The sequence below is a fragment of the Hydractinia symbiolongicarpus genome, chromosome 14, assembly GCF_029227915.1.
Source record: "Hydractinia symbiolongicarpus strain clone_291-10 chromosome 14, HSymV2.1, whole genome shotgun sequence".
NCBI lineage: Eukaryota > Metazoa > Cnidaria > Hydrozoa > Anthoathecata > Hydractiniidae > Hydractinia > Hydractinia symbiolongicarpus.
The window spans coordinates 3,451,482-3,523,570 of record NC_079888.1 but is presented as its reverse complement, the minus strand read 5'-3'; the positions used below and the strand labels follow the sequence as shown (position 1 = coordinate 3,523,570).

The 72,089-nt window shown below is 38.1% G+C and overlaps 18 non-coding genes across 18 annotated transcripts; all 18 read right to left on the bottom strand.

The window, feature by feature from the left end:
- Positions 1-29,849: 29,849 nt before the first annotated feature.
- On the bottom strand, positions 29,850-29,922 carry Trnaa-cgc (transfer RNA alanine (anticodon CGC)). The gene has a single exon. It is a non-coding gene; the product is annotated as a tRNA-Ala (tRNA).
- A 1,429-nt stretch (positions 29,923-31,351) lies between these two features.
- Trnaa-cgc (transfer RNA alanine (anticodon CGC)) lies at positions 31,352-31,424 on the bottom strand. Its single transcript has one exon. It is a non-coding gene; the product is annotated as a tRNA-Ala (tRNA).
- A 1,943-nt stretch (positions 31,425-33,367) lies between these two features.
- Positions 33,368-33,440, bottom strand: Trnaa-cgc (transfer RNA alanine (anticodon CGC)). The gene has a single exon. It is a non-coding gene; the product is annotated as a tRNA-Ala (tRNA).
- A 440-nt stretch (positions 33,441-33,880) lies between these two features.
- Positions 33,881-33,953, bottom strand: Trnaa-cgc (transfer RNA alanine (anticodon CGC)). Its single transcript has one exon. It is a non-coding gene; the product is annotated as a tRNA-Ala (tRNA).
- A 441-nt stretch (positions 33,954-34,394) lies between these two features.
- Positions 34,395-34,467, bottom strand: Trnaa-cgc (transfer RNA alanine (anticodon CGC)). Its single transcript has one exon. It is a non-coding gene; the product is annotated as a tRNA-Ala (tRNA).
- Positions 34,468-34,908: 441 nt separating this feature from the next.
- On the bottom strand, positions 34,909-34,981 carry Trnaa-cgc (transfer RNA alanine (anticodon CGC)). Its single transcript has one exon. It is a non-coding gene; the product is annotated as a tRNA-Ala (tRNA).
- Positions 34,982-35,421: 440 nt separating this feature from the next.
- Trnaa-cgc (transfer RNA alanine (anticodon CGC)) lies at positions 35,422-35,494 on the bottom strand. Its single transcript has one exon. It is a non-coding gene; the product is annotated as a tRNA-Ala (tRNA).
- A 441-nt stretch (positions 35,495-35,935) lies between these two features.
- Positions 35,936-36,008, bottom strand: Trnaa-cgc (transfer RNA alanine (anticodon CGC)). Its single transcript has one exon. It is a non-coding gene; the product is annotated as a tRNA-Ala (tRNA).
- Positions 36,009-36,448: 440 nt separating this feature from the next.
- Trnaa-cgc (transfer RNA alanine (anticodon CGC)) lies at positions 36,449-36,521 on the bottom strand. Its single transcript has one exon. It is a non-coding gene; the product is annotated as a tRNA-Ala (tRNA).
- A 4,547-nt stretch (positions 36,522-41,068) lies between these two features.
- Positions 41,069-41,141, bottom strand: Trnaa-cgc (transfer RNA alanine (anticodon CGC)). Its single transcript has one exon. It is a non-coding gene; the product is annotated as a tRNA-Ala (tRNA).
- A 441-nt stretch (positions 41,142-41,582) lies between these two features.
- On the bottom strand, positions 41,583-41,655 carry Trnaa-cgc (transfer RNA alanine (anticodon CGC)). The gene has a single exon. It is a non-coding gene; the product is annotated as a tRNA-Ala (tRNA).
- A 440-nt stretch (positions 41,656-42,095) lies between these two features.
- On the bottom strand, positions 42,096-42,168 carry Trnaa-cgc (transfer RNA alanine (anticodon CGC)). Its single transcript has one exon. It is a non-coding gene; the product is annotated as a tRNA-Ala (tRNA).
- A 5,134-nt stretch (positions 42,169-47,302) lies between these two features.
- Trnaa-cgc (transfer RNA alanine (anticodon CGC)) lies at positions 47,303-47,375 on the bottom strand. The gene has a single exon. It is a non-coding gene; the product is annotated as a tRNA-Ala (tRNA).
- Positions 47,376-47,885: 510 nt separating this feature from the next.
- Positions 47,886-47,958, bottom strand: Trnaa-cgc (transfer RNA alanine (anticodon CGC)). The gene has a single exon. It is a non-coding gene; the product is annotated as a tRNA-Ala (tRNA).
- A 2,125-nt stretch (positions 47,959-50,083) lies between these two features.
- Positions 50,084-50,156, bottom strand: Trnaa-cgc (transfer RNA alanine (anticodon CGC)). Its single transcript has one exon. It is a non-coding gene; the product is annotated as a tRNA-Ala (tRNA).
- A 510-nt stretch (positions 50,157-50,666) lies between these two features.
- Positions 50,667-50,739, bottom strand: Trnaa-cgc (transfer RNA alanine (anticodon CGC)). Its single transcript has one exon. It is a non-coding gene; the product is annotated as a tRNA-Ala (tRNA).
- Positions 50,740-59,452: 8,713 nt separating this feature from the next.
- Positions 59,453-59,525, bottom strand: Trnaa-cgc (transfer RNA alanine (anticodon CGC)). Its single transcript has one exon. It is a non-coding gene; the product is annotated as a tRNA-Ala (tRNA).
- Positions 59,526-60,618: 1,093 nt separating this feature from the next.
- On the bottom strand, positions 60,619-60,691 carry Trnaa-cgc (transfer RNA alanine (anticodon CGC)). The gene has a single exon. It is a non-coding gene; the product is annotated as a tRNA-Ala (tRNA).
- Between the last annotated feature and the right edge of the window lie 11,398 nt (positions 60,692-72,089).

The following is a 72,089-nucleotide window of genomic DNA, read 5'->3' as shown; positions in this document are numbered from 1 at the left end:
AGACAGGAAAAAAAAACTTCATTGTAAATGCAAATATCAACATTATTATATCAACAATATCAACATTAATTATTGTAAGATGGGCTAAGCCTAACAACTGACACATACTGTTTTGAATTCTAAAATATTTAACACAAGCTAGGCTTCAAGTGGCAGTGTCTATAGGGGAGAACCAAAGAGGACAAAAAATGGCTGGAGGAAAAGAATAATAAATCATGTATTCTCAAATTATAATCTATTACAATATTATATAGCTAAAATAATGATCAGATAATATCCATGTCATAAATTCTGCTTCTTTTTTAAAATTGAACATTACACAGACATAAAGTGACAAATAAATTTGATAAATAGGGATTAGTAGCTCATGTGCAAATGGTTGTGTGTTTGATCTTCATATAAGGCTGTTGTCTAGTTGGGCACAAAAATTAAAAATATTTGTGTAGCTCAAATAGGAGCTTTAAACACTCTAGAACTGCCTGGTCCCATCTGGAAATAATTGAAGAGGTGTATTGATCAAAATTAGTGAGACTGATCACACAAAATAACTTAAATCATATAATTATTTTAAATATATTACAAAATATTTTAATCATGACTGCCTCAAAGACCAGCCAAAGATCCTGCCTCTCCATGTAACAGGTCAAGTTGCAATAATTCAATTGAAAATTATCTTGAAGCGTAAATAAATAGCTTAAAAAAAACGCTTGCCAGCAGTTATATAACATTACACTGCACTGAGCTAAATTTTATATTTTGATATCTTTAGTGATATATAATTAATTAGCTAGTCATTATATGCACACAATCTAGTTAAAAAAAGGTCTCCAATAATGAACACGCATGTCTTCAACTACTCAACGATCTGGTCTTGCACTAAGAGTTGCAAAGTGAAGTGTTGTTTTTGATACCTAGAAGAAACTTTACATGCATTACTCATTAAACCTCAGCTTGCTTGCTTGCTAGCTATACACATACAAGAATACGCCAAAGAAAGCTGCAGCAGTTCAGTTCTTCCTCTTTATTGGAGTTAGTTAAGTTAAATATAAGGTCTTGACGTATGCAAATACGCCATGTCAAAAGTTGGCCTGGCCCATAAATTGCTATCAATATACTTTCCAAAGTATGAAGTAAAGTATGAAGTAAAGTGCATCACCAACGCCACCATTAATACGACAGAAAATCGACATTTCTAAACCTACGGGCATGAAAACGACGCCAGTAATCATGCTTGTTTACTAGATGCAAGAGCATTCTGATTCGTTAGATTATAAACAAAATACAATGTCATTAACCATCAGGATATTGTGTTTGGACCAAGGCAAAAGACCTCTTTCTTTTTCCCTCTTTGTTTTTATTCCCTCTTTGTTTTTATTGGACAAAAGAGAACACGTGATGGCTCGGTTTTTCAAAAAAGTTTCAACTAAGAGTAGCATAAATTGTCTGGAACACAAAGACAAAAAGTAAACCTTCATTTCGCGGTTGAATTTTTTTTTTTCAAACCCTCTGGAATTTTGCTGGAGCGTGTTTGCTTGCTTGCTAGAAGTTTGCCAAAAAGTTAGCAGTCAAAAGGGACAGTTTGCTGACATAGTATTAAATTGAACTCACTGGATTATTGGATAAGTATTATTATTTAATAATTCCATTCGTGTTTCAATAGGTGCATTTTCAGTAGATTCTGTTTATTTATATTTTTATATTTTTTGTGTGTTTTTTCCTGGCTTTATCCTGAGGTGCATTTGTGATTTGCCTCTGTTTATCCCTGCTCTGTCCTGTATTTTGGCGTATATAGCTAGGGTATAGGTATAGCAGAAAAGGTATACCTGACAACAACCATTTGGTAGAAACAAATTCATCATGATATCAGTCCAAGCATATCGTGCCACCATCGGCTCTTTTTATAATGTAGCTGCTAGTCACTCTAATGACATTGATAATGAAATAATAAATCATCGCAGACAGTCAGAAATGTTTTTTGAAAAGCTGGATAATAACAATGACTTCATTTATTTTTTAAAACTTTTTATTTCAATAATTTTGATGTGTTGTCTGAGCTGTAATATCAATCTGGCATCAGTTAAATTACTGTTATTGTTATCTGGCGATATTGAAAGCAATCCTGGACCCTTTCACAATGATATTGACTTCCAAATAGTACTACAGGAATCATATGCCACCCATCTGCTAAATCATTCCATCACTGCCGATCACATAGTAGCTTATGCTAGAAGTATTGGTCTATCAAACATAACATATAGAGAAGTGACAATAGGGGATGGCAACTGCTTTTACAGAGCAGTAGTACAACAACTTAATCGCCCTGAGATCAGACAAATTGTCCCCCCTGAACTACGTTTCCAGAATCACCTTCAACTAAGAGCAGCCGTGGTTACTTTTGTTCGCGAAAATAGTGATGTAGGAATTTTTAGAAATAGCAGAGACTTTTTATCCATAAGCCCTGAAGAGTAGGAACGTGGCTTACAAACTCAGTCAAGACCTACAGTTTATGTTGAAGAGATTTTCATACGCGCTGCCGCAATAATGCTGGGTATCAACATTTTGATAACATCCGATACCAGTACTGCAGTCCACCCATATACCCTTATTAGTCCTACTCATGATGAAACACATGATATTTCTGGGGAACAACAAGTGGCCCATCTACTGACTGATGGTACCACTGTTGGTGCTTTTATTTTGCTTGGGAGGGTCAATGACAATCACTACCAATCATTGATATTTAATGACAATGTGAGCATTCCTTCTGCTACATTATCCACATCACTCAGCCCACCTAAAAAAATTCCCTGTTTGTCATCAAAAAGTTTAGTTCAACCTAAAAATACAACAAGTCAAAAACCTGGTGAAAAGAAAGTGGTTACATTAAAGGAAAAGGAAGATCTTCTAGTGAAGAAAGTAATGAAATCTTCTGTGTCTGCTTTAAGACCAAACAGACCCAAAAATGATAAGTTTTTAGATAAAGAACATGCTCTAAAGCAAAAGTGTTTTCAGTTGAGTATTCAATATGAAGAACCTAAAGTCAATGAAACAAGTATAGAAAAAATTAAAAGACACAGGCGTATCAATTATAGATGCAAAAAAACAGTTTCTAAAATATTTGTAGGTAAAAAAACAGCCGTTACACTGCAAAGTATTGCACATAATCATGGAAGTATTTTGTCAACTAATGTACCAACTACATACTCCCTAGCAACAACACAGTCGATACTAACAAATTTAACAATTGCGCAGTCAGTACTAACAAATTTACTAACCACACAACAGTCAGTACCTATAAATTTACCAAGTACACAGCAGTCAATACAAACTAATTTAACAACCACACAGTCAGAGGCAACAATTGTAACAGATAACCAGTTCAGTAATAAAGAAGAAATTTATGGAAATGAGATCTCCACGATTCATCAAAACCCTAATGTTGTGGCTGCTGTAGTGCGGTTTGAGGAAGGTGAGAAGTTACATAGTTTAGCAACCTGCAAAACATGTTGTGAAACCCGACCAGTATTTCATGCTACACCTGCAATCAGTCCTACTGCGAAAAACGAAACAAAACCAATTACCATTAAGCCTTGGAAGATTTTCAGTGATGGAAGGTGTGGCAGATGTCATAAGGAAAGTCTTAGTCGTTTCAAAAAAAATGTGAAAACACCTGCTAGATTTTCAGGTATACTCTCAGTAGATGATGACGATTTGGGCCCACTGCAAGATAATATCCGCCATAATGATATGCATTTTTTACCAGTACCACCGTATCTCCAAAATTTGACTTTACTAGAAGTTGCATTAATTCGTCGTATCACTGTCATTATGAATATACACCTCCTGCGGTATGGCATGCTTGCATCAAAAGGTCATTGCATCAGTTTTCCTCAAAGAATGCAAATTGCTACCGAATTGCCATCATTACCATCAGAAGTTGGAATAGTGGTTATAAAAAAGAAAGGAAGTAAAAATTCAATCCAACAGTATACTGTACAAAGGGTTAAAGTTGAAAGTGCATTACGGGGACTGTGTTTTGGGTACCCAGAAGGGGGTGTTGAGTATCAAGATACTAATAATAAACACCAATACAATGGCTCTGATCACATTGACAAACCTTAAAAGGACGCTACTTCCAGTTCCTACCGAATGAGTACTATAAGGATGTCTCTATAAAATATGACCGCATTCAAAATTTACCAGAAATGCGTTCCGAATTACCTGATATGCCAGTTGTGGAATTACCAAATATAATATCAGAAGGAGACAAGGGTCCTGCTGAAAATCAATTTCAACAAAACTTACCTGAAGACGATGAAAGTATAACCCGTTCTGGTTTAGTTTGTCCGGTTGAACCTAAAGATGCTGACAAAGACTTGCGAACAATACTGCAGAAGCTCTTGGGTTCTGAAGATGCAGTTAATCAAGCTCTTGAACATGACACAATTACCCGAGAACAGCCAATTCGAGAATTAAAAACTCCTGGGTTTTTTACTATGGCATACCCAACTGTTTTTATTAATGGAAATTGTGACTTAACTGTTCCAAGATTGAGTAAAATTAATTTTGAAGAATACATCGAACATATATATTATTGTTCTGATAATCGTGTAGCGCGTCATCCATACTTGAAATTTTTCTTATTAAATATGCGTTTGCGAATGCAAGCATTGCAGCAGGGTAGCTTTCTTGTTTCCCAACAATTAAATGATGCTCATCTCACAATTGCTGAACTGAGAGATAATTTACAAAATGATGATGATTCAGTTCCACGAAAAATTATTAGTATTGGAAAAAATCTGGTTAATACCGATCCGTACTGGAGAGACCAAAAAAAAAAATTGGATGCCATGTTGTTTTTTAGACGAAATGAATTTGGCGATTTACCAGCATATTTTGATACCAACAGTTGTGCAGAATTTCATTGGAAACCATTGCATGAACTACTTATTAAGTATCATGCGTTAATAAACAATTTGAATGAAGATGATGTCAGGCAGCAAATGGAAAGCGATAATAAATTCAAGCGGGAAATGATTCTACAAAATCTTCATATAGTCACGCAGTATTTTGATGCAAGGACTATAAATTACTTTGCCACAGTCAACAAGGAAGTATTTCAATATGATGACTATTGGTTGCGATATGAATTTACTAAAAGTAGAGGTGAGATACATGGACACGCGATAATTTCGTCATCTAAACATGCCCGAAAAGTAAAAACTATCATGGATAGCTTGTCTGATAATGCAGACTCACAAGCATTAAAACCTGCAGCACAAGAACTTCAAAATTGGTTACAAACAACAAATGAAGACAGTGATTTGATTTTTTCACCCATGTTCACTTCACTGCATCCTGCTGGGGGAAATAAAATTATAGATACTTCTGGAATTAGAACTTGGGTTCCAAACAAAGATCAATGGGCAAGACCTGAAGGGACACAAGCTCCTCCAGAACATAACCCACTGGCACAAGAACTTTTGGATGTCGCTAGTCATAAAGGTGGTATAAAAGAGCAACATACCCATCTTGTGAACAGGATTGGCCTCCTTAAGTGTAATTCTAATTGTTTGCGTTATCACCGAAAGAATAAAAAAGATACTGCTCCACAGAAGTACTGTCGCTTTCATTTTGGTGATCTTAATCCACAAACCAAAAAAACAAGTGGTAAAGAGATTCATCCTTTTAATGCTGTCATAACAGAAGGGGAACATCCCAGATATGAGGGACCACGCGATCATCCTCGCTTGATGATGCATGTAAAAACACGCCTACTTAGTTGGCTAGCAAATTGTGACAGTCAACCCATTATCGATCAGGACCTTATGGCTCTACAAAAATACATTGCTAGTTATGCTTGCAAAGGGGCTGCTTCAACCGAAGATTTGGTACATGTTTATCGTCATCTGATTGAAAACACTGCTGATGGAAGCACTGTAAAAAATTTGGCTCAACGCCTACTTCAAAAAATTGCTGGTCTAGTAGATGTACCAGGTGCTGCGGCGGATTTCATTAATAGTGGTGGTCGTTTGATTAGATGTACCAGGGATTTTCGATACATTGGCATCAGTGGCTTCCGAGCCTTGGATACGACTGGTGAAGATGGAACCGTTACAAAGAGTAGCACATTGGATAAATACTTGAGTGATAAGCGTAGAGAAACTGAGCCAGAAATATCATTATGGAACTGGAGCAAGAAATGTAATTGTACCTGCAAAGTAGATCACGTGCCAGTTTTTACAGGAATATCTACAAAACCTGTTTGGCCTGTTACTGAGGACTATGCAAAAGCTATGCTCATTATATTTTCTGTTGGAACGTGGCATAATACCGAAGAATTGAAGGGACAACATGAGTCATTTGCTGCTGCTTTGGCTTCCCTTGTTCAAACTGAAGAATGTCCATCAATATTAATTGATTCATTGAAAGAGGCTAAACAATCTTTTGATAAAAAGAGCAAGAGAACACGAAATCACACTAATGTAATCAATATTCAAACCGATACACAGTCTTCAGATCAATCGTCACAATACACAGATGCAAGTTCTCAATGTTCCCAAAATTCCGCCATTGCAGAAATAAACATAGGCAGATCAATAATGAGAGATATTGCTAAGCACCATGTTGCTGATATCAGTGAGCAGAATGTACAACAGGTTCTTCCCAATGGAGGGCCTATGTTTGATTGGAATAATTATGCAATTCAAAGTTTTGGTAGTCAATGGCCAATTAATGCTGACACATGGTTACAATCTATATCTGAAGAAGCAGAAAGAAATGAATTGCAGCATGCCGATGATTGTACCTTACCGCAAATAAACATCTTGAATGCTAATGAATTACAGAGAACAGTAATTGGAATAAATCTTGAGCATTTATTACAAGTCGCAAAAGGAACTTTGCCAACAGGTAGCCAGCAATTACGTTTATTAATACAAGGAACAGCTGGTGTTGGGAAAACATTTATCATTACCGCACTCACCAGAATTGTTCGCCGTATTTTTAAACGAAATTCTGCAGTTATGAACTTGGCCCCAACTGGTGCAGCATCAGTCCTCATACCTAATGGTCGCACTATACACTCAATGACTCCACCACCACACAAACTAAAAAAAGATAAGAATTTAAATTCTGTCCAGCTTTCTGACTATCCTTTGGGTGATGTAGCTCTAAGAAAGCTAAGAAAATATACAGGCATGCATGAAAACAATGAACTGAAATTGATTCAACTTAATATTGATGAACGAAGCATGCAGTCGAAGCTTCTAGTGGCTTGGTGCAGCCACAGATTATGTGAGGCAACAGGAGACTTTGATAATTATTATGGAGGTGTACCAACTGTCAATTTCTTTGGGGACCTTGGTCAACTTGGACCAATTCGTGCTTTGGATTTACATCAGCCGCCGAAACATGATGATTCCACAATCAACTTTGCTGGTTATGCAATCTATCGCTCATTTCAAGATGTTATTGTTCTTACAGAAACAATGCGCCAAGGACCAGATCAGTTGGCCCTTCTACAGCGACTACTTAGAATACGCAATGGATCGATTACTCAACAAGACTGGCAAGATATAAATAGTCGTTATGAAGATGCTTTGCCCCAACCGGAAAAATGTAACTTTTTGCATGGTCGCGTCCTTGCATTAATGGAAACATGGAATGAAGTTAATGAAGAAAACCATAATAAATTAGCTAACCTTGGTGTGCCAGTTGCTGTTATTCCATCAAGAGGTTGTGGTAAACATCACTCTTTAACTGATAAGCAACTGGGTCAAATACCACTAAGATCTTTAATGGCAGTTGGTGCAACTGTAATCCTTACCAAGAACCAAAAGGGTCTTACAGGCCTTGGTCTAAATAATGGTGCCATGGGAAAAGTAATTGCAATCCTTTATTCACCAAATATGTCACCACCTGAATTTCCGATAGCTGTTGTAGTCGATTTCCCAAATTATAAAGGGCCGTCATGGATTCGAGAACATCCGACATGGATACCAATTACTGCTGTTGAAGGCCGATGTGAGTCTAATTGTTGCAGCAGAAATGGCCTGCCGTTAATGCCGGGATATGCAATAACTATTGCCAAAAGTCAGGGTATGTCAATTGGAGATGGTAAAACTGCCACTCATATGCGTATAAAGTTACAACAATCCATTCAGATGGAAAAAAACAACCTTGGTACAGCTTACACTGCATTCTCAAGATGCGAAAAAGAAAGAAATTGGGCACTTGTTGAACCAATTACACAAGAACGACTGTTGTACATTAATACACATCCCCGTATGAAAGCTAGACAAGAGGAAGAGAAAAGACTGAAAGCATTATCGAATCAAACTGTCAAAAAATTCAATATCACTATGGAAAAATATATTAACTTGTTGAAAGAACTTGACAATTATTGTGATGATGATATTGAAGATGCAGTTTGTCCTTCGCCATCTGCAAATTGCTTATGTATTATATGCACATCCCAATCATGATAATTACAACCAAAATTTGACTATCCTGCAGATTATCACAAACTTCAAAATTGAAAATATTTTAACTAGTTCAATTGTAAAATATAAACACATGCCAACTTCAATTTGCCATTCACAAATAATTAAAAGAGAAAAGCCAAATTGAATTGTTAATTCCAACAAAATTACCACCCTACACACTTCATACCAACAAATGCACCAACCACACTGTCAATTCCAACAAAAATTATCAACCACAGTCCATGCCAAAAAATTTACCAACCACAATCAATTTCAAAAATTTTTATTATAAACTTTTACTTTGAGGAGGTGTAGTGGAGGTAGGAGGCATACAAGCAACATATATAAGAAGTTGCTCAGACACTCAGAAATATGTTAATCTGTTTTGTAGCAAAATATAGCAACATGTCATCCATATCCGAGTCACAAATGACTGCCAATAAAGAAAAAGGCAAAGGAATGATAAAGAAAAAGTTAAAGGAATTATTTTAAACCGCTTTAACTGCAAAATATAAAAACATTGGTATTATAAACTTTTACTTTGAGGAGGTGTAGTGGAGGTAGGAGGCATACAAGCAACATATATAAAGTTGCTCGGACACTCAGAAAAATATGTTAAACTGTTTTGTAGCAAAATATAGCAACATATCATCCATATCCGAGTCACAAATGACTGCCAATAAAGAAAAAAGCAAAGGAAAGATAAGGAAAAAGTTAAAGGAATTATTTTAAACCGATTTAACCACAAAATATAAAGGAATTGCTATTATAAACTTTTGACTTTGAGGAGGTGTTGCAGAGGTAGGAGGTATACAAATACACATATAAAGTTGCTCAGATGTTAAAAACAATATTTTAAACCGTTTAACCGCAAAATACAAATTATCAATTATTACTTTATGATATAATAACCTAAGAACACGTTATGGCACGGATGCTTGTAATGTTTACGCCACTTATTTGACTGCACATGATATGGCATCACTGCCTGTAATGTGTCAGCGTTGTTAACACATGTTATGGCACAGATGCTTGTAATGTGTATGCCATGTATTTGACTGCACATGATATGGCATCACTGCCTGTAATGTGTTAGCGATGTTAACACATGTTATGGCACGGATGCTTGTAATGTGTACGCCATGTACTTGACTCCACATGATATGGCATCACTGCCTGTAATGTGTTAGCCTTGTTAACACATGTTATGGCACAAATGCCTGTAATGTGTATGCCATGTACTTGACTGCACATTATATGTCATGCCGGCCTGTAATGTGTTAGCCTTGTTAACACATGTTATGGCACAAATGCTTGTAATGTGTACGCCAGTTATTTGACTGCACATGATATGGCATCACTGCCTGTAATGTGTTAGCGTTGTTAACACATGTTATGGCACGGATGCTTGTAATGTGTACGCCAGTTATTTGACTGCACGTGGTATGGTAACACCGCATGTAATGTGTTTCTAGAAACATCATTCATAATGCATCACAAATCATTAACGGTGAAGTCAAAGGAAAGATAAAGAAAAGTTAACGAAGATATTCCAAACCGATCCAACCACTTAAAAACATTACGTTATCTTTATCAGGATTCCTATAAATCATTCAAACTTAGGACAGATACATGTGTGTGGTTTGGTCATGTCATTGCTGGATATTATTCTGTATTGTGTTGTTATTACTTTATGATATTATAAATTAGGAACACATGTTATGGCACAGATGCTTGTAATGTGTACGCCAGTTATTTGACTGCACATGATATGGCATCACCGCCTGTAATGTGTTAGCCTTGTTATCGCATGTTATGGCACAAATGCTTGTAATGTGTACGCCAGTTATTTGACTGCACATGATATGGCATCACTGCCTGTAATGTTTTATCGTTGTTAACACATGTTATGGCGCAGATGCTTGTAATGTGTACGCCATGTATTTGACTGCACATGATGTGGCATCACTGCCTGTAATGTGTTAGCCTTGTTAACACATGTTACATTATAGTATTACATTATTTACTGTTTTTTTTCTTTATTGTTGTAGTACTGTATAAGCTGTATTTACTGTTTTTCTTTTCTTTTTAGTATCTAATAGTCATGGCAACAGGCAATGTATGTATCTTTGTTTCTGTCACCAATACACTGTATTTTTATTTTTAAATGCTATCCTAAAATTGACTGTTAACATCAAAATTTATACCTTATACCTAAATGAAATTTCTTTAATTATTATCATTTTTACACCTATTTAACTTGTTTTCTTTATCTTTAATTTTATGTATCTTTTTTATTAAGAAAAAGTTCATTCGGCGTATTGCCAAAAAATTGTCGGAGGACACAACCTCCCTAAAAAATGAAATGGTAAGTGAGAGTAACTTAGCAATAAATATATATATATATGTTTATTTAAAAACAATTCATGCTGTTTTATTTCTTTTTTTTTTCCAAATTTGCTATAGGATTTTCTAAGAAGTACAATCCTAACGATAAAAGAGGAGTCAACCTCTTTAAAAAAACAAATGGTAAGTTTACAACTTCTTGTTTTCGTCACCACATTTTAGTTATAAAAATCAGCATTTACTTTTTTTGTTATTTTCATTTTTAATATTGTAGGAGGAGCAAAAAGACGAGTTAATTTCATTAAAGGAAACTATAGTAAGTACCACAAATTAAATTTTGTTAAATTGTTTTTTTTCTGCTAAAAATATGTTTTGCAGCGCCAAGCTATTCGGTCACCAATTTTTTCCGAAATCATTTACATAATTTCTATTGGAATTTTATTTAATTCAGCAAAAAATGATAAGGTGGGTATGCTTTTAAATTGTTGTTTTGTTGAAAAAGATTTAATTACTTAAGCATAAAAGTTTAATTACCTAAACTTGGTTCTCACCTGGCACTAAAGAGCACTAACGAGCAATATCTCGTGTTTTTTTCATAAGTGAGAATCAGTTTCAACGCTCGTTGTGCTCATTGTCGCACATTAGTGCTGTTTTTCGAGCACTAAGGCTTAGTGCTGTTATCAAACATTTATCAAAAATTTTTGATAATAGCAGTAAGATTCTAGTGCTCGTTTCATTGTTTTCTTCTGAGATCAAAGGTGCCGACATTCGTGCAGAAGTATTTTGTACAGAACATGATTTCCAAATGATGACGAAATAGAGTGTGAATTGTGAATTTATTCTACGTTCCATGCTCAAAGAGTTCTTATATTAAGTATTTTTCTCTTATAGTGTAAAATCACTTTAAAACAGACGCTCATTTTCCAATGCTCTTAGTGCTCAATTTCTATCGCTCTTAGTGTCAGGTGAGAACCAAGCCTTAGAGATGGAAAACATATTTTCCCGGAAATTTAATATTGCGAATTGATGCAAACCGCGCTTTTTTCGGACATTTAATTTTACAAGTATATTATTGAACATTCCTTGTCAAAAAAGTAGAACATATAGCATATGTATTGTTTTTCCAGATTAACAACAACGAAAAACATGAGGAGGAGATAACCTCGCTAAAAAAACAATGTGCAAATGTAAGTTTGCAGCATTTTTTGTATCATGTTTTCCTTGTAAATTTCACTTACATTAATAATTGTTTTTTATTTAGAAGGAGAATGAGCCACAATTAACGTGGGATCTATTTAAGAAGAGCGTGGAGGAAAACAAAGAGATGGGTGGCTACGCTTGCCGCGAAAATTTTCAATTGTGGCGTGCGGCTGGGGGTAAAGGATTTTTTACCCGGGAGGATGCCGCAAATTCCCGGAAGCGTAGGCACCCACAGTCCGGCCACCAAAGGAGATAAATAAATAAAAAATTTGCTTCTTTTTTGGTGTGCTAGTCTACCGAAAATTAAAATTTCTGTACTATTGTCCTACTTGTATACTCTTCAAAAAATTTTGGATAGAAATTTATCTCCTATGTGGTCATATTGCTGTAATATTGTGTTATATTAGACTTCTCTTATTTTTAAGAAACTCACGAAAATATTTTCTAGAATAGTAATTTTATAAATTTAAATTAATAAGAAAACGTGAGTTTTAAACAAAACAATTTTGAATATTAAATTTGAAGAAACCCTAAGACCAGCGTGAAGCTTATTGCATTTTGATTTTTTATATTCGCTGATGTTGGCAGACTTGTTCAGCCTTGTATTTTTTTATATAAAAAAACATATATTTTATTATCATCTGTTAAAGATACATTATGTATATTATATACATCTGTATATACATTAAATTTGTATATCCGGGGAACAACATTAAATTTGTATACAAGGGAAAGAAACAATGACCTTTTTAATTTGAAACAACACAATTCTTAGTAATATAAAATGACAATAAAATGTTATCAAGTAATGTATTTATTTAAATAAACTTGTATTTATGTCTCTATATTTATTTTATTTATTATGTTGATAAACAATTAAAAGTTTTCCGTTTTCATGTTTTTATTTTCAAATGAGGGTCATCCATAAAGCACCTCGGCACGTTAGGGATGGACAAAAGCGGACAGGGGAAGCAGGGGTGTTCAGGCGTAAACGGACATTCTGTACAGATAATTTTCAAATATAATTTCTACATTGGTAAATAACTTCCCTATAAAAAGTAATTTCCTTATCAAGAAACATTTTTCGTTTTTATTTTTTTCAGCCATTTCTGATACGTCATACAAAAGTCCAGGGACATATTTCTTCAAATCAAACAAAATAAGACCGGCGATGGAACTCAGTTTCAACCCCTTTTCCGGGGCATTTTTCATATTTCACCAAGTTGATAGCTGCTTACGCGCCACATGTCCCTAGGGACAAGGTTTACTAAAAATCGGTTTACTAAAAATCTTTGAGTTGTAGCGGGAGAGATTTTCTATATTAAGGTGCCTGCCTTGCCTTGCCAGCACTTACCGTGCCTTTGCCTACCCTTCCTATGCCTTTTCTGTTGCCTGCCTACTATTGCCTGTGCCTGTGCCTTCCATGCCTTGCCTTGCTGATTTCTGTTTCCTTGCCTGCCTTTGCCGTGCCCTTTCCTTGCCGTGCTTAATGCCTTTGCCTCTTCTGGTGCCTGCCTAACTATGCCCTTGCCTGTGCCTCCCATGCCTTGCCTACCCCTGCTGATTCCTCTTCCTATTTCCTTGCCTGCCTTTGCCGTGCCGTACTTAATGCCTTTGCCTTGGCAACCTCTCCGCAACACTTTCTATACTGGTATACGCGAAACAGCTAGAAGATTCGGAACAGAAAGCAGACGAAGTAGAGAAAACAAACAGACAGCAAGAAGAAGTTAACAAGATTACAAGACAATTATCAAGGCTTGTTAAGAAAAATTATCCAGGAAATAGAAATAGCCATTTGAAAAAGCAAGAACACTTCTTTTCGCTGTGGAGATACATATCCACATCAAAACCTATGCCCAGCAAAAAGGAAAGAGTGCAAAAAGAGGGGAAAAAACTAAGGGGTCTGTTACCCCTTGGTTACTTCTAATTCCTCCGACTCTAGTGATATTAAGGCGGTTCCCCTAGAACAAAACTATATCACAGAGGATTGTCTTTTCTAAAGATACTTGATGAGGATATCATAGTATGTGACAGTACGACAAAATTAAGTCAAAAATTTCATTGGTTGGTTGCCATCGTTACCCGTTGCTCGGAAAAATATAGGCAAAATATGACGAGACCTGCTCGAGGTCTAACCAAATAACTGAATAACATGCTTTATATCAAACGACTCTTTGGCCGCGTATGTTCCTCAAGGGTCACGTGTATGGATTGAGTGAAGCGCATTTTCGCAAGGCTCGTCTTCCAGAGAATTTTGGACAAAAGAAAAGCTAAAACAGGGCGAAACAGGCAATATCTCGACAAAATAACTGAAAGACAAAACTTTGATTTGAAAATCAGTTTAATTTAAAAAAAAGGTGGTACTAATGCCTGCATCGACAGAAGAAATTGTAAAGGGTGTGTGCTTCGATCTTGAGAATTCTTGTTTCGCGTGGATTCCAAACTTAAACGGCAAAAAACTTGTTTAAGGATTATTCGAGTTCACTTCGGAGGGTGCATCGTTAAGACAGCTTTCTGACTGTGTGTGGAACACCACATTTAATATTCAGAACTGTCATATATTGCCTTAGGAGGCCCTAAAGTATCATCTAGCTATTGCAAAGAATTAAACATCGACGGAGGAGCCAAAAAGCTGTCTAAAAATGCGAAAATGGTTTCTATGGGCGTTGCTATGCAGTTATATTTGCGCTTAGTTGGCAAAATTGCCAGAATGCGCAATGAAAACCTTAATTTGTCATAAGCACTACTTGCCACAGTATTCTAAGATGAATTCGCTGTCAGACATTTTTTTAAGGGAAACCGCCTTAATGATGATGAGGATTATCTTAAATGAGTTTTTGTGTTGCTCTACTATAAATGACATAAGGTTAAAAGTTTGCACAGAAAGTTTAGAAACCACACCAGCTAAACTCTTTAATAATTCAGACATTTCGCCTGTTAACTCTATCGGTAGATTTCATGCCGAAGTTAAAATCGAAGGAAGCACCGCTGTACGATTCCTAGATAGATAGATAGATGTGCATATTTTACATTTTGAATAAAAAAAACATTCGATAAAATTAACAAAAATTGCGAAGGAAATTTGAAGCTTGAAAGAACTTCAACAAAAGTCATTACGTATGGTCAAGAAAAACCTGCCTCCTTAAAAATTCTAGGCGTTGTTTCATTATTAGTTAAAAATGATAAAACAATAACACTAAAAGAGTTTTGCATCGATACAAATCAGAATAATCTTCTGAACGGTACAGCGGCAATTGATTTAAGATTGCTTAGCTTAAACACGCCTGAGATCAACAAATAGAAAAAACACCCGAGCAGGAGAACGAAGTTTAGACCAGAATAGTGCTGAAAAGATAAATGCACCGCCTCTTGGATTACAGCCGCTTATCGATAGTTATAAAAAATAATCTTTAAAAAAAATTTAGGCTTGTTTACAGATTATAAAGTAAAGTTACATATAGATGAAGAAGTACCCCCCATCGCTTATCCAGAACACAAAATTCCGTTTGCCCTTAGACAAAAAGACAAACAGGCAGTGGATAAACTTGAATCCCTCGGAATAGTAGAAGAAGTAAAAGGGAAACCTACATCTTGGTTGAACCCAAAGGGAAAAATGACATTAGAATTTGTTTAGATATGCGTTCAGCAAACAAGGCCATTACGAGAACTCGATACCCCACACCAGTTATTGACAATTTGTTGATAGAAGTAAAAGACAGTAAACATTTTACAAAGTTAGAATTAAACTCTGCATTTCATCAGCTAGAATTAGACCCCTCATGCAGATATATTACTGCCTTCAGAACCGAAAAGAGAATCATGCAATACAAAAGGTTAATTTTCGGAGCAAATAGTGCTGCTATGAACTCCAACACGCCTTTTAATCCATCCTTTTGGACATTGAAGGAGCAGCAAATATAGCTGACGACATACTGATCTACGCCAAGACAACAAAAGAACAAGATATAACAAGATAAGATATTGGCAAAAGTCTTCAAAAGGTTAACTAAAAAGGAACTAACCTTAAATTTAAAGAAATGTGTATTCGATAAAAATAACCTCGGGTATTTTGGTTATACCTTCTCAGCTGATGGCATAAATCCGAGCCCAGAAAAACGTTAGCATTAAAGAATGCCAACCGTCCAGAGGATCTGAAATCACTTCGCAGTTTCCTTGGAATGACAAATTACCTGAAGAGATTCAATACAGCACATTCACTCACCCACTTAGATGCCTAACACAAAAAGATTCAAAAAACAAATGAAGCCCAGAGTGTGAGACCGCATTCCAAACCTTGAAAACGTCACTGTCAGAAGATTCATGCATTTCCTTCTTTGATGAGAATAAAGAAACATTGATTAATTGATATGCCAGTCCAACAGGCATTTCCGCTATCTTGTTACAGAGAAAGAAAGGAAAAACTGACACAAAAGTTGTAGCTTATTCCTCAAGATCGCTAACAAAAACAGAAATGAGATATTTCCAAATAGAAAGAGAAACATTAGCAGTAACATATGCATGTGAGAAAAATCACCTTTACTTATTAGGAAGACCTTTAGTACTTTACAATGACAATAAAGCTTTGACAAACACTCTTAACAACCCTAAATCAGTACCGCCTCCACGTATAGAAAGAATGTTACTCCGAATACAAGGTACACTTTCATTACCCAATACATAAAATCAGGAGACAACGTCGCAGATTACCTAAGCCAACACCCAACTTCAAATGTCAAAAAATTAAGATACATTGAACATCATGTAAACGCCGTATCTGCCTACGCAAGCTTTAGAGCAATAACATTAAACGATACAAACTGACCCGTTCTTACAAAAACTCACCGACATCGCTATATCGAACACCTGACACAGGTTAGATCAATTACCGGATTCAGATGAAACAAAAATTCTAAAGCATTACAGAAAATTTAAAGATACACTTACTGTAAGCAAAAAGAGAGCAACATCATCTCAAAAGATAAACACATTATACTACCTAGAATTTACCATCGAATATCGGTAAAACTTGGTCATATTGGACATCAAGGAGTTGCTAAAACAAAACAGTTTTGCGAAGCAAAATACGATTAATAGGTATGGACAAACTAATAGAGGAAGGAATCCAAAACTGTATAACGTGTCAAGCAACAGTAAAGACAAACAGTAAAACACTCTTACAACCAACTAAGATTCCAGAACATGTATGGCAAACAATCAACACTGATTATCTTGGACCACTACCAGATAACAAATATGCTCTAGTCATGATCGATCAAAGATCTTGATATCCTATCGTGACATTTACAAATAATACAACAGCCAAAAACTTTATTTCAATCTGTAATAACACCTTCGCACATTTTGGCTTTCCAGAAAAGATGATTTCTGATAACGGACCGCCATTTCGTTCAAAAGAGTTGAAAAAGTACACCGCTGAAAAAGGAATCAAACATCAACGAATAACTCCATTGTGGCCTCAAGCCAACGGAGAGGTTAAAAGATTTATGCTCCCCCTCACAAACGTTATTTGCATCGCACAAATAAAAATTATATCGACGAAGTTCAAACATTTTTGATGGCAAATCGTATCACACCACACACATCCACCAACGTACCACCATCAGATCTAATGTACCTCAGAAAAGTCAGATACACTATTCCTGATTATCCAAAGCACATTTACAAATTCATAGATCTTAAACTAAAATACAACGACGAGAATTCAAAGAAAGAAGCACAGATACGCCATGATCAGCATGCTAAAGATCCAACTTTAGAAATCAGAAACAAAGTACTTGTAAAACCAAAGAAAGTAAACAAACTCACACTACCATTTAATCCAAACCCCTATTGAGTAACAGACATAAAAGGTGGAATGATAAGGGCACAAAACATGAATACCGATCACCGCATTACATGCAATGTAACCCATTTAAAAAAACTACCAGAGACAGCACTAGAGAAACACCTAAAAATAGACACTAAGGAGGAGGATGACGTAGGAAACCAAGAATGATCCGCCTAAACCCTGAAGTTAAAAACTCTCAGAAATTATCACCACCGTCACCCTCACAGGAACAAGAAGCAACCGTAGCACTATCACCAACGCGCAAGACTTACCCACGACGCACCCGACGCTCACTCAAACATTGGAGAAAATATTAACATAGCTAAACAGATACTTGTAGATAGACAGTTTAACAACATACAATGCTAACACAAGATTCTTTGTTTTGTTTCCTTTATTGTTTCAGGGGAAGATGTTACGACATATGGAACATCTACGATGGAGATCACAACCTATATTTCATCTTGTACAGAATATTTGAGTTTAAAAAATATAGAGACTAAAACGATAAACACATATGAATATCACAAAAAACTTACTAGATTGTAAAATTTGTAAGTTTTATAGAGTCTAAAGAAAAATGGTAAAGTAGCTGTTAAGTTTTGGATAGGATTACGACCTTATAATTAGCGCAAATGTTCTCCAATCATCATTGTCCTGCCCCTTGAACGTATCAATAATAATCATTGACATTTGCTCTTTTAGTTACGCCATGTTTTCTTTGATCTCATTGAAAAATGGAAATATTACCTTGAAATTCTCAGTAGTCTTTAATTGATTTGACCAGTGTTTTTCGGTTTCAACTTTTGGCAAAAATCTTTTGGTTTTCCTAGCTAGTATAGGGGGTCATGCTGTACACACTTTTTCAAAAATCACGGTCAAACTCTCATAAAAAATATCATACACAATTTTGCTTGTGACGTCACAACTTATCGTCACGCCTCATTGCACAAAAATCTATTGATATGCATGAAAAATCCCCATTATGCAGTGCTTAGTCATGCATACCAAGGGACTTACCCTTGGTATGCATGACTAAGTCCATATCATACAAAAATGAAACGAGAAACGAGATGAAGCGCCTCGATCTGGAGGATCAGGAGTTTTGGACTAAGGCTTATTTACCACCTGTTAAGACCACCGGGACCCCGGGAGCGTATGAAGACAAAATTACCTTCGATCACGTACGGATTAAGGTGATAAGCACGCGTGAACCCCTCTTGGGATGCAGCCCTCTCCCAGGCTGGCTGCGAAAAAAGAGGTGCATCTACGCCATGGACGGGGAAAATGTACGAACAGACAACCTATGTTTCTGGAGATGCTTAGGTGTGATGGAGAGGGCCAACAGGGAAAGGAGCGTTTAACGAAAACAGCTATCCTCTTAGCTCGAAAGTACTATGGGGACCCCAAATTAAAAGATGAAGATGTGCGCCCTACAAGGCTAGTGGGTCTGGAGGGCGTTGCCAAACAATTCAAGGTCAACATCAGGAACACCATGGCGACTCGTCTATGGTCAAAAGCAGTACAAAAAAGGTTTAGACACAACTATCAATCTTGGTATGCTGGACGGGCACTGTTTCTACATCAAGGATTTAGACGTGCTGGCCCAACAGAAATGGGAATGTGAGGTATGCAAACAACTGTTTATCAAAAGCGACCACCTCACGCGGCATAAGATGAACGAATACGAGGGTGTCAGGACGACGATTATCTGCAAAGGGGGGATGGTCAAACGTATGCCGAGCAGGGCCGAGAAGATCGAGAGGGGTCTAGCTATGATGCATCAAAATGGATAGAATACATGTCAAAACAAACCGGAATACATATTAATCATGCGGTATGTGGTCATGGTGGTGAACGTGTTATCCGTGATGGTAAGAAGGAGTGGAAAGTTGATGGCTATGAACCTGTCACAAAAACCGTATACGAGTAAAATGGTTGTAAGTGGCACAGATGCCCTGTCTTTCCGAGAGAACCAAGGCGGACAAGAACCGTTACGGTGCAACCCTGTCTAAGGAAATGATGATACGGGAAAAGGGCTATAACCTCGTCATAGCTTGAGGATGTGAGAAACCACCACAATCAAGAGGTACTTCCAGAAAGAATTTATGCCATATCCTCATTACATTGTATTTGATTTTGAGGCCCTATTACTACCGTTAAATTACCAGCAAACGTATGATCTGACGTATCTTTCAAGACATGTTCCGATAAGCATTGACATTGCCGATAGTTTGAATGGGACCCGACGTTCATAGAGCACGTTCTAACCATGGACAGGTTTAAAATCAGGAGCAATGGCCGAACCAAGAGTTGTATAGGCTGCCTTGATAAAATGAGGGAGAGGACGCGTTGTACTAAATGCAAGGACATCAAAGACATTGACTATGAGGTAGGTCGCCTTGCCATTGACAGGGAGATTCAAGGGCTTAAACAGGATGAGAATTACCTGCTTTTGTATACCCTGTTCATATATGACATTATACTCCAGTACACCGAACTCATCGGTTCCCCCGCTGCGGAGGAAACGGAAAAGGCACTGCACATCAAGCAGTATCGCAAGGCGTTGAGGTACCTACAAGGAAAATTAATGTATTCTCCACTACCCCTCGAATATAAGGCCCAAAATACCAAGCTATGCCCTTCCTGCCGGGGTTCTTTGGTGAATAACCATGGCAGTGTGCTAATCTGTTCGGCATGTGCTGCCATATACCCTAATATTCACGATAGGAAGTGGAGCAAATATTGAATAAAATGTTGGATGTCGTAAGAGATCCGCATACAGCAATTTTCACAGGTCCGACGTCTTGCGGCAAGACACAACGTGTTTTGGATTTGTTGGAAAATGAGTATAAAAAGCACTATCACAATATCATCATTCTGTGCCTGACCATACGTAGGAATAGATCTTATCTCGAAAGGTCCTCACTTTTGGAGGTTAATTATGTGTTTCTTATAGAGCCTAAGGAAGAACTCTTCGAATAGATCCAAAAGCTATCCTCGTTGTTGGCAGGCAAAGAAAGCCTATTTAAAATCGACGATATGATAGCCGATGAAAGCCTCGATAAGCGTCAACAAAGCCTACTTGAATTGGCTATTTCGGGTAGGCACAGAAGGCATAGCTTGTGGCTCTTAACACAGACCTATACTGCATTACCCAAGAATCTGAGTAGGCAGAAGAAGGCCTTGTTTTTGTGGTACCCACATGAGAGGAGTGACATGAAAATGATTGACGAGGAGACGAACATGATCCCGACTAGTCGGATATCAAGACTGAATTGAAAATTCCAAGCATGCATGCCTATATGTAAAGCTTGAACACCCTAGGATGTGGTAGATCATTGGGTGACCATACAAAATGCGGTGAACTGACCGGTTCCCTCACAGCGGGGTACCACTTTTGCCGGTCTCCAAGGTGTGGACCGATCTGCCCACACCCAACCAGACACAATTTTAAAAACCTCTCGGCAAGCATTGGTATATAGAAATGTCTCTTGTAGCGGTTGATTATTTCCAAGGAAAACAAGTCCGATCATTTTATGTTCAGGACAAAGGTCAATGTGTTGTAGCATCCGATGTTTGGAGAGCTGTAGGATATAAACAAAGGGCTGGGGTACAAGCCATTCAGCGATCTGTTCCTACCAAGTATAAAATGCAATTAGGTGATGCTATAACCGGCCCTGAGGGTGTACTCAGATCTGAGTACAGCTAACCAAACACAATTTTGCTGACTGACGCTGGCCTCTATACCTTCCTGCTGAGATGTGGTCAACCTGACGCAGAACCCTTTTTGGAGTGAGTTGTAGAAGAGGCGCTATCCAAGGAAATGCGAAAGCTTGCTGCAGCGATCGGGGACAGAGATACTGCCGTCGTTATACTCGAAGATGATCTAGAGGATAGGGACAACCAACTCATGGTATTGGGGGATAAACTCGAGGCACAGGCCCGGGAAAATGCAAAGCTTACAGAAAGACATGTACCCAATGCCCAGGACCCCGGAAAAGACAACGTCATCATCATCCACCGTAAGCACAGCGCACAGGATGACGACGAATACCATCATCCTCCCTATTACTGCACGAGTGTTCAGAGGCGCAATATTAGCAAGAAGAGATTGTGGTTCAGTGACAACTACCCAGGGGCGGAGGAGATAGTTGTCATTGACAACCCCAACGGTATACAAGCCTTTATTCGTTTTGAGGAGGAGGAGCATGTAAAATGTTTAGAAACCATTTCAGGCTTATCGATCTTACTCGGGATGACCTATCTGATTTGGGTGTTCCGGCAATAGAGGACTAAACAGACGCTAATTTTTACTACTCTTGCGGGTAGTAAAAGTTATAGGAAAAAGTGAGGCATCTCCCATGGCCCCCTCCTCTATTGACCCTTTCAGCTGTATGTTAAAAGGTACTGAAATATAAAAAAGATGGAAGCCTATCTACAAAGGAATCAATATACAATCAACTATATTATCCAGGTACACGTATTACATTGCTGTATCAAGGCAGCGTAAGTGACTGGATATTGCCCAACCTGCCTGGACAATTTTAGGTATCGAGGTGGAGTATACTACGAAGGTTTGAATACCCCACCGACGAAGATCTTTTAGACAGGGTAGCATCGGGCAAAAAATCATTGGGTACATTTGCAAGCAGCGAGATTGATGATGTTCTCAAGGATGATATTGCACGTATAGGACTCTATATCGTTGCGGCTGAAGAGAACAACTATGAGGCACTCTGTTGCCAGATCGTCAAGGATAAGGACTTGAAACTATCGGATTTGGCCGATATCGCAACAATAGGTGATATACTCAACTTTCCGATACCAGATAGACGTCTAGTCGATATTGATTTGGAGAATGAGCCTAATGTCATCAAAGGCATTGTCTATGGGTACCTGTTCTACACCCAGCATCCTTTGGACTATGTAAGGGATCCGAATGAAGATAATGACGAGGATGATGAAATAGATCTGGGTGATCTGGGGGAACTTGCGAAAGCATTTTACCATTCTTTGATAACATCTGGAAGTACCTGAACATCCTCCGGTACCTGCATCAGTTCCTCCGAAACAAAGCTCCTTTCAGGCCCATCCTTTAAGTAGTATAAAACACGGCTAATCGCTACAATACGGTCCAACCTGTAAGTATGTTTGCTCCAAAAGGCGTCAGTTGTGCGTATTTACGAGTCACCGTGCTCCTCTCCGGGTTGTAGCATATACAAGTACAACCCGTCCTCAAGTAGGGATCTCTCCTCGGGACATTGCTGACTTTCTGCACACAGGACATCTTCGAGCTTGATCGCCTTGTTAGGTTTTATCTCAATCATGGAAGTCTTGCTGTTGTTGAGGCTTTTGACGATAGTGTACAGGTGCTTGACCCAAATGGAGCTAGGCTACTGGAGACCAGCTCTTGCGCATCCTGAGGTTTGAATAGCCTTTCGGCAAGTAACGTATTGTAGGAAATTACAAAGGCTGTAAAAGTATGGTGGTACTTGGTGGTGGCCCTCTTAATTTTCACCCCTTTACCCTCTAGCAGCTTGGTTACATCTGATTTAAACTCAGAACCCTTTTCGCATTGAAAGGTTTTGGGGTAGTGTAAAGGTCCTGCCCCGTAAATGTCCTTCAACATATCCACAACCTCGCTGGCCTTTTTGGTACGCAATGGCCTAGTTACCTTGTAACGTGAGGCAACGTCGATGCCCGTGAGAATGTATTTATAGGTGCTACTATACAGCTTGTCGTGGGTCATGTACAGTAGATCAAACTCGTGCATCTCATTCGGCTTTGTAATGGTAAAATGGGGGTTTTCTATACGCTGCGGACTCTTGATATGCCTCAACCACAAGAGTTGACGGGAAAGTCAATGAGTGACCAGCTTTATGGAGAGACTGCTCTCCTTCGCGAGTAATTTAATAGCTTTGCGCCCGATCCAGAGATGTTCTGGCATATAGTAAATTTGTCTTAATTTTTCAGCCTCCTCGGTAACGATATATGGTGATTTTTCTGACATGTTTATTATATGTCAGAAAAAGTTCTTACAAATACTTGTAAGCCACGAAGCCTAGCAGGGACAATGAGCCAAGGATGAATGTGAGTTCTCCATCCTGTTGGGTTTTCGAAGGGGTGTAAAAATCTTTCAATTGTGGGACCTTCTCGCTCGAAACGTTCAGCATTTGTACATATCGTCATCGAGCTCACGAAGGCTTTTGCCTGCTTTGAGCTTCATCTCTCTTTGCCTGGCAAACCAATCCAATTTAGCCTGCCTTTTCCGTATCCACTCTGCCTGGGTTGCATTTAGTCTTTCTATCGCACGGTCATGACGCCTTCGTTCCGCTTCGCCGTGCCCCGAGAGCTTGCTGAATAGATAATTTGTCACCGAAAATTCTAGGGCATTGATCGCAGCGCCCGCGATAATGACAGCGATAGTAACCATCTCTCCTTATTTCAATATTAAATGCCATGAAAATGGCCATCTAAGAAATTCGGCTGTGCGTCTTTGAGAAGGTATACATAGGACAGAAAATTCCCAGGTTCGTCGGCTTTCTTGGTCATGTGGAGGGTGATCCCGTCGGACAGACGTTGTAGGGGTCTGCCGCTACCATGTAGGGTATCGTCGGGAGAGGCTCGATAATCGATAAACACCGCATAGCTTTCGTTGAAAAACTGGCCAATCGTCACGTTACTATCGTGGGCACCAAAAATGTTGTCAATCTGTTCGAGATGGTCCTTGGCGAGCATCGCGTGACTGTACAGCTTATTAGGCTCCCCCTCAACGGTAATAGTAATACTCTCGATCTTAGGGTTATAGAACACCTCATTGACACCGGCATAGGGCTTCACTTTTCTAGGGTCTATGAAGAGTAGCAAGACACGTTTGAGGCTTTTCGCTGCCTGATCGATCTGGAGATTATATCCTGCTTCCTCATAGTAACTACCTTGCTACAGAGTATGCGTTCGCAGGGCAAAGCGAGATGACTATACCTCAACATTATGGCACTTACCAGGCCTTCATGGGCGATCTTGTCAAACTCGAGTTTGATATTTGTAATTGTATAGGCCCCATCCGCTGCCTTGGCCCCGGTAGACCCCGAGTCTGCCGTCCTGGTATCTTTGATCACGTCACTGTAAGCCGCGAAATGCAGGTTGAATTGCAATCTGCCAAGGAGTCCTGCCGGCTAAAGCGATAGGTCTTGGGTCAGTTCGAACATCCTTCCCAAGGATTTGCAAAAGGTATTACCATACGCTGCGGCGATGGCCTTTTCTTCATCCGTCCCGACGCGGTCGCTAGCTTTGACCTGTAAGGCCCGGATGGTACCGTCATTGGGGTTGATCCGCCTAATATGAGGTTGTTGTACCTGTCAAATTTTGGGAGCCAGAGAATATATTGTAGTCAGATATGTTTTGCACCTCGTTGCCATCCAATGTAATGTGCAGGTTCCTCACCAGGCTTTTGACAATATTGCTGACAATGGTACATTTTGTATTGGTTCCCGTCAACGTCAGGTCAAATAGAAGCTTGAGACTGCCCGGAAAGATGACATCATTCTGAGGCATATTTGGGACATCAACGTACAAGTCTTGATTTTGATTGATGGTTGAGGGTATGTGATTAATCTGAACTCGCTGTTTCCTGCCTTTGATACCGAAAAGTTACTCATGTTTATTATACAAGGGGAAATCTTTAAATAAATGCCAACTAATCCAGTATTTGATCACGATCTTCCGGATGAGGAGGGCCGTCCAGATAATAAACCCGATGACACGCAAAAACTTTCATCAACCCCATAACTTCCGGTAACACCAGGGTCTTCAAGAGAGCAACAGGGTGTACCGAGGTCTGGCCTTTCAGAGCAGAGGCAAAAGCTACTAAAATCAAAGGTTACAAACGTCTTAGTCGGGATCCGAGGCTGGGGAGCCTATTCCTATACCTTACTACGAGATTTGGGTGGAAGGGAAACGTCTTTTTTTCAACGATATAGACCTTACGGCATTAATTACAAAAGATAAGGGTGGGCTTCAGGCTGCTGGGGAGATGATTAAGAGATTGAAGCCCGATCTCGTGCAAGCTCTGAGTTTTCCCGACTATGTTACTATACCCAACATGGGTAAGGCAGCGGCCCAGGCACTTGGGCAAAAGGTTGATGACATTTTGGATGATAATATGATATCAATGAAATCTGTAGAGGAATTTGTAGATGCCACGGAGAGGCTTATTCAAGAAACTTCATTTGGCGGTACTTATGAACTTCTCACCGAACGTGAAATAAGAGGGTTTAACCAAGAAGCACAGATTATAAGGGTTAACATGACTTGAAAAGCAAGATGATCTTATATGATAGCGAGATTAGCAAGGCGGAGAACGAGGTGAAAAAACTCGAGAAGCAGAAGGCCAGGGTAGACGAAGGACAAAGAACTAATATTGAGAAGAAAATAGTAAAACTTGAGGAAAATATTGATAAATGGAACGATTTAAAAGAGTCTGCGCAGGATGCTCATAGCTTACTATCCTGCCAGATGAAAATTGCCGGAGATGACACGTCCCTGCTGGAGAAGCTAAAGATACTCTACAAAGAGCAGGGTGTAACCATAGCGAGTATAGTATCTGCTATTAGTCTATTGATTTCAACCATCGTGCTATCCGTTACAGGAGGAGGTGCCGCTGGAAGTGCCGCAGGGAAGGGGTGTGTAGAGAAACAGCTTGAAAGGCTCGGAAAGTTCTTGAAATACCTGGCAGGTAAAGTAGGTGCTGCATTACCCGGGATTATGGGTACCATAGTCTCATTCTTTCTCAGAGTAGCGGCAACTGTTGCCGAATATATACAGCTAAGCATTTGTACATGGCAATCGCTGCCGCCGTTGGGTTTGTGGTGGTCTACGTTGGAAAGGTGTATTATGAACTATTTTTTAAGTCAGATGTAGGCAATGATGATCCCTACCCCTGTCGTGCTGGTTTTGTGGGGGTTGCTCGGGGGTATGTATAGGTGGCGTAGCATGTTTGGGAGGTATAGATGGCATAGCCTGTATAGTATGATCGGGAATATGTATGGGAGGCGTAATAGGGGTAGAATGCCTAGGAGGTGTAGTATGCTTTGGAGGTAGGGAATGCCTAGGGGGCGTAGTATGCTTTGGAGGTAGGGTATGCCTAGGGGCGTATTATTCTTGACAATAGGCTTATTGTTCACATGGACCTGTACGTTGGCAGGTGCGATCAAAATGTTGTTGTTATACCCTACAATTTTGCCTATGCGCAAGTTCATGTCTGAGGGCAACATGTACACGCCGAGCTTGACAGAAAAATTCACAGGCGTTCGGGCACATTACAACATCTTCTGAAAATTGGTGATGTCATGCCCCACATTTTCCTGACGTTGGACCATGGCCTCAAATTTCTGCAATAAGATTTGCCTTGCTGTATAGTTATCTGCGCCGGAGCCGATCAGGGATGCCTTGGCATCCGCCTGCGACCCCAGCAAAAGGACCACGTAAACACGCATACTTTTGCTTAGCTTGGTCAGGCCCACCGCTGTTAGGCCCTAACTTGTGGGGATGATAAATTTGACCTGATCCCCATCAACTTGCTGCCAACATCTACCATTCGTCAAGTACGACATGATATCTTTGAATTTATACAAAGCATTGGCATCTGCACCGTATTCGCAACATACCTGTGCATATCCTGAGGTGGAAGAGGGGTTTCTATACTGCAAGAACCCATCATCATAGGGGACCTTTATCCTTGCTAGGATACGACGAACAATAGGATACGAATTGACAAGGGGTATCGAGCCCATCATGTGTTTAGCAGAGATGCCTAATGCCGTCGTTGTGCCATGGGTGGCAAAATTAACCTGGATATTCCAGTAGTCCAACGCCTGCCCTGTCCAGCACACCTTAACAGGGTCATTCACCAGATTGGTGGGATTGAAGATGTCATAATTGGTAAACTCGGGAAATGCCACTTCAATGTGGGACTCTGTCGATACGTACAAGCCCTGATGCTCTAAATTTGTAATACCAAATGCCTAATCTCCCCTGTTACTTTTGTACTTTTCCTTGGGTTGTATGAGTATATGTTCATCCTTTCTTAAAACAACGGATAAAGCAACTGTACATCACCGATATGGAAAAGCCTACGATATTTGAAGACTACCTGGGACATGATACAAGAATTGCCTTGAAATCGATCAGTATTCGGCCTGTATGGCCGAACCTGTATAGTAATAACGAACTTACTTTACCATAGGTTGAGACTCGTCTGAACGCAGTTGGACGAAGACGACTGTCTGCTTGATGGGAAAAAGTCTAAAATTCTGGCTTTGCTTCCCATCAAAGAGTTAAACGATTGGGGAGATATGCTGATCTGGACGTTTGACACTATGATTTGCGACATAAATAATAAAGTTGAATGAGAATCTTCACTGGACAAACTACTGTATAATCAAATTTACGTGAGTAAACTGCCTATTATGCGACAAGAAACATGAGATTACGTTTGGTTATAAAAGTTGAGAATCACATTATTAATGAAAGTAAAACTGCCATAAGCAATCGGCGGTTCATTCAGCAGAGAATCATCGAATCACTTAAAAAAGAACACCGTCTTTATCTACAACTCCGCCATTTAGCATATAGTGCCTTTACCGACGTTTGCAAAATGGATTGGGTAAATTTTCGGCGCGGTATGCAACATACATTGGTTGAAGGTCTTAAATAAATTTTTAATTAGTTTATTATACTATTGCAGACACTTTGATTGACGATATGCACATGATCGACCTCTATACGCAAAAATACAGAATGTTGGTGAATCAGGGCACCGATACCGGTACCTCTCACATGCGAAGCGAGGGCTCTACCATATGAGCTAAATCGCCTCTGATGTTTGGCTTGTGACAGCGATAATGAAATTGAATGAGAATGTTCACTGGACGAACTACCGCATATTCAAACTTACGTGAACAGACTGCCTATTATGTGACAAGAAACATGCGGTCCAATTTTTACGATTGGACATAAAAATCGAGAATTACATCATTAATTTAAGTGAAATTATTGTAAGCAATCGTCGGATCATTCAGCAGCAGATCATCGAATCACTTAAGAAAGAACACCGTCTTTATCTGAAACTTCTTCTTTAACACATAGTGCCTTTACGGACGTTTTCAACATTGATTGGGTAAATTGTCTGCGAGGTATGCAACATACATTGGCTGAAGGACTTAAATATATCTAAAATATGCACATGATCGACAACTATACGCAATAATACAGAATGTTGGAATATCCGGGCATCGATTCCGGTACTTTTCGTATGCAAAGCGAGCGCTCTACCTTATGAGCTAATTCCCCTATGACATATGACTTGTGACAGCAATAAGGAATCTGAATGAGAATCTTCACTGGACGAGCAACCGTATATTCAAATTTAAGTGAACAGACTGCCTATTATGTGACAAAAACACGCGTTCCTATTTTTACGATTGGACATGAAAGTCGAGAATCACATCATCAATTTAAGTGAAATTATTGTAAGCAATCGTCGGATCATTTAACAGCGGATCATCGAATCACTTAAGAAAGAACACCGTTTTTATATTCAAATTTAAGTGAACAGACCGCCTATTATGTGACAAGAAACACGCATTCCTATTTTTACGATTGGACATGAAAGTCGAGAATCACATCATTAATTTAAGTGAAATTATTGTAAGCAATCGTCGGATCATTCAGCAGCAGATCATCGAATCACTTAAGAGAGAACACCGTCTTTATCTACAACTTTGCCTTTAACGTATAGTGCCTTAACCAACGCTTGCACAATGGATTGGCTAAATTGTTTGCGGGGTATGAAATGTACATTATTTGAAAGACTTAAATATATTTCTAATTATTTTATTATACTAATGCAGACACTTTGATAGGCGATATGCACATGATCGACCACTATACGCAATAATACAGAATGTTGGAGAATCCGGGCATCGATCCCGGTACCTCTCGCATGCGAAGCGAGCGCTCTACCATATGAGCTAATTCCCCTATGACATGAGACTTGTGACAGCAATAAGGAATCTGAATGAGAATCTTCACTGGACGAACTACCGTATATTCAAATTTAAGTGAACAGACTGCCTATTATGTGACAAAAAACACGTGTTCCTATTTTTACGATTGGACATGAAAGTCGAGAATCACATCATTAATTTAAGTGAAATTATTGTAAGCAATCGTCGGATCATTCAGCAGGAGATCATCGAATCACTTAAGAGAGAACACCGTCTTTATCTACAACTTTGCCTTTAACGTATAGTGCCTTTACCAACATTTGCACAATGGATTGGCTAAATTGTCTGTGCGGTATGCAATATACATTGGTTGAAGGACATAAATATACTTCTAATTTTGTTATTATACTAATGCAAACACTTTGGTTGACGATATGCATATGATCGAACACTATACGCATTAATACAGAATGATGGAGAATCTGGGCATCGATCCCAGTACCTCTCGCATGCGAAGCGAGCACTCTACCATATGAGCTAATTCCCCTATTACATATGCCTTGTGACAGCAATAAAGAAATTGAAGGAGAATCTTCACTGGACGAAGTGCCGTGTATCCAAATTCTACGTGAACAGACTGCCTATTATGTGACAAGAAACACGCGTTCCTATTTTTACAATTGGACATGAAAGTCGAGAATCACATCATCAATTTAAGTGAAATAATTGTAAGCAATCGTCCGATCAATCAGCAGCGGATCATCGAATCACATAAGAAAGAACACCGTCTTTATCTGAAACTTCGCCTTTAACACATAGCGTCTTTACAGACGTTTTCAACATTGATTGGGTAAATTGTCTGCGCGGAATGCAACATACATTGGCTGAAGGACTTAAATATATTTAAAATGTGCTCATGATAGACCACTGTACGCAATAATACAGAATATTGGAATGTCCGGGCATCGATTCCGATACTTTTCGTATGCAAAGCGAGCGCTCTACCATATGAGCTAATTCCCCTATGACATGTGACTTGTGACAGCAATAAGGAATCTGAATGAGAATCTTCACTGGACGAACTACCGTATATTCAAATTTAAGTGAACAGACTGCCTATTATGTGACAAAAAACACGTGTTCCTATTTTTACGATTGGACATGAAAGTCGAGAATCACATCATTAATTTAAGTGAAATTATTGTAAGCAATCGTCGGATCATTCAGCAGGAGATCATCGAATCACTTAAGAGAGAACACCGTCTTTATCTACAACTTTGCCTTTAACGTATAGTGCCTTTACCAACATTTGCACAATGGATTGGCTAAATTGTCTGTGCTGTATGCAATATACATTGGTTGAAGGACATAAATATACTTCTAATTATGTTATTATACTAATGCAAACACTTTGGTTGACGATATGCATATGATCGAACACTATACGCAATAATACAGAATGATGGAGAATCTGGGCATCGATCCCAGTACCTCTCGCATGCGAAGCGAGCGCTCTACCATATGAGCTAATTCCCCTATTACATATGCCTTGTGACAGCAATAAAGAAATTGAAGGAGAATCTTCACTGGACGAAGTGCCGTGTATCCAAATTCTACGTGAACAGACTGCCTATTATGTGACAAGAAACACGCGTTCCTATTTTTACAATTGGACATGAAAGTCGAGAATCACATCATCAATTTAAGTGAAATAATTGTAAGCAATCGTCCGATCAATCAGCAGCGGATCATCGCATCACATAAGAAAGAACACCGTCTTTATCTGAAACTTCGCCTTTAACACATAGTGTCTTTACAGACGTTTTCAACATTGATTGGGTAAATTGTCTGCGCGGAATGCAACATACATTGGCTGAAGGACTTAAATATATTTAAAATATGCTCATGATAGACCACTGTACGCAATAATACAGAATATTGGAATGTCCGGGCATCGATTCCGATACTTTTCGTATGCAAAGCGAGCGCTCTACCTTATGAGCTAATTCCCCTATGACATATGACTAGTGACAGCAATAAGGAAATTGAATGAGAATCTTCACTGGACGAACTACCGTATATTCAAGTTTAGGTGAACAGACCGCCTATTATGTGACAAGAAACACACGTTCCTATTTTTACGATTGGACATGAAAGTCGAGAATCACATCATTAATTTAAGTGAAATTATTGTAAGCAATCGTCTCATCATTTAGTAGCAGATCATCGAATCACTTAAGAGAGAACACCGTCTTTATCTACAACTTTGCCTTTAACGTATAGTGCCTTAACCAACGCTTGCAAAATGGATTGGCTAAATTGTTTGCGGGGTATGAAATGTACATTATTTGAAGGACTTAAATATATTTCTAATTATTTTATTATACTAATGCAGACACTTTGATAGGCGATATGCACATGATCGACCACTATACGCAATAATACAGAATGTTGGAGAATCCGGGCATCGATCCCGGTACCTCTCGCATGCGAAGAGAGCGCTCTACCATATGAGCTAATTCCCCTATGACATGTGACTTGTGACAGCAATAAGGAATCTGAATGAGAATCTTCACTGGACGAACTACCGTATATTCAAATTTAAGTGAACAGACTGCCTATTATGTGACAAAAAACACGTGTTCCTATTTTTACGATTGGACATGAAAGTCGAGAATCACATCATTAATTTAAGTGAAATTATTGTAAGCAATCGTCGGATCATTCAGCAGGAGATCATCGAATCACTTAAGAGAGAACACCGTCTTTATCTACAACTTTGCCTTTAACGTATAGTGCCTTTACCAACATTTGCACAATGGATTGGCTAAATTGTCTGTGCGGTATGCAATATACATTGGTTGAAGGACATAAATATACTTCTAATTTTGTTATTATACTAATGCAAACACTTTGGTTGACGATATGCGTATGATCGAACACTATACGCATTAATACAGAATGATGGAGAATCTGGGCATCGATCCCAGTACCTCTCGCATGCGAACCGAGCGCTCTACCATATGAGCTAATTCCCCTATTACATATGCCTTGTGACAGCAATAAACAAATTGAAGGAGAATCTTCACTGGACGAAGTGCCGTGTATCCAAATTCTACGTGAACAGACTGCCTATCATGTGTTAAGAAACACGCGTTCCTATTTTTACAGTTAGACATGAAAGTCGAGAATCACATCATTAATTTAAGTGAAATTATTGTAAGCAATCGTCGGATCATTCAGCAGCAGATCATCGAATCACTTAAGAGAGAACACCGTCTTTATCCACAACTTTGCCTTTAATGTATAGTGCCTTAACCAACGCTTGCACAATGGATTGGCTAAATTGTTTGCGGGGTATGAAATGTACATTATTTGAAGGACTTAAATATATTTCTAATTATTTTATTATACTAATGCAGACACTTTGATAGGCGATATGCACATGATCGACCACTATACGCAATAATACAGAATGTTGGAGAATCCGGGCATCGATCCCGGTACCTCTCGCATGCGAAGCGAGCGCTCTACCATATGAGCTAATTCCCCTAAAACATGTGACTTGTGACAGCAATAAGGAATCTGAATGAGAATCTTCACTGGACGAACTACCGTATATTCAAATTTAAGTGAACAGACTGCCTATTATGTGACAAAAAACACGTGTTCCTATTTTTACGATTGGACATGAAAGTCGAGAATCACATCATTAATTTAAGTGAAATTATTGTAAGCAATCGTCGGATCATTCAGCAGGAGATCATCGAATCACTTAAGAGAGAACACCGTCTTTATCTACAACTTTGCCTTTAACGTATAGTGCCTTTACCAACATTTGCACAATGGATTGGCTAAATTGTCTGTGCGGTATGCAATATACATTGGTTGAAGGACATAAATATACTTCTAATTTTGTTATTATATTAATGCAAACACTTTGGTTGACGATATGCATATGATCGAACACTATACGCATTAATACAGAATGATGGAGAATCTGGGCATCGATCCCAGTACCTCTCGCATGCGAAGCGAGCGCTCTACCATATGAGCTAATTCCCCTATTACATATGCCTTGTGACAGCAATAAACAAATTGAAGGAGAATCTTCACTGGACGAAGTGCCGTGTATCCAAATTCTACGTGAACAGACTGCCTATTATGTGACAAGAAACACGCGTTCCTATTTTTACAGTTAGACATGAAAGTCGAGAATCACATCATTAATTTAAGTGAAATTATTGTAAGCAATCGTCGGATCATTCAGCAGCAGATCATCGAATCACTTAAGAGAGAACACCGTCTTTATCCACAACTTTGCCTTTAATGTATAGTGCCTTAACCAACGCTTGCACAATGGATTGGCTAAATTGTTTGCGGGGTATGAAATGTACATTATTTGAAGGACTTAAATATATTTCTAATTATTTTATTATACTAATGCAGACACTTTGATAGGCGATATGCACATGATCGACCACTATACGCAATAATACAGAATGTTGGAGAATCCGGGCATCGATCCCGGTACCTCTCGCATGCGAAGCGAGCGCTCTACCATATGAGCTAATTCCCCTATTACATATGCCTTGTGACAGCAATAAACAAATTGAAGGAGAATCTTCACTGGACGAAGTGCCGTGTATCCAAATTCTACGTGAACAGACTGCCTATTATGTGACAAGAAACACGCGTTCCTATTTTTACAGTTAGACATGAAAGTCGAGAATCACATCATTAATTTAAGTGAAATTATTGTAAGCAATCGTCGGATCATTCAGCAGCAGATCATCGAATCACTTAAGAGAGAACACCGTCTTTATCCACAACTTTGCCTTTAATGTATAGTGCCTTAACCAACGCTTGCACAATGGATTGGCTAAATTGTTTGCGGGGTATGAAATGTACATTATTTGAAGGACTTAAATATATTTCTAATTATTTTATTATACTAATGCAGACACTTTGATAGGCGATATGCACATGATCGACCACTATACGCAATAATACAGAATGTTGGAGAATCCGGGCATCGATCCCGGTACCTCTCGCATGCGAAGCGAGCGCTCTACCATATGAGCTAATTCCCCTAAAACATGTGACTTGTGACAGCAATAAGGAATCTGAATGAGAATCTTCACTGGACGAACTACCGTATATTCAAATTTAAGTGAACAGACTGCCTATTATGTGACAAAAAACACGTGTTCCTATTTTTACGATTGGACATGAAAGTCGAGAATCACATCATTAATTTAAGTGAAATTATTGTAAGCAATCGTCGGATCATTCAGCAGGAGATCATCGAATCACTTAAGAGAGAACACCGTCTTTATCTACAACTTTGCCTTTAACGTATAGTGCCTTTACCAACATTTGCACAATGGATTGGCTAAATTGTCTGTGCGGTATGCAATATACATTGGTTGAAGGACATAAATATACTTCTAATTTTGTTATTATATTAATGCAAACACTTTGGTTGACGATATGCATATGATCGAACACTATACGCATTAATACAGAATGATGGAGAATCTGGGCATCGATCCCAGTACCTCTCGCATGCGAAGCGAGCGCTCTACCATATGAGCTAATTCCCCTATTACATATGCCTTGTGACAGCAATAAACAAATTGAAGGAGAATCTTCACTGGACGAAGTGCCGTGTATCCAAATTCTACGTGAACAGACTGCCTATTATGTGACAAGAAACACGCGTTCCTATTTTTACAGTTAGACATGAAAGTCGAGAATCACATCATTAATTTAAGTGAAATTATTGTAAGCAATCGTCGGATCATTCAGCAGCAGATCATCGAATCACTTAAGAGAGAACACCGTCTTTATCCACAACTTTGCCTTTAACGTATAGTGCCTTAACCAACGCTTGCACAATGGATTGGCTAAATTGTTTGCGGGGTATGAAATGTACATTATTTGAAGGACTTAAATATATTTCTAATTATTTTATTATACTAATGCAGACACTTTGATAGGCGATATGCACATGATCGACCACTATACGCAATAATACAGAATGTTGGAGAATCCGGGCATCGATCCCGGTACCTCTCGCATGCGAAGCGAGCGCTCTACCATATGAGCTAATTCCCCTAAAACATGTGACTTGTGACAGCAATAAGGAATCTGAATGAGAATCTTCACTGGACGAACTACCGTATATTCAAATTTTAGTGAACAGACTGCCTATTATGTGACAAAAAACACGTGTTCCTATTTTTACGATTGGACATGAAAGTCGAGAATCACATCATTAATTTAAGTGAAATTATTGTAAGCAATCGTCGGATCATTCAGCAGGAGATCATCGAATCACTTAAGAGAGAACACCGTCTTTATCTACAACTTTGCCTTTAACGTATAGTGCCTTTACCAACATTTGCACAATGGATTGGCTAAATTGTCTGTGCAGTATGCAATATACATTGGTTGAAGGACATAAATATACTTCTAATTATGTTATTATACTAATGCAAACACTTTGGTTGACGATATGCATATGATCGAACACTATACGCAATAATACAGAATGATGGAGAATCTGGGCATCGATCCCAGTACCTCTCGCATGCGAAGCGAGCGCTCTACCATATGAGCTAATTCCCCTATTACATATGCCTTGTGACAGCAATAAAGAAATTGAAGGAGAATCTTCACTGGACGAAGTGCCGTGTATCCAAATTCTACGTGAACAGACTGCCTATTATGTGACAAGAAACACGCGTTCCTATTTTTACAATTGGACATGAAAGTCGAGAATCACATCATCAATTTAAGTGAAATAATTGTAAGCAATCGTCCGATCAATCAGCAGCGGATCATCGAATCACATAAGAAAGAACACCGTCTTTATCTGAAACTTCGCCTTTAACACATAGTGCCTTTACAGACGTTTTCAACATTGATTGGGTAAACTGTCTGCGCGGTATGCAACATACATTGGCTGAAGGACTTAAATATATTTAAAATATGCTCATGATAGACCACTATGCGCAATAATACAGAATATTGGAATGTCCGGGCATCGATTCCGATGCTTTTCGTATGCAAAGCGAGCGCTCTACCTTATGAGCTAATTCCCCTATGACATATGACTAGTGACAGCAATAAAGAAATTGAATGAGAATCTTGACTGGACGAACTACCGTATATTCAAGTTTAGGTGAACAGACCGCCTATTATGTGACAAGAAACACACGTTCCTATTTTTACGATTGGACATGAAAGTCGAGAATCACATCATTAATTTAAGTGAAATTATTGTAAGCAATCGTCTCATCATTTAGTAGCAGATCATCGAATCACTTAAGAGAGAACACCGTCTTTATCTACAACTTTGCCTTTAACGTATAGTGCCTTAACCAACGCTTGCAAAATGGATTGGCTAAATTGTCTGCGCGGTATGCAACATACATTGGTTGAAGGACATAAATATACTTCTAATTATGTTATTATACTAATGCAAACACTTTGGTTGACGATATGCATATGATCGAACACTATACGCAATAATACAGAATGATGGAGAATCTGGGCATCGATCCCAGTACCTCTCGCAAGCAAAGCGAGAGCTCTACCATATGAGCTAATTCCCCTATTACATATGCCTTGTGACAGCAATAAAGAAATTGAAGGAGAATCTTCACTGGACGAAGTGCCGTGTATCCAAATTCTACGTGAACAGACTGCCTATTATATGACAAGAAACACGCGTTCCTATTTTTGCAATTGGACATGAAAGTCGAGAATCACATCATCAATTTAAGTGAAATAATTGTAAGCAATCGTCCGATCAATCAGCAGCGGATCATCGAATCACATAAGAAAGAACACCGTCTTTATCTGAAACTTCGCCTTTAACACATAGTGCCTTTACAGACGTTTTCAACATTGATTGGGTAAATTGTCTGCGCAGTATGCAACATACATTGGCTGAAGAACTTAAATATACTTAAAATATGCACATGGTCGACCAATATACGCAATATTATAGAATCTTGGAGAGTCCGGGCATCGATTCAGGTACTTTTCGTATGCAAAGCGAGCGCTCTACCATATGAGCTAATTCCCCTATGACGTATGACTTGTGACAGCAATAAGGAAATTGAATGAGAATCTTCACTGGACGAATTACTGTGGATTCAAATTTACGTGAACAGACTGCCTATTATGTGACAAGAAACACGCGTTCCTATTTTTACGATTGGACATGAAAGTCGAGAATCACATCATCAATTTAAGTGAAACTATTGTAAGTAATCGTGGGATCATTTAACAGCGGATCATCGAATCACTTAAGAAAGAACACCGTCTTTATCTGAAACTTCGCCTACATCATATGTTGCCTTTACCAACGTTTGCAAAATGGATTGGCTAAATTGTCTCCGCGGTATGCAACATACATTGGTTGAAGGAATAAAAAAAAAATTTCTAATTATTATATTATACTAATGGAGACACTTTGATTGACGATATGCACATGATCAAATATTATACGCAATAATACAGAATGTTGGAGAATACGGGGATGGATCATCGTACTTCTCGGATGCGAAGCGAGCGCTCTACCACATGAGCTAACTCCCCTGACATATCACTTGTGACAGCAATAAGGAAATTGAATGAGAATCTTCACTGGACGAACTACCGTATATTCAAATTTACGTGAAAAGGCTGCCTATTATGTGACAAGAAACACACGTTCCTATTTTTACGATTGGACATGAAAGTCGAGAATCACATCATTAATTTAAGTAAAAGTATTATAAGCAATCGTCGGATCATTCAGCAGCAGATCATCGAATCACTTAAGAGAGAACACCGTCTTTATCTACAACTTTGCCTTTAACGTATAGTGCCTTAACTAACGCTTGCACAATGGATTGGCTAAATTGTTTGCGGGGTTTGAAATGTACATTATTTGAAGGACTTAAATATATTTCCAATTATTTTATTATAATAATGCAGACACTTTGATCGGCGATATGCACATGATCGACCACTATACGCAACAATACAGAATTTTGGAGAATCCGGGCATCGATCCCGGTACCTCTCGCATGCGAAGCGAGCGCTCTGCCATATGAGCTAATTCCCCTATGACATATGACTTGTGACAGCAATAAGGAATCTGAATGAGAATCTTCACTGGACGAACTACCGTATATTCAAATTTAAGTGAACAGACTGCCTATTATGTGACAAAAAACACGTGTTCCTATTTTTACGATTGGACATGAAAGTCGAGAATCACATTAGTAATTTAAGTGAAATTTTTGTAAGCAATCGTCAGATCATTCAGCAGGAGATCATCGATTCACTTTAGAAAGAACACCGTCTTTATCTACAACTTTGTCTTTAACGTATAGTGCCTTTACCGACGTGTGCACAATGGTTTGGCTAAATTGTCTGCGCGGTATGCAACATACATTGGTTGAAGGAAAAAAAAATATATTTCTAATTATTTTATTATACTAATGGAGACACTTTGATTGACGATATGCACATGATCAAACACTATACGCATTAATATAGAATGTTGGAGAATCCGGGCATCGATCCCGGTACCACTCGCATGCAGAGCGAGCGCTCTACCATATGAGCTAATTCCCCTTTGACATATGACTTGTGACAGCAGTAAGGAAATTGAATGAGAATCTTCACTGGACGAACAGCCGTATATTCAAATTTATGTGAACAGACTGCCTATTATGTGACAAGAAACACGTGTTTCTATTTTTACGATTGGACATGAAAGTCGAGAATCACATCATCAATTTAAGTGAAATTATTGTAAGCAATCGTCGGATCATTTAGCAGCGGATCATCGAATCACTTAAGAAAGAACACCGTTTTTATCTGAAACTTCGCCTACATCATATGTTGACTTTACCGGCGTTTGCAAAATGGATTGGCTAAATTGTCTGCGCGGTATGCAACATACATTGGTTGAAGGAATAAAAAAATATATTTCTAATTATTTTATTATACTATTGGAGATACTTTGATTGAAGGACATTGGTTGAAGGACTTAGTTATATTTCTAATTATTTTATTATACCAATGCAGACACCTTGATTGACGATATGCACATGATCAAACACTATACGCAATAATATAGAATGTTGGAGAACCCGGGCATCGATCCCGGTACCTCTCGAATGCGAAGCGAGTGCTCTACCATATGAGCTAATTCCCCTATGAAATATGACTTGTGACAGCAGTAAGGAAATTGAATGAGAATCTGCACTGGACGAACAACCGTATATTCAAATTTAAGTGAACAGACTGCCTATTATGTGACAAAAAACACGTGTTCCTATTTTTACGATTGGACATGAAAGTCGATAATCACATCATTAATTTAAGTGAAATTATTGTAAGCAATCGTCGGATCATTCAGCAGCGGATCATCGAATTACTTAAGAAAGAACACCGCCTTTATGTGAAACTTCGCCTACATCATATGTTGCCTTTACCGACGTTTGCAAAATGGATTGGCTAAATTGTCTCCGCGGTAAGCAACATACATTGGTTGAAGGAATAAAAAAATATATTTCTAATTATTATATTATTCTAATGCAGACACTTTGATTGCCGATATGCACATGATAAACATTACACGCAATAATTCAGAATTTTGGAGAATCCGGGCATCGATCCCGGTACCTCTGCCATGCGAAGCGAGCGCTCTACCATATGAGCTAATTCCCCTATGACATATGACTTGTGACAGCAGTAAGGAAATTGAATGAGAATCTTCACTGGACGAACAGCCGTATATTCAAATTTATGTGAACAGACTGCCTATTATGTGACAAGAAACACGTGTTTCTATTTTTACGATTGGACATGAAAGTCGAGAATCACATCATCAATTTAAGTGAAATTATTGTAAGCAATCGTCGGATCATTCAGCAGGAGATCATCGAATCACTTAAGAGAGAACACCGTCTTTATCTACAACTTTGCCTTTAACGTATAGTGCCTTTACCAACATTTGCACAATGGATTGGCTAAATTGTCTGTGCGGTATGCAATATACATTGGTTGAAGGACATAAATATACTTCTAATTTTGTTATTATATTAATGCAAACACTTTGGTTGACGATATGCATATGATCGAACACTATACGCATTAATACAGAATGATGGAGAATCTGGGCATCGATCCCAGTACCTCTCGCATGCGAAGCGAGCGCTCTACCATATGAGCTAATTCCCCTATTACATATGCCTTGTGACAGCAATAAACAAATTGAAGGAGAATCTTCACTGGACGAAGTGCCGTGTATCCAAATTCTACGTGAACAGACTGCCTATTATGTGACAAGAAACACGCGTTCCTATTTTTACAGTTAGACATGAAAGTCGAGAATCACATCATTAATTTAAGTGAAATTATTGTAAGCAATCGTCGGATCATTCAGCAGCAGATCATCGAATCACTTAAGAGAGAACACCGTCTTTATCCACAACTTTGCCTTTAACGTATAGTGCCTTAACCAACGCTTGCACAATGGATTGGCTAAATTGTTTGCGGGGTATGAAATGTACATTATTTGAAGGACTTAAATATATTTCTAATTATTTTATTATACTAATGCAGACACTTTGATAGGCGATATGCACATGATCGACCACTATACGCAATAATACAGAATGTTGGAGAATCCGGGCATCGATCCCGGTACCTCTCGCATGCGAAGCGAGCGCTCTACCATATGAGCTAATTCCCCTAAAACATGTGACTTGTGACAGCAATAAGGAATCTGAATGAGAATCTTCACTGGACGAACTACCGTATATTCAAATTTTAGTGAACAGACTGCCTATTATGTGACAAAAAACACGTGTTCCTATTTTTACGATTGGACATGAAAGTCGAGAATCACATCATTAATTTAAGTGAAATTATTGTAAGCAATCGTCGGATCATTCAGCAGGAGATCATCGAATCACTTAAGAGAGAACACCGTCTTTATCTACAACTTTGCCTTTAACGTATAGTGCCTTTACCAACATTTGCACAATGGATTGGCTAAATTGTCTGTGCAGTATGCAATATACATTGGTTGAAGGACATAAATATACTTCTAATTATGTTATTATACTAATGCAAACACTTTGGTTGACGATATGCATATGATCGAACACTATACGCAATAATACAGAATGATGGAGAATCTGGGCATCGATCCCAGTACCTCTCGCATGCGAAGCGAGCGCTCTACCATATGAGCTAATTCCCCTATTACATATGCCTTGTGACAGCAATAAAGAAATTGAAGGAGAATCTTCACTGGACGAAGTGCCGTGTATCCAAATTCTACGTGAACAGACTGCCTATTATGTGACAAGAAACACGCGTTCCTATTTTTACAATTGGACATGAAAGTCGAGAATCACATCATCAATTTAAGTGAAATAATTGTAAGCAATCGTCCGATCAATCAGCAGCGGATCATCGAATCACATAAGAAAGAACACCGTCTTTATCTGAAACTTCGCCTTTAACACATAGTGCCTTTACAGACGTTTTCAACATTGATTGGGTAAACTGTCTGCGCGGTATGCAACATACATTGGCTGAAGGACTTAAATATATTTAAAATATGCTCATGATAGACCACTATGCGCAATAATACAGAATATTGGAATGTCCGGGCATCGATTCCGATGCTTTTCGTATGCAAAGCGAGCGCTCTACCTTATGAGCTAATTCCCCTATGACATATGACTAGTGACAGCAATAAAGAAATTGAATGAGAATCTTGACTGGACGAACTACCGTATATTCAAGTTTAGGTGAACAGACCGCCTATTATGTGACAAGAAACACACGTTCCTATTTTTACGATTGGACATGAAAGTCGAGAATCACATCATTAATTTAAGTGAAATTATTGTAAGCAATCGTCTCATCATTTAGTAGCAGATCATCGAATCACTTAAGAGAGAACACCGTCTTTATCTACAACTTTGCCTTTAACGTATAGTGCCTTAACCAACGCTTGCAAAATGGATTGGCTAAATTGTCTGCGCGGTATGCAACATACATTGGTTGAAGGACATAAATATACTTCTAATTATGTTATTATACTAATGCAAACACTTTGGTTGACGATATGCATATGATCGAACACTATACGCAATAATACAGAATGATGGAGAATCTGGGCATCGATCCCAGTACCTCTCGCAAGCAAAGCGAGAGCTCTACCATATGAGCTAATTCCCCTATTACATATGCCTTGTGACAGCAATAAAGAAATTGAAGGAGAATCTTCACTGGACGAAGTGCCGTGTATCCAAATTCTACGTGAACAGACTGCCTATTATATGACAAGAAACACGCGTTCCTATTTTTGCAATTGGACATGAAAGTCGAGAATCACATCATCAATTTAAGTGAAATAATTGTAAGCAATCGTCCGATCAATCAGCAGCGGATCATCGAATCACATAAGAAAGAACACCGTCTTTATCTGAAACTTCGCCTTTAACACATAGTGCCTTTACAGACGTTTTCAACATTGATTGGGTAAATTGTCTGCGCAGTATGCAACATACATTGGCTGAAGAACTTAAATATACTTAAAATATGCACATGGTCGACCAATATACGCAATATTATAGAATCTTGGAGAGTCCGGGCATCGATTCAGGTACTTTTCGTATGCAAAGCGAGCGCTCTACCATATGAGCTAATTCCCCTATGACGTATGACTTGTGACAGCAATAAGGAAATTGAATGAGAATCTTCACTGGACGAATTACTGTGGATTCAAATTTACGTGAACAGACTGCCTATTATGTGACAAGAAACACGCGTTCCTATTTTTACGATTGGACATGAAAGTCGAGAATCACATCATCAATTTAAGTGAAACTATTGTAAGTAATCGTGGGATCATTTAACAGCGGATCATCGAATCACTTAAGAAAGAACACCGTCTTTATCTGAAACTTCGCCTACATCATATGTTGCCTTTACCAACGTTTGCAAAATGGATTGGCTAAATTGTCTCCGCGGTATGCAACATACATTGGTTGAAGGAATAAAAAAAAAATTTCTAATTATTATATTATACTAATGGAGACACTTTGATTGACGATATGCACATGATCAAATATTATACGCAATAATACAGAATGTTGGAGAATACGGGGATGGATCATCGTACTTCTCGGATGCGAAGCGAGCGCTCTACCACATAAGCTAACTCCCCTGACATATCACTTGTGACAGCAATAAGGAAATTGAATGAGAATCTTCACTGGACGAACTACCGTATATTCAAGTTTACGTGAAAAGGCTGCCTATTATGTGACAAGAAACACACGTTCCTATTTTTACGATTGGACATGAAAGTCGAGAATCACATCATTAAATTAAGTAAAAGTATTATAAGCAATCGTCGGATCATTCAGCAGCAGATCATCGAATCACTTAAGAGAGAACACCGTCTTTATCTACAACTTTGCCTTTAACGTATAGTGCCTTAACTAACGCTTGCACAATGGATTGGCTAAATTGTTTGCGGGGTTTGAAATGTACATTATTTGAAGGACTTAAATATATTTCCAATTATTTTATTATAATAATGCAGACACTTTGATCGGCGATATGCACATGATCGACCACTATACGCAACAATACAGAATTTTGGAGAATCCGGGCATCGATCCCGGTACCTCTCGCATGCGAAGCGAGCGCTCTGCCATATGAGCTAATTCCCCTATGACATATGACTTGTGACAGCAATAAGGAATCTGAATGAGAATCTTCACTGGACGAACTACCGTATATTCAAATTTAAGTGAACAGACTGCCTATTATGTGACAAAAAACACGTGTTCCTATTTTTACGATTGGACATGAAAGTCGAGAATCACATCATTAATTTAAGTGAAATTATTGTAAGCAATCGTCGGATCATTCAGCAGCAGATCGTCGAATTACTTAAGAGAGAACACCGTCTTTACCTACAACTTTGCCTTTAACTTATAGTGCCTTCACCAACATTTGCACAATGGATTGGCTAAATTGTCTGTGCGGTATGCAATATACATCGGTTGAAGGACTTAAATATATTTCTAATTATGTTAATATACTAATGCAGACACTTTGGTTGACGATATGCACATGATCGGACACTACACGCAATAATGTAGAAAGATGGAGAATCCGGGCATCGATCCCGGTACCTCTTGCATGCGAAGCGAGCGCTCTACCATATGAGTTAATTCCCCTATGATATATGCCTTGTGACAGCAATAAGGAAATTGAATGAGAATCTTCACTGGACGAACTGCCGTGTATCCAAATTCTACCTGAATAGACTGCCTATTATGTGACAAGAAACACGCAGTCCTATTCTTACCTGTGGTTATGAAAGTCGAGAATCACATTAGTAATTTAAGTGAAATTTTTGTAAGCAATCGTCAGATCATTCAGCAGGAGATCATCGATTCACTTTAGAAAGAACACCGTCTTTATCTACAACTTTGTCTTTAACGTATAGTGCCTTTGTCGACGTGTGCACAATGGTTTGGCTAAATTGTCTGCGCGGTATGCAACATACATTGGTTGAAGGAAAAAAAAATATATTTCTAATTATTTTATTATACTAATGGAGACACTTTGATTGACGATATGCACATGATCAAACACTATACGCATTAATATAGAATGTTGGAGAATCCGGGCATCGATCCCGGTACCACTCGCATGCAGAGCGAGCGCTCTACCATATGAGCTAATTCCCCTTTGACATATGACTTGTGACAGCAGTAAGGAAATTGAATGAGAATCTTCACTGGACGAACAGCCGTATATTCAAATTTATGTGAACAGACTGCCTATTATGTGACAAGAAACACGTGTTTCTATTTTTACGATTGGACATGAAAGTCGAGAATCACATCATCAATTTAAGTGAAATTATTGTAAGCAATCGTCGGATCATTTAGCAGCGGATCATCGAATCACTTAAGAAAGAACACCGTTTTTATCTGAAACTTCGCCTACATCATATGTTGACTTTACCGGCGTTTGCAAAATGGATTGGCTAAATTGTCTGCGCGGTATGCAACATACATTGGTTGAAGGAATAAAAAAATATATTTCTAATTATTTTATTATACTATTGGAGATACTTTGATTGAAGGACATTGGTTGAAGGACTTAGTTATATTTCTAATTATTTTATTATACCAATGCAGACACCTTGATTGACGATATGCACATGATCAAACACTATACGCAATAATATAGAATGTTGGAGAATCCGGGCATCGATCCCGGTACCTCTCGAATGCGAAGCGAGTGCTCTACCATATGAGCTAATTCCCCTATGAAATATGACTTGTGACAGCAGTAAGGAAATTGAATGAGAATCTGCACTGGACGAACAACCGTATATTCAAATTTAAGTGAACAGACTGCCTATTATGTGACAAAAAACACGTGTTCCTATTTTTACGATTGGACATGAAAGTCGATAATCACATCATTAATTTAAGTGAAATTATTGTAAGCAATCGTCGGATCATTCAGCAGCGGATCATCGAATCACTTAAGAAAGAACACCGCCTTTATGTGAAACTTCGCCTACATCATATGTTGCCTTTACCGACGTTTGCAAAATGGATTGGCTAAATTGTCTCCGCGGTATGCAACATACATTGGTTGAAGGAATAAAAAAATATATTTCTAATTATTATATTATTCTAATGCAGACACTTTGATTGCCGATATGCACATGATAAACATTACACGCAATAATTCAGAATTTTGGAGAATCCGGGCATCGATCCCGGTACCTCTGCCATGCGAAGCGAGCGCTCTACCATATGAGCTAATTCCCCTATGACATATGACTTGTGACAGCAGTAAGGAAATTGAATGAGAATCTTCACTGGACGAACAGCCGTATATTCAAATTTATGTGAACAGACTGCCTATTATGTGACAAGAAACACGTGTTTCTATTTTTACGATTGGACATGAAAGTCGAGAATCACATCATCAATTTAAGTGAAATTATTGTAAGCAATCGTCGGATCATTTAGCAGCGGATCATCGAATCACTTAAGAAAGAACACCGTTTTTATCTGAAACTTCGCCTACATCATATGTTGACTTTACCGGCGTTTGCAAAATGGATTGGCTAAATTGTCTGCGCGGTATGCAACATACATTGGTTGAAGGAATAAAAAAATATATTTCTAATTATTTTATTATACTATTGGAGATACTTTGATTGAAGGACATTGGTTGAAGGACTTAATTATATTTCTAATTATTTTATTATACCAATGCAGACACTTTGATTGACGATATGCACATGATCGACCACTTTACGCAATAATACAGAATGTTGGAGAATCCGGGCATCGATCCCGGTACCTCTCGCATGCGAAGCGAGCGCTCTACCATATGAGCTAATTCCCCTATGACATATGACTTGTGACAGCAATAAGGAATCTGAATGAGAATCTTCACTGGAAGAACTACCGTAAATTCAAATATAAGTGAACAGACTGCCTATTATGTGACAAAAAACACGTGTTCCTATTTTTACAATTGGACATGAAAGTCGAGAATCACATCATTAATTTAAGTGAAATTATTGTAAGCAATCGTCGGATCATTCAGCAGCAGATCATCGAATCACTTAAGAGAGAACACCGTCTTTATCTACAACTTTGCCTTTAACGTATAGTGCCTTAACCAATGCTTGCAGAATGGATTGGCTAAATTGTTTGCGGGGTATGAAATGCACATTATTTGAAGGACTTAAATATATTTCTAATTATTTTATTATACTAATGGAGATACTTTGATTGAAGGACATTGGTTAAAGGACATAATTATATTTCTAATTATTTTATTATACCAATGCAGACACTTTGATTGACGATATGCACAGGACCGACCACTATACGCAATAATACAGAATGTTGGAGAATCCGGGCATCGATCCCGGTACCTCTCGCATGCGAAGCGAGCGCTCTACCATATGAGCTAATTCCCCTATGACATATGACTTGTGACAGCAATAAGGAATCTGAATGAAAATCTTCACTGGAAGAACTACCGTATATTCAAATATAAGTGAACAGACTGGCTATTATGTGACAAAAAACACGTGTTCCTATTTTTACAATTGGACATGAAAGTCGGGAATCACATCATTAATTTAAGTGAAATTATGGTAAGCAATCGTCGGATCATTCAGCAGGAGATCATCGAATTACTTAAGAGAGAACACCGTCTTTATCTACAACTTTGCCTTTAACGTATAGTGCCTTAACCAACGCTTGCACAATGGATTGGCTAAATTGTTTGCGGGGTATGAAATGTACATTATTTGAAGGACTTAAATATATTTCTAATTATTTTATTACAATAATGGAGATACTTTGATTGAAGGACATTGTTTGAAGGACTTAATTATATTTCTAATTATTTTATTATACCAATGCAGACACTTTGATTGCCGATATGCACATGATCGACCACTATACGCAATGATACAGAATGTTGGAGAATCCGGGCATCGATCCCGGTACCTCTCGCATGCGAAGCGAGCGCTCTACTATATGAGCTAATTCCCCTATGACATATGACTTGTGACAGCAATAAGGAATCTGAATGAGAATCTTCACTGGACGAACTACCGTATATTCAAATATAAGGGAACAGACTGCCTATTATGTGACAAAAAACACGTGTTCCTATTTTTACGATTGGACATGAAAGTCGAGAATCACATCATTAATTTAAGTGAAATTATGGTAAGCAATCGTCGGATCATTCAGCAGCAGATCATCGAATCACTTAAGAAAGAACACCGTCCTTATCTACAACTTTGTGTTTAACGTATAGTGCCTTTACCGTCGTGTGCACAATGGATTGGCTAAATTGTCTGCGCGGTATGCAACATTCATTGGTTGAAGGAAAAAAAATATATTTCTAATTATTTTATTATACTAATGGAGACACTTCGATTGACGATATGCACATGATCAAACACTATACGCAATAATATAGAATGTTGGAGAATCCGGGCATCGATCCCGGTACCTCTCGAATGCGAAGCGAGCGCTCTACCATATGAGCTAATTCCCCTATGAAATATGACTTGTGACAGCAGTAAGGAAATTGAATGAGAATCTTCACTGGACGAACAACCGTATATTCAAATTTAAGTGAACAGACTGCCTATTATGTGACAAAAAACACGTGTTCCTATTTTTACGATTGGACATGAAAGTCGATAATCACATCATTAATTTAAGTGAAATTATTGTAAGCAATCGTCGGATCATTCAGCAGCGGATCATCGAATCACTTAAGAAAGAACACCGCCTTTATGTGAAACTTCGCCTACATCATATGTTGCCTTTACCGACGTTTGCAAAATGGATTGGCTAAATTGTCTCCGCGGTATGCAACATACATTGGTTGAAGGAATAAAAAAATATATTTCTAATTATTATATTATACTAATGCAGACACTTTGATTGCCGATATGCACATGATAAACATTACACGCAATAATTCAGAATTTTGGAGAATCCGGGCATTGATCCCGGTACCTCTGCCATGCGAAGCGAGCGCTCTACCATATGAGCTAATTCCCCTATGCCATATGACTTGTGACAGCAGTAAGGAAATTGAATGAGAATCTTCACTGGACGAACAGCCGTATATTCAAATTTATGTGAACAGACTGCCTATTATGTGACAAGAAACACGTGTTTCTATTTTTACGATTGGACATGAAAGTCGAGAATCACATCATCAATTTAAGTGAAATTATTGTAAGCAATCGTCGGATCATTTAGCAGCGGATCATCGAATCACTTAAGAAAGAACACCGTTTTTATCTGAAACTTCGCCTACATCATATGTTCACTTTACCGGCGTTTGCAAAATGGATTGGCTAAATTGTCTGCGCGGTATGCAACATACATTGGTTGAAGGAATAAAAAAATATATTTCTAATTATTTTATTATACTATTGGAGATACTTTGATTGAAGGACATTGGTTGAAGGACTTAATTATATTTCTAAATATTTTATTATACCAATGCAGACACTTTGATTGACGATATGCACATGATCGACCACTTTACGCAATAATACAGAATGTTGGAGAATCCGGGCATCGATCCCGGTACCTCTCGCATGCGAAGCGAGCGCTCTACCATATGAGCTAATTCCCCTATGACATATGACTTGTGACAGCAATAAGGAATCTGAATGAGAATCTTCACTGGAAGAACTACCGTATATTCAAATATAAGTGAACAGACTGCCTATTATGTGACAAAAAACACGTGTTCCTATTTTTACAATTGGACATGAAAGTCGAGAATCACATCATTAATTTAAGTGAAATTATTGTAAGCAATCGTCGGATCATTCAGCAGCAGATCATCGAATCACTTAAGAGAGAACACCGTCTTTATCTACAACTTTGCCTTTAACGTATAGTGCCTTAACCAACGCTTGCACAATGGATTGGCTAAATTGTTTGCGGGGTATGAAATGCACATTATTTGAAGGACTTAAATATATTTCTAATTATTTTATTATACTAATGGAGATACTTTGATTGAAGGACATTGGTTAAAGGACATAATTATATTTCTAATTATTTTATTATACCAATGCAGACACTTTGATTGACGATATGCACAGGATCGACCACTATACGCAATAATACAGAATGTTGGAGAATCCGGGCATCGATCCCGGTACCTCTCGCATGCGAAGCGAGCGCTCTACCATATGAGCTAATTCCCCTATGACATATGACTTGTGACAGCAATAAGGAATCTGAATGAAAATCTTCACTTGAAGAACTACCGTATATTCAAATATAAGTGAACAGACTGGCTATTATGTGACAAAAAACACGTGTTCCTATTTTTACAATTGGACATGAAAGTCGGGAATCACATCATTAATTTAAGTGAAATTATGGTAAGCAATCGTCGGATCATTCAGCAGGAGATCATCGAATTACTTAAGAGAGAACACCGTCTTTATCTACAACTTTGCCTTTAACGTATAGTGCCTTAACCAACGCTTGCACAATGGATTGGCTAATTTGTTTGCGGGGTATGAAATGTACATTATTTGAAGGACTTAAATATATTTCTAATTATTTTATTACAATAATGGAGATACTTTGATTGAAGGACATTGTTTGAAGGACTTAATTATATTTCTAATTATTTTATTATACCAATGCAGACACTTTGATTGCCGATATGCACATGATCGACCACTATATGCAATGATACAGAATGTTGGAGAATCCGGGCATCGATCCCGGTACCTCTCGGATGCGAAGCGAGCGCTCTATCATATGAGCTAATTCCCCTATGACATATGACTTGTGACAGCAATAAGGAATCTGAATGAGAATCTTCACTGGACGAACTACCGTATATTCAAATATAAGGGAACAGACTGCCTATTATGTGACAAAAAACACGTGTTCCTATTTTTACGATTGGACATGAAAGTCGAGAATCACATCATTAATTTAAGTGAAATTATGGTAAGCAATCGTCGGATCATTCAGCAGCAGATCATCGAATCACTTAAGAAAGAACACAGTCTTTATCTACAACTTTGTGTTTAACCTATAGTGCCTTTACCGTCGTGTGCACAATGGATTGGCTAAATTGTCTGCGCGGTATGCAACATACATTGGTTGAAGGAAAAAAAATATATTTCTAATTATTTTATTATACTAATGGAGACACTTCGATTGACGATATGCACATGATCAAACACTATTCGCAATAATATAGAATGTTGGAGAATCCGGGCATCGATCCCGGTACCTCTCGAATGCGAAGCGAGCGCTCTACCATATGAGCTAATTCCCCTATGAAATATGACTTGTGACAGCAGTAAGGAAATTGAATGAGAATCTTCACTGGACGAACAACCGTATATTCAAATTTAAGTGAACAGACTGCCTATTATGTGACAAAAAACACGTGTTCCTATTTTTACGATTGGACATGAAAGTCGATAATCACATCATTAATTTAAGTGAAATTATTGTAAGCAATCGTCGGATCATTCAGCAGCGGATCATCGAATCACTTAAGAAAGAACACCGCCTTTATGTGAAACTTCGCCTACATCATATGTTGCCTTTACCGACGTTTGCAAAATGGATTGGCTAAATTGTCTCCGCGGTATGCAACATACATTGGTTGAAGGAATAAAAAAATATATTTCTAATTATTATATTATACTAATGCAGACACTTTGATTGCCGATATGCACATGATAAACATTACACGTAATAATTCAGAACTTTGGAGAATCCGGGCATTGATCCCGGTACCTCTGCCATGCGAAGCGAGCGCTCTACCATATGAGCTAATTCCCCTATGACATATGACTTGTGACATCAATAAGGAATCTGAATGAGAATCTTCACTGGACGAGCTACCGTATATTCAAATTTAAGTGAACAGACTGCCTATTATGTGACAAAAAACACGTGTTCCTATTTTTACGATTGGATATGAAAGTCGAGAATCACATCATCAATTTAAGTAAAAGTATTATAAGCAATCGTCGGATCATTCAGCAGCAGATCATCGAATCACTTAAGAGAGAACACTGTCTTTATCTACAACTTTGCCTTTAACGTATAGTGCCTTAACTAACGCTTGCACAATGGATTGGCTAAATTGTTTGCGGGGTTTGAAATGTACATTATTTGAAGGACTTAAATATATTTATAACTATTTTATTATACTAATGGAGATACTTTGATTGAAGGACATTGTTTGAAGGACTTAATTTCTAATTTCTAATTATTTTATTATACTAATGCAGACACTTTGATAGGCGATATGCACATGATCGGACACTACACGCAATAATGTAGAAAGATGGAGAATCCGGGCATCGATCCCGGTACCTCTCCATGCGAAGCGAGCGCTCTACCATATGAGCTAATTCCCCCATGACATATGACTTGTGACAGCAATAAGGAATCTGAATGAGAATCTTCACTGGACGAACTACCGTATATTCAAATATAAGGGAACAGACTGCCTATTATGTGACAAAAAACACGTGTTCCTATTTTTACGATTGGACATGAAAGTCGAGAATCACATCATTAATTTAAGTGAAATTATGGTAAGCAATCGTCGGATCATTCAGCAGCAGATCATCGAATCACTTAAGAAAGAACACAGTCTTTATCTACAACTTTGTGTTTAACGTATAGTGCCTTTACCGTCGTGTGCACAATGGATTGGCTAAATTGTCTGCGCGGTATGCAACATACATTGGTTGAAGGAAAAAAAATATATTTCTAATTATTTTATTATACTAATGGAGACACTTCGATTGACGATATGCACATGATCAAACACTATACGCAATAATATAGAATGTTGGAGAATCCGGGCATCGATCCCGGTACCTCTCGAATGCGAAGCGAGCGCTCTACCATATGAGCTAATTCCCCTATGAAATATGACTTGTGACAGCAGTAAGGAAATTGAATGAGAATCTTCACTGGACGAACAACCGTATATTCAAATTTAAGTGAACAGACTGCCTATTATGTGACAAAAAACACGTGTTCCTATTTTTACGATTGGACATGAAAGTCGATAATCACATCATTAATTTAAGTGAAATTATTGTAAGCAATCGTCGGATCATTCAGCAGCGGATCATCGAATCACTTAAGAAAGAACACCGCCTTTATGTGAAACTTCGCCTACATCATATGTTGCCTTTACCGACGTTTGCAAAATGGATTGGCTAAATTGTCTCCGCGGTATGCAACATACATTGGTTGAAGGAATAAAAAAATATATTTCTAATTATTATATTATACTAATGCAGACACTTTGATTGCCGATATGCACATGATAAACATTACACGTAATAATTCAGAACTTTGGAGAATCCGGGCATTGATCCCGGTACCTCTGCCATGCGAAGCGAGCGCTCTACCATATGAGCTAATTCCCCTATGACATATGACTTGTGACATCAATAAGGAATCTGAATGAGAATCTTCACTGGACGAGCTACCGTATATTCAAATTTAAGTGAACAGACTGCCTATTATGTGACAAAAAACACGTGTTCCTATTTTTACGATTGGATATGAAAGTCGAGAATCACATCATCAATTTAAGTAAAAGTATTATAAGCAATCGTCGGATCATTCAGCAGCAGATCATCGAATCACTTAAGAGAGAACACTGTCTTTATCTACAACTTTGCCTTTAACGTATAGTGCCTTAACTAACGCTTGCACAATGGATTGGCTAAATTGTTTGCGGGGTTTGAAATGTACATTATTTGAAGGACTTAAATATATTTCTAACTATTTTATTATACTAATGGAGATACTTTGATTGAAGGACATTGTTTGAAGGACTTAATTTCTAATTTCTAATTATTTTATTATACTAATGCAGACACTTTGATAGGCGATATGCACATGATCGGACACTACACGCAATAATGTAGAAAGATGGAGAATCCGGGCATCGATCCCGGTACCTCTCCATGCGAAGCGAGCGCTCTACCATATGAGCTAATTCCCCCATGACATATGACTTGTGACAGCAATAAGGAAATTGAATGAGAATCTTCACTGGGCGAAGTGCCGTGTATCCAAATTCTACGTAAACAGACTGCCTATTATGTGACAAAAAACAGGTGTTCCAATTTTTACGATTGGACATGAAAGTCGAGAATCACATCATCAATTTAAGTGAAATTATAAGCAATCGTCGGATCATTTAACAGCGGATCATCGAATCACTTAAGAAAGAACACCGTTTTTATATTCAAATTTAAGTGAACAGACCGCCTATTATGTGACAAGAAACACGCGTTCCTATTTTTACGATAGGACATGAAAGTCGAGAATCACATCATTAATTTAAGTGAAATTATTGTAAGCAATCTTCGGATGATTCAGCAGCAGATCATCGAATCACTTAAAAGAGAACACCGTCTTTATCTACAACTTTGCCTTTAACGTATAGTGCCTTAACCAACGCTTGCACAATGGATTGGCTAAATTGTTTGCGGGGTATGAAATGTACATTGGTTAAAGGACTTAAATATATTTCTAATTATGTTATTATACTAATGCAGACACTTTGGTTGACGATATGCACATGATCGGACACTATTCGCAATAATACAGAATGATGGAGAATCCGGGCATCGATCCCAGTACCTCTCGCATGCGAAGCGAGCGCTCTACCATATGAGCTAATTCCCCTATGACATATGACTTGTGACAGCAATAAGCAAATTGAATGAAAATCTTCACTGGACGCACTACCGTATAACCAAATTTACGTGAGCAGACTGCCTATTATGTGACAAGAAACACGCGTTCCTATTTTTACGATTGGACATGAAAGTCGAGAATCACATCAATAATTCAAGTGAAATTATTGTAAGCAATGGTCGGATCATTCAGCAGCAGATCATCGAATCATTTAAGAAAGAACAGCGTCCTTATCTGCAACTTCGCCTGTAACATATAGTGCCTTTCCAGACGTTTTCAACATTGATTGGGTAAATTGTCTGCGCGGTATGCAACATACATTGGCTGAAAGACTTAAATATATTTAAAATATGCACATGATCGACCACTATACCCAATAATACAGAATGTTGGAATGTCCGGGCATCGATTCCGGTACTTTTCGTATGCAAAGCGAGCGCTCTACCTTATGAGCTAATTCCCCTATGACATATGACTAGTAACAGCAATAAGGAAATTGAATGAGAATCTCCTCTGGACGAACTACCGTATATTCAAATTTAGGTGAACAGACCGCCTATTATGTGACAAGAAACACGCGTTCCTATTTTTACGATTGCACATGAAAGTCGAGAATCACATCATTAATTTAAGTAAAATTATTGTAAGCAATCGTCAGATCATTTAGCAGCAGATTATCGAATCACTTAAGAGAGAACACCGTCTTTATCTACAACTTTGCCTTTAACGTATAGTGCCTTAACCAACGCTTGCACAATGGATTGGCTAAATTGTCTGCGCGGTATGCAACATACATTGGTTGAAGGAATAAAAAAATATATTTCTAATTATTTTGTTATACTAATGGAGACACTTTGATTGAAGGACATTGGTTGAAAAACTTAATTATATTTCCAATTATTTTATTATACCAATGCAGACGCCTTGATTGACGATATGCACATGATCGACCACTATACCCAATAATACAGAATGTTGGAGAATCCGGGCATCAATCCCGGTACCTCTCGCATGCGAAGTGAGCGCTCTACCATATGAGCTACTTCCCCTATGACATATGACTTGTGACAGCAACAAGGAATCTGAATGAGAATCTTCACTGGAAGAACTACCGTATATTCAAATATAAGTGAACAGACTGCCTATTATGTGACAAAAAACACGTGTTCCTATTTTTACAATTGGACATGAAAGTCGAGAATCACATCTTTAATTTAAGTGAAATTATTGTAAGCAATCGTCGGATCATTCAGCAGGAGATCATCGAATCACTTAAGAGAGAACACCGTCTTTATCTACAACTTTGCCTTTAACGTATAGTGCCTTAACCAACGCTTGCACAATGGATTGGCTAAATTGTTTGCGGGGTATGAAATGTGCATTATTTGAAGGACTTAAATATATTTCTAATTATTTTATTACACTAATGGAGATTTTTTGATTGAAGGACATTGTTTGAAGGACTTAATTATATTTCTAATTATTTTATTATACCAATGCAGACACTTTGATTGCCGATATGCACATGATCGACCACTATATGCAATGATACAGAATGTTGGAGAATCCGGGCATCGATCCCGGTACCTCTCGGATGCGAAGCGAGCGCTCTATCATATGAGCTAATTCCCCTATGACATATGACTTGTGACAGCAATAAGGAATCTGAATGAGAATCTTCACTGGACGAACTACCGTATATTCAAATATAAGGGAACAGACTGCCTATTATGTGACAAAAAACACGTGTTCCTATTTTTACGATTGGACATGAAAGTCGAGAATCACATCATTAATTTAAGTGAAACTATGGTAAGGAATCGTCGGATCATTCAGCAGCAGATCATCGAATCACTTAAGAAAGAACACCGTCTTTATCTACAACTTTGTCTTTAACGTATAGTGCCTTTACCGTCGTGTGCACAATGGATTGGCTAAATTGTCTGCGCGGTATGCAACATACATTGGTTGAAGGAAAAAAAATATATTTCTAATTATTTTATTATACTAATGGAGACACTTCGATTGACGATATGCACATGATCAAACACTATACGCAATAATATAGAATGTTGGAGAATCCGGGCATCGATCCCGGTACCTCTCGAATGCGAAGCGAGCGCTCTACCATATGAGCTAATTCCCCTATGAAATATGACTTGTGACAGCAGTAAGGAAATTGAATGAGAATCTTCACTGGACGAACAACCGTATATTCAAATTTAAGTGAACAGACTGCCTATTATGTGACAAAAAACACGTGTTCCTATTTTTACGATTGGACATGAAAGTCGATAATCACATCATTAATTTAAGTGAAACTATGGTAAGCAATCGTCGGATCATTCAGCAGCAGATCATCGAATCACTTAAGAAAGAACACCGTCTTTATCTACAACTTTGTCTTTAACGTATAGTGCCTTTACCGTCGTGTGTACAATGGATTGGCTAAATTGTCTGCGCGGTATGCAACATACATTGGTTGAAGGAAAAAAAATATATTTCTAATTATTTTATTATACTAATGGAGACACTTCGATTGACGATATGCACATGATCAAACACTATACGCAATAATATAGAATGTTGGAGAATCCGGGCATCGATCCCGGTACCTCTCGAATGCGAAGCGAGCGCTCTACCATATGAGCTAATTCCCCTATGAAATATGACTTGTGACAGCAGTAAGGAAATTGAATGAGAATCTTCACTGGACGAACAACCGTATATTCAAATTTAAGTGAACAGACTGCCTATTATGTGACAAAAAACACGTGTTCCTATTTTTACGATTGGACATGAAAGTCGATAATCACATCATTAATTTAAGTGAAATTATTGTAAGCAATCGTCGGATCATTCAGCAGCGGATCATCGAATCACTTAAGAAAGAACACAGCCTTTATGTGAAACTTCGCCTACATCATATGTTGCCTTTACCGACGTTTGCAAAATGGATTGGCTAAATTGTCTCCGCGGTATGCAACATACATTGGTTGAAGGAATAAAAAAATATATTTCTAATTATTATATTATTCTAATGCAGACACTTTGATTGCCGATATGCACATGATAAACATTACACGCAATAATTCAGAATTTTGGAGAATCCGGGCATCGATCCCGGTACCTCTGCCATGCGAAGCGAGCGCTCTACCATATGAGCTAATGCCCCTATGAAATATGACTTGTGACAGCAGTAAGGAAATTGAATGAGAATCTTCACTGGAAGAACAACCGTATATTCAAATTTAAGTGAACAGACTGCCTATTATGTGACAAAAAACACGTGTTCCTATTTTTACGATTGGACATGAAAGTCGATAATCACATCATTAATTTAAGTGAAATTATTGTAAGCAATCGTCGGATCATTCAGCAGCGGATCATCGAATCACTTAAGAAAGAACACCGCCTTTATGTGAAACTTCGCCTACATCATATGTTGCCTTTACCGACGTTTGCAAAATGGATTGGCTAAATTGTCTCCGCGGTATGCAACATACATTGGTTGAAGGAATAAAAAAATATATTTCTAATTATTATATTATTCTAATGCAGACACTTTGATTGCCGATATGCACATGATAAACATTACACGCAATAATTCAGAAGTTTGGAGAATCCGGGCATCGATCCCGGTACCTCTGCCATGCGAAGCGAGCGCTCTACCATATGAGCTAATTCCCCTATGACATATGACTTGTGACAGCAGTAAGGAAATTGAATGAGAATCTTCACTGGACGAACAGCCGTATATTCAAATTTATGTGAACAGACTGCCTATTATGTGACAAGAAACACGTGTTTCTATTTTTACGATTGGACATGAAAGTCGAGAATCACATCATCAATTTAAGTGAAATTATTGTAAGCAATCGTCGGATCATTTAGCAGCGGATCATCGAATCACTTAAGAAAGAACACCGTTTTTATCTGAAACTTCGCCTACATCATATGTTCACTTTACCGGCGTTTGCAAAATGGATTGGCTAAATTGTCTGCGCGGTATGCAACATACATTGGTTGAAGGAATAAAAAAATATATTTCTAATTATTTTATTATACTATTGGAGATACTTTGATTGAAGGACATTGGTTGAAGGACTTAATTATATTTCTAATTATTTTATTATACCAATGCAGACACTTTGATTGACGATATGCACATGATCGACCACTATACGCAATAATACAGAATGTTGGAGAATCCGGGCATCGATCCCGGTACCTCTCGCATGCGAAGCGAGCGCTCTACCATATGAGCTAATTCCCCTATGACATATGACTTGTGACAGCAATAAGGAATCTGAATGAGAATCTTCACTGGAAGAACTACCGTATATTCAAATATAAGTGAACAGACTGCCTATTATGTGACAAAAAACACGTGTTCCTATTTTTACAATTGGACATGAAAGTCGAGAATCACATCATTAATTTAAGTGAAATTATTGTAAGCAATCGTCGGATCATTCAGCAGGAGATCATCGAATCACTTAAGAGAGAACACCGTCTTTATCTACAACTTTGCCTTTAACGTATAGTGCCTTAACCAACGCTTGCACAATGGATTGGCTAATTTGTTTGCGGGGTATGAAATGCACATTATTTGAAGGACTTAAATATATTTCTAATTATTTTATTATACTAATGGAGATACTTTGATTGAAGGACATTGGTTGAAGGACATAATTATATTTCTAATTATTTTATTATACCAATGCAGACACTTTGATTGACGATATGCACAGGATCGACCACTATACGCAATAATACAGAATGTTGGAGAATCCGGGCATCGATCCCGGTACCTCTCACATGCGAAGCGAGCGCTCTACCATATGAGCTAATTCCCCTATGACATATGACTTGTGACAGCAATAAGGAATCTGAATGAAAATCTTCACTGGAAGAAGTACCGTATATTCAAATATAAGTGAACAGACTGGCTATTATGTGACAAAAAACCCGTGTTCCTATTTTTACAATTGGACATGAAAGTCGGGAATCACATCATTAATTTAAGTGAAATTATTGTAAGCAATCGTCGGATCATTCAGCAGGAGATCATCGAATTACTTAAGAGAGAACACCGTCTTTATCTACAACTTTGCCTTTAACGTATAGTGCCTTATCCAACGCTTGCACAATGGATTGGCTAAATTGTTTGCGGGGTATGAAATGTACATTATTGGAAGGACTTAAATATATTTCTAATTATTTTATTACAATAATGGAGATACTTTGATTGAAGGACATTGTTTGAAGGACTTAATTATATTTCTAATTATTTTATTATACCAATGGAGACACTTTGATTGCCGATATGCACATGATCGACCACTATACGCAATGATACAGAATGTTGGAGAATCCGGGCATCGATCCCGGTACCTCTCGCATGCGAAGCGAGCGCTCTACCATATGAGCTAATTCCCCTATGACATATGACTTGTGACAGCAATAAGGAATCTGAATGAGAATCTTCACTGGACGAACTACCGTATATTCAAATATAAGGGAGCAGACTGCCTATTAAGTGACAAAAAACACGTGTTCCTATTTTTACGATTGGACATGAAAGTCGAGAATCACATCATTAATTTAAGTGAAATTATGGTAAGCAATCGTCGGATCATTCAGCAGCAGATCATCGAATCACTTAAGAAAGAACACCGTCTTTATCTACAAATTTGTCTTTAACGTATAGTGCCTTTACCGTTGTGTGCACAATGGATTGGCTAAATTGTCTGCGCGGTATGCAACATACATTCGTTGAAGGAAAAAAAATATATTTCTAATTATTTTATTATATTAATGGAGACACTTCGATTGACGATATGCACATGATCAAACACTATACGCAATAATATAGAATGTTGGAGAATCCGGGCATCGATCCCGGTACCTCTCGAATGCGAAGCGAGCGCTCTACCATATGAGCTAATTCCCCTATGAAATATGACTTGTGACAGCAGTAAGGAAATTGAATGAGAATCTTCACTGGACGAACAACCGTATATTCAAATTTAAGTGAACAGACTGCCTATTATGTGACAAAAAACACGTGTTCCTATTTTTACGATTGGACATGAAAGTCGATAATCACATCATTAATTTAAGTGAAATTAAGAAAGAACACCGTCTTTATCTACAAATTTGTCTTTAACGTATAGTGCCTTTACCGTCGTGTGCACAATGGATTGGCTAAATTGTCTGCGCGGTATGCAACATTAATTTAAGTGAAATTATTGTAAGCAATCGTCGGATCATTCAGCAGCGGATCATCGAATCACTTAAGAAAGAACACCGCCTTTATGTGAAACTTCGCCTACATCATATGTTGCCTTTACCGACGTTTGCAAAATGGATTGGCTAAATTGTCTTCGCGGTATGCAACATACATTGGTTGAAGGAATAAAAAAATATATTTCTAATTATTATATTATACTAATGCAGACACTTTGATTGCCGATATGCACATGATAAACATTACACGCAATAATTCAGAATTTTGGAGTATCCGGGCATCGATCCCGGTACCTCTGCCATGCGAAGCGAGCGCTCTACCATATGAGCTAATTCCCCTATGACATATGACTTGTGACAGTAATAAGGAATCTGAATGAGATTCTTCACTGGATGAGCTACCGTATATTCAAATTTAAGTGAACAGACTGCCTATTATGTGACAAGAAACACGCGTTCCTATTTTTACGATAGGACATGAAAGTCGAGAATCACATCATCAATTTAAGTGAAATTATAAGCAATCGTCTGATCATTTAACAGCGGATCATCGAATCACTTAAGAAAGAACACCGTTTTTATATTCAAATTTAAGTGAACAGACCGCCTATTATGTGACAAGAAACACGCGTTCCTATTTTTACGATAGGACATGAAAGTCGAGAATCACATCATTAATTTAAGTGAAATTATTGTAAGCAATCGTCGGATCATTCAGCAGCAGATCATCGAATCACTTAAAAGAGAACACCGTCTTTATCTACAACTTTGCCTTTAACGTATAGTGCCTTAACCAACGCTTGCACAATGGATTGGCTAAATTGTTTGCGGGGTATGAAATGTACATTGGTTAAAGGACTTAAATATATTTCTAATTATGTTATTATACTAATGCAGACACTTTGGTTGACGATATGCACATGATCGGACACTATTCGCAATAATACAGAATTATGGAGAATCCGGGCATCGATCCCAGTACCTCTCGCATGCGAAGCGAGCGCTCTACCATATGAGCTAATTCCCCTATGACATATGACTTGTGACAGCAATAAGCAAATTGAATGAAAATCTTCACTGGACGCACTACCGTATAACCAAATTTACGTGAGCAGACTGCCTATTATGTGACAAGAAACACGCGGTCCTATTTTTACGATTGGACATGAAAGTCGAGAATCACATCAATAATTCAAGTGAAATTATTGTAAGCAATGGTCAGATCATTCAGCAGCAGATCATCGAATCATTTAAGAAAGAACAGCGTCCTTATCTGCAACTTCGCCTGTAACATATAGTGCCTTTCCAGACGTTTTCAACATTGATTGGGTAAATTGTCTGCGCGGTATGCAACATACATTGGCTGAAAGACTTAAATATATTTAAAATATGCACATGATCGACCACTATACGCAATAATACAGAATGTTGGAATGTCCGGGCATCGATTCCGGTACTTTTCGTATGCAAAGCGAGCGCTGTACCTTATGAGCTAATTCCCCTATGACATATGACTAGTAACAGCAATAAGGAAATTGAATGAGAATCTCCTCTGGACGAACTACCGTATATTCAAATTTAGGTGAACAGACCGCCTATTATGTGACAAGAAACACGCGTTCCTATTTTTACGATTGGACATGAAAGTCGAGAATCACATCATTAATTTAAGTAAAATTATTGTAAGCAATCGTCAGATCATTTAGCAGCAGATTATCGAATCACTTAAGAGAGAACACCGTCTTTATCTACAACTTTGCCTTTAACGTATAGTGCCTTAACCAACGCTTGCACAATGGATTGGCTAAATTGTCTGCGCGGTATGCAACATACATTGGTTGAAGGAATAAAAAAATATATTTCTAATTATTTTGTTATACTAATGGAGACACTTTGATTGAAGGACATTGGTTGAAAAACTTAATTATATTTCCAATTATTTTATTATACCAATGCAGACGCCTTGATTGACGATATGCACATGATCGACCACTATACCCAATAATACAGAATGTTGGAGAATCCGGGCATCAATCCCGGTACCTCTCGCATGCGAAGTGAGCGCTCTACCATATGAGCTACTTCCCCTATGACATATGACTTGTGACAGCAACAAGGAAATTGAATGAAAATCTTCACTGGACGAACTACCGTATATTCAAATTTAAGTGAACAGACTGCCTATTATGTGACAAGAAACACATGTTCCTATTTTTACGATTGGACATGAAAGTCGAGAATCACATCATCAATTTAAGTGAAATGATTTTAAGCAATCGTCGGATCATTCAGCAGCGGATCATAGATTCACTTAAGAAAGAACACCGTCTTTATCTACAACTTTGTCTTTAACGTATAGTGCCTTTACCGACGTGTGCACAATGGATTGGCTAAATTGTCTGCGCGGTATGCAACAAACATTGGTTGAACGAAAAAAAAAATATACTTCTAATTATTTTATTATACTAATGGAGACACTTTGATTGACGATATGCACATGATCAAACACTATACGCAATAATACAGAATGTTGGAATATCCGGGCATCGATTCCGGTACTTTTCGTATGCAAAGCGAGCGCTCTACCATATGAGCTAATTCCCCTATGACATATGACTTGTGACAGCAATAAGGAATCTGAATGAGAATCTTCACTGGACGAGCTACCGTATATTCAAATTTAAGTGAACAGACTGCCTATTATGTGACAAAAAACACGTGTTCCTACTTTTACAATTGGACATGAAAGTCGAGAATCACATCATCAATTTAAGTGAAATTATTGTAAGCAATCGTCGGATCATTTAACAGCGGATCATCGAATCACTTAAGAAAGAACACCGTTTTTATATTCAAATTTAAGTGAACAGACCGCCTATTATGTGACAAGAAACACGCGTTCCTATTTTTACGATAGGACATGAAAGTCGAGAATCACATCATTAATTTAAGTGAAATTATTGTAAGCAATCGTCGGATCATTCAGCAGCAGATCATCGAATCACTTAAAAGAGAACACCGTCTTTATCTACAACTTTGCCTTTAAGGTATAGTGCCTTAACCAACGCTTGCACAATGGATTGGCTAAATTGTTTGCGGGGTATGAAATGTACATTGGTTAAAGGACTTAAATATATTTCTAATTATGTTATTATACTAATGCAGACACTTTGGTTGACGATATGCACATGATCGGACACTATTCGCAATAATACAGAATGATGGAGAATCCGGGCATCGATCCCAGTACCTCTCGCATGCGAAGCGAGCGCTCTACCATATGAGCTAATTCCCCTATGACATATGACTTGTGACAGCAATAAGCAAATTGAATGAAAATCTTCACTGGACGCACTACCGTATAACCAAATTTACGTAAGCAGACTGCCTATTATGTGACAAGAAACACGCGGTCCTATTTTTACGATTGGACATGAAAGTCGAGAATCACATCAATAATTCAAGTGAAATTATTGTAAGCAATGGTCGGATCATTCAGCAGCAGATCATCGAATCATTTAAGAAAGAACAGCGTCCTTATCTGCAACTTCGCCTGTAACATATAGTGCCTTTCCAGACGTTTTCAACATTGATTGGGTAAATTGTCTGCGCGGTATGCAACATACATTGGCTGAAAGACTTAAATATATTTAAAATATGCACATGATCGACCACTATACGCAATAATACAGAATGTTGGAATGTCCGGGCATCGATTCCGGTACTTTTCGTATGCAAAGCGAGCGCTCTACCTTATGAGCTAATTCCCCTATGACATATGACTAGTAACAGCAATAAGGAAATTGAATGAGAATCTCCTCTGGACGAACTACCGTATATTCAAATTTAGGTGAACAGACCGCCTATTATGTGACAAGAAACACGCGTTCCTATTTTTACGATTGGACATGAAAGTCGAGAATCACATCATTAATTTAAGTAAAATTATTGTAAGCAATCGTCAGATCATTTAGCAGCAGATTATCGAATCACTTAAGAGAGAACACCGTCTTTATCTACAACTTTGCCTTTAACGTATAGTGCCTTAACCAACGCTTGCACAATGGATTGGCTAAATTGTCTGCGCGGTATGCAACATACATTGGTTGAAGGAATAAAAAAATATATTTCTAATTATTTTGTTATACTAATGGAGACACTTTGATTGAAGGACATTGGTTGAAAAACTTAATTATATTTCCAATTATTTTATTATACCAATGCAGACGCCTTGATTGACGATATGCACATGATCGACCACTATACCCAATAATACAGAATGTTGGAGAATCCGGGCATCAATCCCGGTACCTCTCGCATGCGAAGTGAGCGCTCTACCATATGAGCTACTTCCCCTATGACATATGACTTGTGACAGCAACAAGGAAATTGAATGAAAATCTTCACTGGACGAACTACCGTATATTCAAATTTAAGTGAACAGACTGCCTATTATGTGACAAGAAACACATGTTCCTATTTTTACGATTGGACATGAAAGTCGAGAATCACATCATCAATTTAAGTGAAATGATTTTAAGCAATCGTCGGATCATTCAGCAGCGGATCATAGATTCACTTAAGAAAGAACACCGTCTTTATCTACAACTTTGTCTTTAACGTATAGTGCCTTTACCGACGTGTGCACAATGGATTGGCTAAATTGTCTGCGCGGTATGCAACAAACATTGGTTGAACGAAAAAAAAAATATACTTCTAATTATTTTATTATACTAATGGAGACACTTTGATTGACGATATGCACATGATCAAACACTATACGCAATAATACAGAATGTTGGAATATCCGGGCATCGATTCCGGTACTTTTCGTATGCAAAGCGAGCGCTCTACCATATGAGCTAATTCCCCTATGACATATGACTTGTGACAGCAATAAGGAATCTGAATGAGAATCTTCACTGGACGAGCTACCGTATATTCAAATTTAAGTGAACAGACTGCCTATTATGTGACAAAAAACACGTGTTCCTACTTTTACAATTGGACATGAAAGTCGAGAATCACATCATCAATTTAAGTGAAATTATTGTAAGCAATCGTCGGATCATTTAACAGCGGATCATCGAATCACTTAAGAAAGAACACCGTTTTTATATTCAAATTTAAGTGAACAGACCGCCTATTATGTGACAAGAAACACGCGTTCCTATTTTTACGATAGGACATGAAAGTCGAGAATCACATCATTAATTTAAGTGAAATTATTGTAAGCAATCGTCGGATCATTCAGCAGCAGATCATCGAATCACTTAAAAGAGAACACCGTCTTTATCTACAACTTTGCCTTTAACGTATAGTGCCTTAACCAACGCTTGCACAATGGATTGGCTAAATTGTTTGCGGGGTATGAAATGTACATTGGTTAAAGGACTTAAATATATTTCTAATTATGTTATTATACTAATGCAGACACTTTGGTTGACGATATGCACATGATCGGACACTATTCGCAATAATACAGAATGATGGAGAATCCGGGCATCGATCCCAGTACCTCTCGCATGCGAAGCGAGCGCTCTACCATATGAGCTAATTCCCCTATGACATATGACTTGTGACAGCAATAAGCAAATTGAATGAAAATCTTCACTGGACGCACTACCGTATAACCAAATTTACGTGAGCAGACTGCCCATTATGTGACAAGAAACACGCGGTCCTATTTTTACGATTGGACATGAAAGTCGAGAATCACATCAATAATTCAAGTGAAATTATTGTAAGCAATGGTCGGATCATTCAGCAGCAGATCATCGAATCATTTAAGAAAGAACAGCGTCCTTATCTGCAACTTCGCCTGTAACATATAGTGCCTTTCCAGACGTTTTCAACATTGATTGGGTAAATTGTCTGCGCGGTATGCAACATACATTGGCTGAAAGACTTAAATATATTTAAAATATGCACATGATCGACCACTATACGCAATAATACAGAATGTTGGAATGTCCGGGCATCGATTCCGGTACTTTTCGTATGCAAAGCGAGCGCTCTACCTTATGAGCTAATTCCCCTATGACATATGACTAGTAACAGCAATAAGGAAATTGAATGAGAATCTCCTCTGGACGAACTACCGTATATTCAAATTTAGGTGAACAGACTGCCTATTATGTGACAAGAAACACGCGGTCCTATTTTTACGATTGGACATGAAAGTCGAGAATCACATCAATAATTCAAGTGAAGTTTTTGTAAGCAATGGTCGGATCATTCAGCAGCAGATCATCGAATCATTTAAGAAAGAACAGCGTCCTTATCTACAACATCGCCTTTTAGCATATAGTGCCTTTGTCGACGTTTGCAAAATGGATCGGTAAATTGTCTGCGCTGTATGCAATATGCAATGGTTGAATCTCTTAAATATAATCGTAGGTATTTCATTATACTATTGGAAACATTATATTAACCATATGCACATGATCGACCACTGTAGGCTATAATACAAAATGCTGGAGAATCCGGGCATTGATGCCGGTACCTCTTACATGCAAAGCGAGCGTTCTACCATATGAGCTAATTCCCTTTTGATGCATGACTTGTGACAGCAATAATGAAATTGAATGAAAACCTTCATTGGACGAACTATGGTATATTCAAATTCACGTGAACAGACTGCCTATTATGTGACAAGAAACACGCGGTCGTATTTTTACGTTTGGTTATAAAAGTTGAGAATCCCATCATTAATGTAAGTGAAATTATTGTAAGCAATCGTCGGATCATTCAGCAGTGGATCAACGAATCACTTAAGAAAGAAAACCTTCTTTATCTGCAACTTCGCCTTTTAGCATATAGTGCCTTTACCGACGTTTGCAAAATGGATTGGGTAAATTGTCCGCGCGGTATGCAAAATACATTGGTTGAAGGTCTTAAATAAATTTTTAATTATTTTATTACACTACTGGAGACACTTTGATTGACGTTATGCACACTATCGACCACTATACGCAATAATACAGAATGTCGGCGAATCCGGGCATCGATCCCGGTACCTCTCACATGCGAAGCGAGGGCTCTACCATATCAGCTAAATCCATTTTGATGTTTGGCTTGTGACTGCGATAATAAAATTGAATGAGAATGTTCACTGGACGAACTATCGTGTATTCAATTTCACGTGAAAAGACTGCCTATTATGTTACAAGAAACACGCGGTCGTATTCTTACATTTGGTTATGAAAGTTGAGAATCCCATCATTAATGTAAGTGAAATTATTGTAAGCAATCGTCGGATCATTCAGCAGCGGATCATCGAATCACTAAAGAAAGAACACCGTCTTTATCTACAATGATGTGATTCCCAACTTTCATAACCAAACGTAAGAATAGGTCCGCGTGATTCTTGTCACATAATAGGCAGTCTGTTCACGTAGGCTTGAATATACGGTAGTTCGTCCAGTGAACATTCTCATTCAATTTCATTATCGCAGTCACAAGCCAAACATCAAAATGGATTTAGCTGATATGGTAGAGCCCTCGCTTCGCATGTGAGAGGTACCGGGATCGATGCCCGGATTCTCCAACATTCTGTATTATTGCGTGTAGTGGTCGATCATGTGCATATGGTTAATTCAAATGTTTCCAATAGCATAATGAAATAACTACGATGATATTTAAGAGTTTCAACCAATGTATGTTGCATACCGCGCAGACATTTACCCGATTAATTTTGTAAAGGTCGGCAAGGCACTATAGGTTAAAGGACAGGTTGTAGATAGGGGCAGTGGTTTGTTCTTAAGTGATTCGATGATTCGCTGCTGAATGAACCGGCGATTGCTTATGGCAATTTTACTTTCATTAATAATGTGATTTTCAACTTTTATAACCAAACGTAAATATCGTATCTCATGTTTCTTGTCACATAATAGGCAGTTTACTCACGTAAATTTGATTATACAGTAGTTCGTCCTGTGAAGATTCTCATTCAACTTTGTTATTTATGTCCCAAATCATATGTCATGGGGAGATTAGCTCATGTCGTAAAGCACTCGCTTGGGATGCGAGATGTTGCCAGATCGATGCACGGATTCTGCAAGAATCTTATCAAAATCCCCCCATGCGGAATAAGTTGTTTAACGTGTTCTGCTGACGTCGGCAGTGCATATACAAACATTTGTATGCGAAATTTAGTCTTTCCTTTGCCTTTAATATGTAGAGATTCTCTGATCGAAAACTCTGATCAAAATGATGTATAGGATCACATATTTTCAATGAACGAATAAGGAGATAAAGTGTTTTAAAATTTTGCTCAAGGTCCCCTAAAGTAAAAAAAAAATCTTCTTTAGAAATCTGAAGAGCGGTTGCCTTCTTCATGTAGATCTGGAAAGGCGGATCAAGAAAGTGTGTAGGATCATGTACTTCAACGAACAGTTACAGAGACATTGGGGTTTAAAGGTTTTTCGAAGTTATTTGGCCTTAAAGTTTAAAGTGCATTGTAATGGGTTTGTAATCAGTTTCTCGGCTTCATCAAAGGAAAATGAACACATCATCTTTGGCTGTTACAGACAGACAGTCTCTGTATTATAATAGAGATTAGTCAAAGCAGTTGGAGAGCCTAAGAAAGAGAAAAGGAAGACAGGGTTCTTCGTACGATAACGTACCTATTCGTGTGAGGAAGAAAGTAGGGAAATATGCATAAAAAAGTCGAAACAACCTGCAATTATTTGCTTTAAAACAAAGTACCCACAACACACGTTTTCACGTGCATCAATTTATAATTGGAAACATAAGTTTGATAACCAGAAAGAACATTTGCCAACACCAAATTTTAATAAACATTGAAATCTAATCTGGTAAAATGACTTAGTGCGAAAAATAAAGGAAGTAATTATTGTGGTAAGGTTATAAGATGGTCATTTTTCTCGGAAACAGGGTTTTGAAAGCTAACAATTCAAACAGCCTGTCTAAACTTGCTGGTCACATTACTTTGACTGAAGATTGGGAAAGCGATATCTTACAATCAATGGTTGGATCAAGCGCAAAAGAACAATTGGGAATGTTGAGCCTTTCCCGCAACTCCTCGTAGGAGAAGTTTACTTTTCAAAAGTTCGTCGCAACTGCTGTTTATAATCATGACATGCCCAGCAATCTATCAACTTCGATCAGACACCCCATTTCACGTGTCTTCTAGGAAATGTACTTTTAACTTAAAAGATTCCAAAAACATTCTAATAAAGGCTGTGGAAGGCAAGAGATAAATAACGGCTACATTTGCTGGTTGTGCTACAGGAGAATTTTTGCCTGTGTAACTTATTTACACAAGGAAAGTTAGTATAGGGGTCATGATGGACACACTTTTTCAAAAATCACGGTAAAACTCTCATAAAAAATATCATACACAATTTTGCTTGTGACGTCACAAGATCTTGTCACGCCTCATTGCACAAATATCTATTGATATGCATGAAAAATCCCCATCATGCGGTGCTTAATCATGCATATCAAAGGTAAGTCCCTATCCTACAAAAATGAGTAAAAAGGGGGGGATTTTTCCTAGTGATACTAATAATCATAAAAAATCAACGCATGCGCAGTAAAGACGTGAACAACTGTGTTAGTTTCAAGCAGGATGAAATCCTCTGACTTTGTTGAAATCTGTTTATATAAATGAGTTGATTTCACAATATTCCGGACCATACCATGGCGCAAAACATGTGCAATAAGGCCGTTAAGGAGGTGCGCGGCAGCTCAAATATGTACCTGATAAGTTCAAGACGCGGGACATGTGCAGCAGGGCTGTTAAAAAAATACCTCACATGGTAATTTATGTACCGGACTGGCTCAAAACGCAAGACATGTGGAATAAGGCTGTTGAGGAGGAGCCCCGGCAGCTCAAATATGTGACGGACAGGTTCAAGACGCGAGGCATGTGCAGTAGGGCTGTTGAAAAGTATGCCTACCTATTCAAGTATATCCCCAAGGGGCTCGGGACGCAAGACATGGGCGGCAACATGTGAAATTCATAAGTTATCTTAAAATCCTTCGGGGTTGTAGGATGAAATCAAAAATACTACTATAATAAATGTGCGTCAACTGTCAAACAAAATTCGATATCTTTGGTATCTCCCTACCCCTCATGGCCCTGATTTTAGCACAAGAATCAGAGAAGGAGAAGACTAATGAACATAGGATTCAAGGCCTAGAGGATCTTATTGATAGAATAAATGGAACGATGTAAGGACTGTGAAGGGGTACTCGATGCGTATGACAGATGTCGGATCCCATTCCTGCTAACAGGGGTAAGGATAAAAAGTACATCGTAGGGTACCATACACGAGACCTTGTGGTATCTCCCAGGGTAAAAACACCTAAAATCTGGTCCCCACATGGAGTGACTCGGTACAACGCCAATGCAGTACCAGCGATGAGTCTCGATTTTGAAGAGTACCCTGATTGGATTGCAAAGTATCGTCAAATCTGGTCCAAAATCGAGGAGTTGATTGATGAGCAATTGACGACAGAGCCCGTGAAAAAGGACCGTTACGTGAACGTTAAACTCAAATACTAAAAGGACGTGATCACGATCAAATTCTATGGTATGCCAGTACCCTACGATGAGCCA